The sequence below is a fragment of the Orcinus orca genome, chromosome 1 (assembly GCF_937001465.1).
Source record: "Orcinus orca chromosome 1, mOrcOrc1.1, whole genome shotgun sequence".
Lineage (NCBI taxonomy): Eukaryota > Metazoa > Chordata > Mammalia > Artiodactyla > Delphinidae > Orcinus > Orcinus orca.
The window spans coordinates 165,552,269-165,624,357 of NC_064559.1; positions in this window are offsets into that span (position 1 = coordinate 165,552,269).

A 72,089-nucleotide genomic window follows, 5' to 3' on the forward strand; every position below is an offset into this window, starting at 1 on the left:
GATCTATCCTGGAGAATGTTCCATGTGAACTTGAAAAGAATGTGTATTCTGCTGCTTTTGGATGGAATGTTCTATATACATCTATTATGTTCATCTGGTCTCATGTGTCGTTTAAGGCCAGTGGTTCCTTATTGATATTCTGTCTTGACAATCTGTCCATTGATGTAAATGGAGTGTTAAAGTCTCCTACTATTATTGTGTTACTGTTAATTTCTCCCTTTATTTCTGTTCATTTGCTTTATGTATTTAAGTCCTTCTATATTGGGTACATATATATTTACAATTGTTATATCTTCTTGTTGGATTGATCTCTTTATCATTATGTAATATCCTTTTTGTCTTTAGCTAAAGTCATTGTTTGCAAGTCTGTTTTGTGTGATACAAGTACTGCTACCCTGGCTTTCTGTTCATTTTCATTTGTATGGAATAACTTTTTCCATCCCCTTACTTTCAGTCTGTGTGTGTTATCATTTCTGAAGTAAGTCTCTTGTAGGCAGCATATATATGGGTCTTGTTCTTATATCCACTTAGCCACTCTATGTCTTTTTTTTTTTTCACTTTTGATTGGTGCATTTATCCCATTAACATTTAAAGTAGTTATTGAAATATGTATGTACTCATTGCCATTTTGTTGATTCTGCTCTGTTTATTTTTGTAGTTCTCTTCATTTCTTCTTCTTTTTCTCTCTTCTCTTGTGATTTGATGACTATCTTTAGCATTATGTTTAGATTCCTTTCTTTTTTTGTGTACATACCTATTATATATTGGGGTTTGTGGTTACCTAAAGTTCATATATAGCATTATTTTAGGTTCATATATAACATATATATGATAATTTTAGGTTGCTGATCTCTTAAGTTCAAATGCATTCTAACAACCTTGTGTTTTTACTCCCCCCTCCCCTATGTTAATGTTTTTTACATCATATTTTACATCTTTTTTTGTGTATCCCTTAACTACTTATTGTGTCTATATAGATTATTTTACTACTTTTGTATTTTAACCTTCCTACTAACTTTATAAGTGGTTGATCTATTATCTTTATGTTTGCCTTTACTGATGAAAATTTCTTTTCATAATTTTCGTATTTCTAGTTGTGGTCTTCTTTACTGCTTAGAGAAGTCTCTTTAACATTCCTTGTAAATCCTGTTTACTGGTGCTGAATTCTTTTACCTTTCGCTTGTCTGTAAACTCTTTATATCCTTCAAATCTGAATGATAGCTTTGCCCCATATTCTTAGGTGTAGGTTTTATTCCTTTTATTACTTTGAATGTATCAAGCCACTCTCTTCTGGCCTGAAAAGTTTCTGCTGAAAAGTCAGTTAATGATTTTATAGGTGTTCCCTTGTATATAAGTAGTTGCTTTTCTCTTGTTGCTTTTAAGATTCTGTTTTTATTATTAATTTTTGTCATTTTAATTATAATGTGTCTTGGTGTGGACCTCTTCGAGTTCATCTTGTCTGAGATTCTCTGTGCTTCCTAGACCTGGATGTCTGTTTCCTTTCCCAGGTTGGGGAAGTTTTCAGCTATTATTTCTTCAAATAAATTCTCTGCCCCTTTTTCTCTCTCTTCTCCTTTTGGGACTCCTATAAATGTGAATGTTAATATGCTCAATGTTGTCCCAGAGGTCTCTTAAATTATCCTTCATTTTAGATATTCTTTTTTCTGTTCACTTGAATAATTTCTCCTACTCTGTCTTTCAGTTTGCTGTTCTGTTCCTCTATATCATCCAACCTACTGTTGACTCCTCCTAGTGTATTTTTTACTTCAGTTATAGTATTCTTCATTTCTCTTTGGTTATCCTTTGTTAGAAAGAGTTCATCCATTTGTCCAAGTTCATTGAGCATCTTTATGATTATTACCTGGAATTCTTTTTTGGCTTATCTCCACTTTGCTTATTTCTTCTTCTTGGGTTTTGTCTTGTTCCTTCGTTTGGAACATATTTCTCTGTCTCCTCATTTTGCCTAAATCTCTGTGTTTATTTCTCTATATTAAGTAAGTTGGTTACATTTCCTGATCTTAGAGAAGTGGCTTTATGTAGGAGACATACAATGGGGCCCAGTATCCCACTCCTCGTGAGTCCCCAGAGTTATATCCTCCAGAGATGCCCTCTATGTGGGCTGTGTGGGCCCTTCTTTTGTGGCAGGGCTGACTACTGTGGGTGTACTGGTAGGCAGGACTGGCCCCCAGCCTGATTGGCTGCCTTGTTCTGTCTTGTGTGGTGGCTGCTGGGCCACTGGTGGGTGGGTTTCGATTCCTGTGCAGCTGGCTGCTCAGTCCATGGGGTTCCAGGACTAGTGCTGACCCACTGGTGAGCAGGTAAGCCCTTGGCATTTATGAGCTAGAGGGAGAGCTCCAAAGTGGCCATTGTCAGTACCTGTGTCCTTGTGGTAGAATGGGCTAACCAAAATGGCTGCCTCAAGTGTCTGTGTTCCCAGGGGAAGTCCCACTTGCCTCCTGCCTCTCTGGGAGGCTCTCTAAGATCAGCAAATGGACTGACCCAGTTTCCTTTCAAATTAGTACATCTGTTCTGGGACTCAGAGTATGTGAGCTTTTGTGCACACCCTTTAAGAGTGGATTCTCTGTTTCCTACAGCCCTCTGGCTCTCCTGTATGCAAGCCTGACTGGCTTTCAAGGGGCTCATCTTCTTATTGAAACCCCCAACTCCCAAGGCTGGGGAAATCAATGTGGAGCTCAGACTCCTTGCTCCTTGGGGAGAACCTTTGTAATTGTGATTATCCTGCCATTTGTGGGTCACCTACCCAGGATATTGATCTTGACTATACCATGTCTCTGCCCCTCTTACCTATCTCATTGTAATTCCTTCTTTATATCTGGAGTTGTGAAAAGTATTTTCTGTTAGTCTTCAGGTCATTCTCATAGACAGTTGATCTGTAAGTAGTTGTAATTTTGGTGTGCTTGTTGGAGGAAGTGAGCTCAGGGTCTTCCTACTCTTCCATCTTGACCATGCCTTCCTAGGTAAGAATTTCATGTAATTTTTCTCTTTTCAAACCTCCAACATACCTCTATCCTATTCCCCCACTCTTTTCTTCATGACCTTGCTTCTTGTTTCATTGAGAAAGTAGAACTTTTGCAAATTTTCACCATAGCATCTCCCAACCAGCCATACTTTTCTTCCTTTAATATAGATGTACATTCATGTTTTTTTCAAAGGTGAGCCCTTCTCCTTGTGCACTGGATCCATCCCCTTTCACCTACTCAGTGACTTTCCTCTAGGATTACACTCTCTCCTGAATCACTAATACATCTCCCCCCAACCCCAACCTGGATCTTACTATCAGGATATAAACATGGTGTTAGATGTTTCATCTTCCAAAATAATCCTCCCTTTACTCCACATCCCCCTCCAGCTACCTCCTCATTTCTTTGCTTCCCATATAGTAAAACTATATACTTGCTCCTAACTTTCCCTTCTTTGGAAAAGCAATTTGAAAATGAAACTAAGATATTCAGTTTTAGCGGATCTTGGGTGAAGTCAGGAAATTTCATTGTATGTTTTTTTTTTTTTTTTTTTGCGGTACGCAGGCCTCTCACTGTTGTGGCCTCTGCCGTTGCGGAGCACAGGCTCTGGACGCACTGGCTCAGTAGCCATGGCTCATGGGCCCAGCTGCTCCGTGGCATGGGGGATCTTCCTGGACCAGGGCACGAACCTGTGTCCCCTGCATCAGCAGGCAGACTCTCAACCACTGCACCACCAGGGAAGCCCGCATTGTATGTTTTTAAGACTCCCTTGGTGAGTGTGTTCAGGATTGAGAGCTATTAATTTAAGTTTTTGTGTTAGGAACTATTCCTAACTAAAGATGACTATAAATGAAAATGAAACTCTCCAATTTTACTGTCAGTAGAACAAAGCGTTTGATTTATAAGACATATAATTTACCAGAAACATGGTCATGATGGAAAAAGTAATATACCTTTCTATTATTTCCCTGTTTATTTGACTATTATGGAAATCTGGGATGAGTAACAGGAAATCTTAACATTAATTTTGTCTCTATAGGCTTATGCTTGCTTTTTCTAGCCTTATTGATGTGAGAAGCAGGCAGCATATGATGTAGCAGGAAGAGGTGGAAAGGGTGTAGGAAAATTATGATTTTTCTACTCACTAACAGTATTTTCCAGACATAGATGAATAAGAACCATACATATTCTAGTAAAATTTTCATAATATTTAACACCCTGCCTTTCATGTGGTAGTTGTTCAGCACATATGTATTGAATAAGTAAAAACAGGAAGTTGATCTTGTCCAGCTAAATCTCCATGTTTGCTATTCTTGAGGCTCTTAGGAAGTCCATGACATCTAGCCAAAGATGGCTAAAATGCAAGATAAATCTTACACTCTAGTTCCTTAGTATAATTATTCATCCATTCATTCACTCACTCAAAAAATAGTTTTTGAGTGCCTTTCACATACTGGGCACTGGGATTGGTGCTGTGAATGCAGATTTGGTGTCTACCCATAGACATTTAACTTAGTGTGATTATAGTCCAGGCAAAAAGTTTGATGCCACTGGTCTCTGGCTATATGGTTTTATGAAAATCATTTCCTTAGTCTGTGCCTCAGTGTCTCCATGAAAAAAGAATATACGTTTCCACAGATTGTAATGAGGATTAAATGAAAAGTCATATAAAACATGGTTCACAAACCATGAAGGATAGCATAAAGCTTTACTTATTACTGTAACAGTTCACACCTTACATTTTAAAAAAGTAAATTGGGAGAAGAGCAAATTTAAAGGGTGAAGTTAAATTGTTTTGCTGTCAAATAAGGCTTGAAAACTGCTAGTTGTCACTCTTCCCCTGTCAGAGGGGTCTTTTTAGGTTTTCTGCTATTATAACTGATTGTTGTGAATGAAAGGCCTATTTCCTACTTCAACCATCACGTGCAAGGGCCATTACCTTCTACCGATCAAGTTTGCCTTGCTGGGCTCACAGTGCTCTGGGAGCAATGTGTTGTTTGTGGGGCTCTTCAAACCTCAGGTGCTCTGCTGGATGTGGATAGCTCCCAAGCAAAATATCCTGGCAATCAAACATTGTCTTTTTTTTTGTTTTTAATTTTTAAAAAATTTATTTATTTATTTTTGCTGTGTTGGGTCTTCTTTTATGTGCGTGGGCTTTCTCCAGTTGCGGCAAGTGGGGGCCACTCCTCATCGCGGTGCGCGGGCCTCTCACTATCGCAGCCTCTCTTGTTGCGGAGCACAGGCTCCAGGCGCGCAGGCTCAGTAATTGTGGTTCACGGGGCTAGTTGCTCCACGGCATGTGGGATCTTCCCAAACCAGGGCTCGAACCTGTGTCCCCTGCATTGGCAGGCAGATTCTCAACCACTGCGCCACCAGGGAAGCCCCAAACATTGTCTTTAATCACCAGATTTCTTTGGGTTGGGCCTCCTCTCTGGTGTCAAGCTCCCAGTGGCAAACTGCTTAATTAAACTCCCCCAGAAAATCAGAAACAGTATGAACTGCTGTCTACCACCAAGGGACCATGGTTTTTTTTAAACAAACACTCTCATATTGCCTTCAGAGAGGTTGATAACTTCAGAAATTAAAAGGATTATAGAGATATGGGATTCCTAAAGACCAGTTCTCAGCATAGGCTTGGTCATGATGGCATTTACATCCATCTCATCAGCTGAATATATTCATTTTAAAGGATTATCCTTTATTTTGTCATAAAATGACAGACTGATAGTAAGAATAGTATGGTAGCTTTCACACCACAGCCCCCAACACATATAATCTCTGAAATCACAGATTCTGGGAACGAGTTTCAGAGATGGGGCAAATGAAACTCTGTTGAAACTCAAGTGATATAATTTCCCTAAAATGACATAGTCCTTAAAGTACAGGTGTCAACCTTAGGTCTACTGATCAATAGTTTAGCACAGGCTGAGGAAACAGAATTACATATAACGAGAAAAGTGGTTTTCACATGGTCGAGAAATCCCTGCTTTCAGAGAAATTTGGCTAATGCAGAGCCAATGTGCCTTGCTGTAGTCTTGTATTTTGGCTGAAGGACAGTTTATGTAAGCCATCAGTGCCCATGCATTTTCCACTCATTCACCCTTAAAAAAAGCAAACAAACCAACATTGCCAGGAAAGGCTTTATAGCATATAGGAAAGGGAATTATAGGTAAGGTTGGTACTTGCGATGTGTTAGGACTTGGACTCAATTCTGCTTTGTTATTGGCAATGTCAATGTCTTGAACAAATCTCTATCTGTAAGCACTTCTCCACCTGCTAAGCTTCATCCAAGGGTAAAAAGAGAATATACAGATGAAAATGCTTGGTAAACTGTATTATGTTCTACAGATTGAAAAAGTGATTATTGATGGTAAAAACTAAAAGTTTCTACCTTTCATTTGACCATAGACCTAGCCTTGAAGAGGGTTAAAGAGACTCTGAAGTCATGTATGGATATATGTTGGCAGGAGAAACAGCGGGCCACACTTGCATGGACCTCAGAGCGAGCACCTCCTTAAATTTTGCACCTTAGGCATCTTCTTGCCTCACCCTGTTCCCAGCCCTGTGTTGCCTTGGGTGAGATGGCTCTCTGCAGCTGAGGGCAAGTCCCAGAGAAGGATTTAGCTCAGAGCTGTCAGCTGCCAACCTTTCTAGCAGATGAGGGAATGTGTGCTTTCGTCTTAGAAGGGTGAATCCGGGCAGCACACCGCAGCAGCACTAAACCACTGTGGTAAGGTTTTGGCAGTCTCTTGTAAAATTAAAAGACACCTACCCCACGACCCTGTAAGTCCATTCTTAGGTATATTTCCATGAGCCATGAAAGCAAACGTCTGCAAAAATACTCGTACAAGAATATCCGTAGCAGCTCCGAATTGGAAACAACCCTTTTGTCTAGACAGGTAAATGGAGTCTCAGCAATGAATGAATTTCATGGTTAAGTGTCTCAAAGACTATGCTAAGCTAAAAAATGTGGGTAAAAAATAGTACATTATGTATAATTCAATTTATATGAGGTTCTAAAACAGGCAAAAACTACTTTATTAAAGAAGATAAATTTTAGAATGGCTCTCTCTGACATGGGAGATTGTCTGGTGAAAGGGCATGTGGGGTCTTGCTGGGCAATGGAAATGTTCTATATTTTGATAGAAATGTCAGTTATACAGGTGCACACATTTGTCAAAATTCACCCTATTATGCATTTAGTATTGTCCATTTACTAAATATAAATCGAACCTAAAAAGGAACCCTCATTTATTTTTGTCTACTTGGGAAAATGCAAATTTTTAAGGCTTAGGAGCTGGTCAAGAGGTTACTATTCACATGAAGATAATTTTAAAGCATTTCTCACACTATTAGAGCATAGGTATCACAGAGAGGCTACTGACTTCAGATAAAAATAAATATTGACTACAGAGAGAATAGGGCACATAGACCAGAAGGAGATGATATTGCAGGACCAGGAAATAAAGAAGGATACTCTCCCTAGGGTAAGTAACCAGTGTTAGACATTTTAGAGGATGTCTCTGTATGGCACCTTATCTCCTAAAGTACAATTGATACCAATTTGGTAGTTAAGCTTTGAGCAATTGTAGATGATCACAGAAATTAGAAGTCTGCTTAAATAGTAGTAAAGGCCTTGATACCAGAAGTGACACCTTGGTGTAATAAAGTGTCGTAGAACTTGGGCAATGCATATAAAGGAATTCAGAACAGGTTGGATGATGGACTCTGGCTCTAATTCAGGTAGTTTTTAAACCAATTCAATTATTACTTTCGTTTGTAATATGTCATATGTATCAATAATTGTTCTTAAATTAACCACATAGAAAACAACATATAGTTCTATTCAATAATGTAATTTGGTCACTCAAAGAAATCTACTTCAGGGAGTAATCCCAGGAATGTCACTGATAAATAAACCCTATTGATTGTTTTAATAAAGTGGGAGGACAAAATCACATAAACAGATTCCCTTATAGAATATCATTTAACATGGCCTATTTATGCCTGAATGTATTCATTGGTATTGCCTTGTGTTTTAAAAATTTTAAAAATTTTAATTTAATAAAGTCAAAACCAACCAAAATGAGAATGTTATATAAAATGTCCCAAATTTCATCAAGTTCTCATCCCACAGATTGTCCTAGTTTATTTCCTGCTGTTAGTGCCTCTGAGAGTTCTTCTCAAAGTAACCATGACTGTTTGTATTTTCTATGGCTAATTTGGGTGAGGGAAGGGAGAGGGAGATGATTTGTCTAAAAGCTTTGTACAAAAATGTGCCCCAACTTTAATAAGCATCAGAGTTCTGATTGCTCAACGGTCTGCTCCATTTGAAAAAATCACTCTTTCATAATTTTTTTCTTGCTAATTATGTCAGAAAATTTGATTTTCTTTCCCTTCATTAATTCATTCAAACTTTAATACTTGAAATACTTATTGAGAATCTATTATAAGCCAACATATCAACATTTGATGCTGGTATGATATAAAGAAAAATAAGTCATCATTGATTCAATTCAAGGCCTTTACATCCTATTAGAGGAGAGAAATCCGAACACAAGGAAGTTAAAACAATGTTAATTTATTTGAACACATTTTTGCTAAGGTTACTTTAAAAAATAATGTTGAAGTGGAAAGCACAAAAAGTAAATTTTGGTGTAAGTTGGGAAATGGCCTGATGTAGAGCTTAACAACCACATCATTCATTCTTTCATTTCAATCTCCAGTTAACTAGTAGCATGGATTATTTATGATGTAACATTTACCACTCTTTCACCCTCAATCTTTTCTTGCAGCTCTCCTAACTAGTTCTGAAAAATAGAACACATACTCAAATCAAAGGATTTTGCTACTAAGTTTGATGAACTGGAAACACTATTATTTTCGTGTTTGGCCCATAAAATTGGCAAAATCTTCTATCCACGTGTCATGAAATCTCAGATTACCTGTGGCTCTCCACCCAATTTATGGAGAGTGACACTGAGGGCATTTTCCCATCAATCTTCATCTATGCTAGGGATACTTTCTTGATACAGAGATCCCATCATTTCTGGTGCTCCATCTTCTGTCTTTAAGGAATCCAGTTTCTTTATCAGTAGCTTCTGGTCTGCCTTTCAGTGCCTGAGTGTGCCTGTATTACTTATTCTGAAATTCTCAGGTTGCATACTCTGAAACTCTCCCTTACTTAACCAGAGAGGGAAAGTTTATTTCTTTAAGCTCTCAATTTTCATTGTTCTTTCTTTCTCTTGGATGTCTCCCAGTTTATGCCTTTACTTTCAGGCATAGTGTTATTATTAGCCTCCAGTGGAGGCATTTCTTTCACCCCAGTCTGCTGATTTATTGTACCTTCAATTCTTTCCATAGCATATATGATAAAAATAATAATTGCAATCAATCAGGTTCAGGCTATGTGCCAGGAATTGGCCAGTTGTTCTACATACAATATATGTAGCCATACCAGTAATCCTGCAAAGTAGGCATAACATTATCCTGCTCTAACAGTAAGGAAATGAGACTCAGAGAGGTTTAAATAACTTGTCACAAAGTGAGCAAATAGTGAACCTAGACTGAAACCCAGATCTCTTGACTCCAGACGTTAGACTTTTTCCCAGGTTACCATTCTGCTTTTTCCTGGGGAACAGCACCAGGAACTTGTTAGGTATTTAATAGCTGTTTGTTACATTAATGCATAAAAGAACATGTGGAATTACCTATATACTTTTTGCTAGAATGAAATGCTAAAAGTATTTATAATTAGTATAATAGACTAGTTCACTGGTCATAAGCAACTAGAGAAACTGAACAATACACGTGATTCTTCTGTTTTCAGACATTGGACAACATGGAATTGTGCTTCATGAGAGAAGATAAACAAATGAGGTTAACCCCACAATCATTTCAGCTTTCAGGCTGGAGGCATTCTCTGAAATGTGGGACAGGGAGGGGAACCCAAGCAAAGCTTAACAGGTTCACTGAGTTGAGGAAACAGATAGATGTTTGAGGGAAGGCTAAGCGACTTGAATTGCAGGGCTGAGTACCACAGAGGAGGGAAGTAAGCCCAGAAAGAGATCCAGTAAAATGTACAGGGGTCCTTTTGAGTCTGGCTGAATACTATCCTGTGCATGTGCAGAGTGAGACTCTCTGAGATCAAGCAAAGAACAAGTATCTGGCAAAAAATACGTTCCAAGGAGGTATAAGGCAAACAATTTGCAGAGCCCTCAAAGGGCTGGGAGTTCTAAATGCCAGAGTGCAGAGACCTTATTGAATATCTAGGCCATTCTGTAGAGACCCAAGAAGGTTTATGCCATAGTAGCTGAGTACTCTGCACTTGCCCTAACAAAGTTTAAAAATAAAGTTTGAAAGCGTCAAGCTGATTCACAAACAAATTAAATGCCTGACAACACAAACTTTCACAGTCTTTAAAGGGAGACAATAAGAGCCAAATATTTAGTAATGTAAGGCTTATAGTGTCCAGCATCCAATAAAATTTTAATAGACATGCAAAGTAACAAAAAATGTCACCCATAACTGAAAGAAAAGTCAATCTGTAGAAATAAGCCCAGAAGTTACAGAAATGATGGAATTAGCAGACAAAAACTCTAAAACTATTATACATATTTTCAAGGGTTTAAAGAATAATAGAAATATGCAAGTCAAGAAATAAAAGATATAAAGAGAATTAAGTGGAAATTTGAGAGATGGAAGGTGAAATATTGTAAATAAAATATCTAATGGATGGGCTTAATAACAGAATAAGAGATTAGCAAGCTTGAAACTATCCAAGTGAGAGCACATAGAGGAAAAAGCCATAAGAAGTAAAATAGACAGAGATTCAGTGACATTGAGAAAGCATAAAGTAATTTAATATTCATGTAATTAGGGACCCTGACAGTATGGTAAGTAGTGGTGGAAAAATTATTTAAAGAAATAAATGTCGAAAATTTTCCAATAATTTCAACAGGGTAAACACACATGAATGGAAAAACCACCAAGGCACATGCTAGTCAAATTGCTGAAAACTGGCAATAAAGAGAAAATAAAAGCAGCCAGAGGAAAAGACACATTATATACAAATAGAATGACTACCAAATTCTTGTCAGGAACAATGCAAGACAGAAGACAATGGAATAATTTCTTTAAAATGCCAAAAGAAAAAAAAGTTGTCAAACTAAATTTCTATATCCAGGAAAAAAATATCCTTCATAAATGGAAGGCAATGAGACTTCTGGTATCTGGTCTGATATGTAAAGACCTTGGAAGTCATTACTCCCATTTTATAAGAAAAAAACTGAACAAACTGAAAATCAACAACTTGTCTTAGACTGATGAGAGAATTGAGGTCACACTGCCGCCCTGAAAATTTGGAGAGATAGGTGAATACAAATGATCCAGCTTACTGGGAGAAGCAGCCCAGGAGCAGAAGCCTGCTGCTGGAGCCTGTACCACTTACCACCATGTTAATTGGGCTACTGTGTAATAAAAGAGGATTACAGCTAAAAGAATTGCAAGCCTCAGACCCTATTTAAGGAGTCTCTGAGGAAATCCAAAACAAGGGAGACAGAAACAGACATCAGAGGAAATTTTAGCCTTTGATATCTACAGCTATAGCAAATATTAAACACAGTCTAACTCCTAGCCAGATACACATTAAACCTCACACTAAAGGCCTACTTATTTCATTTCTTTTTACTTGATCCATCATGTCTGGTTATGAACAAAAAATTAGAAGAGACATTAAAAGGCAAAAAAACACAGTAAGAAGAGACGAAGCAAACACCAGAACCAGACTCGGTTATGGCAGAGATTTTCAAATGATCAGATTGGAAATTTAAAAATAATTATGATTAAAATGTTACGGGCTCTAATGGAGAGAGTAAACAACTTGCAAATTTGAAAAGCAAAATAAATACATTTATTTATTTATTTATTTATTTTTGGCTGCCTTGGGTCTTTGTTGCTGTGTGCAGGCTTTCTCTAGTTGTGGCAACCAGGGGCTACTTTTTGTTGCCGAGCACGGACTTATTGCAGTGGCTTCTCTTTGTTACAGAGCACAGGCTCTAGGCGCATGGGCTTCAGTAGTTGTGACTCACGGGCTGTAGAGTGCAGGCTCAGTAGTTGTGGCACAGGGGCTTAGTTGATCCACAGCATGTGGGATCTTCCTGGACCAGGGCTTGAACCCATGTCCCCTGTGTTGGCAGGCAGATTCTTAACCACTACGCCACCAGGGAAGGCCCCATTCTTTCTTTTTTAACTTTATTATTATTTTTTTATTGGACTATAGTTGCTTTACAATGTTGTGTTAGTTTCTGCTGAACAACAAAGTAAATCAGTTATATGTATATATATATATCTCCTCCCTCTTGGACCTCCCCCCATGCCACCCATCTAGGTCATCACAGAGCACTGAGCTGAGCTCCCTGTGCTACATAGAAGGTTCCACTAGCTATCTATTTACCCATGGTAGTGTATATATGTCAATCCTAGTCTCCCAATTCATCCCACCCTCTTCTCCCAGTCCTGTGTCTACATGTCCATTCTCTATGTTTGCATCTCTATTCCTGCCCTGGAAATAGGATCATCTGTACCATTTTTTTAGATTCCACATATACGTGTTAATATATGATATTTGTTTTTCTCTTTCTGCCTTACTTCACTCTATATGACAGACTCTAGGTCCATCCACATCTTTACAAATGACCCAATTTCATTCCTTTTTATGGCTAAGTAATAGTCCATTGTATGTATGTACCACATCTTTATCTATTTCTCTGTTGATGGACATTTAGGTTGTTTCCATGTCCTAACTATTGTAAATAGAGCTGCAATGAACACTGGGGTACATGACTCTTTTTGAATTATGGTTTTCTCAGGGTATATGCCCAGTAGTGGGATTGCTAGGTCATATGGTAGTTCTATTTTTAGTTTTTTAAGGAATCTCCATACTGTTCTCCATAGTGGATGTATCAATTTACATTCCCACCAACAGTGCAGGAGGGTTCCCTTTTCTCCACACCCTCTCCAGCATTTATTGTTTGTGGATTTTTTGATGATGGCCATTCTGACTGGTGTGAGGTGAACCTCACTGTAGTTTTGATTTGAATTTCTCTAATGATTAGTGATGTTGAGTATCTTTTCATGTGCCTCTTGGCCATCTGCATGTCTTCTTTGAAGAAATGTCTATTTAGATCTTCCACCCTTTTTTTTTTTTTTTTTTGCAGTACGTGGGCCTCTCACTGTTGTGTCCTCTCCCGTTGCGGAGCACAGGCTCCGGATGCGCAGGCTCAACGGTCATGGCTCACGGGCCCAGCCACTCCGCAGCATGTGGGATCCTCCCGGACTGGGGCACGAACCCGTGTCCCCTGCATCAGCAGGCAGACTCTCAACCACTGTGCCACCAGGGAAGCCCCCACCCATTTTTTGACTGGGCGATTTTTTTGTTTGTTTGTTTTTGATATTGAACTGCATGAGCTGCTTGTATATTTTGGAGATTAATCCTTTGTCAACTGCTTCGTTTGCAAATAGTTTCTCCCATTCTGAGGGTTGTCTTTTTGTCTTGTTTATGGTTTCCTTTGCTGTGCAAAAGCTTTTAAGTTTCATTAGGTTCCATTTGTTTATTTTTTTCCATTTGTTTATTTTTGTTTTTATTTTCATTATTATAGGAGGTGGGTCAAAAAATCTTGCTGTGATTTATGTCAAAGAGTGTTTTTCCTATGTTTTCCTTTAAGAGTTTTATAGTGTCCAGTCTTACATTTAGGTCTTTAATCCATTTTGAGTTTATTTTTGTGTGTGGTGTTAGAAGGTGTTCTAATTTCATTCTTTTACATGTAGCTGTCCAGTTTTCCCAACACCACTTATTGAAGAGACTGTCTTTTCTCCATTGTATATTCTTTCCTCCTTTGTCATAGATTAGGTGACCAGAGGTGTGTGGGTTTATCTCTGGGCTTTCTGTCCCGTACCATTGATCTATATTTCTCTTTTTGTGCCAGTACCATACTGTCTTGATTACTGTAGCTTTGTAGTATAGTCTGAAGTCAGGGAGCGTGATTCCTTCAGCTCCATTTTTCTTTCTCAGGTTTGCTTCGGCTCTTTGGGGTCATTTGTGTTTCCATACAAATTGTAAAATTTTTGTTCTAATTTTTAAAAAATTTCCACTGGTAATTTGATAGGGATTACATTAAATCTGTAGATTTATTTGGGTGGTATAGTCATTTTCACAATATTGATTCTTCCAATCCAAGAACATGGTATATGTCTTCATCTGTTTCCGTCATTTTTTATTTCTTTCATCAGTGTTTTATAGTTTTCTGTGTACAGGTCTTTTGCCTCCTTAGGTAGGTTTATTCTTAGGTATTTTATTCTTTTTGTTGCAATGGTAAATGGGATTGTTTCCTTAATTTCTCTTTCTGATCTTTCATTGTTAGTGTATAGGAATGCAAGAGATTTCTTTGTATTAATTTTGTATTCTGCAACTTTAGCAAATTCATTGATTTTCATATCACAGAATATGTTACTTGCAGGCCTGCATGATGAAAAATGTTAGAGGAAGTTCTTCAGTCTGAAGGCAGATGACACCAGATGGAAATGGAAATCTACAAGATGAAAGAACAGCATTGGAAATGCTGGGCAATTAGAAATTTTTTTTTTCCATTTAAAAACTTATCTTTAAGAGAACACTGATTATTTAAAATAAAATATGTAAAAGTGTATTGTGAAGTTTTAATGTATGCAGAGGTAAAATATGAGTATCACAAAATAAGGGAGAAGGAGAAGTGAAAATACAGTTGACCCCTGAATAACACAGGCTTAAACTGTGCAGGTCCACGTATAAACAAATTGTTTTCAATAGTAAATACTGCGGTACTGCATGATCTATTGTTGACTGAATCCATGAATGCAGAATAGTAGATACGGAGGAACCAAGGATACATAGTTTATAAAGCCATATATTTATTGAATGTCAAAGTCACAGTTATCTAAATTGAGGATAGTGTTTACCATTTCCTCTCACTTTTCAGGGCTAGTTCTAGAAGGTGCTACACCAAGATTTAGGAGGGCTGACCGTGATGGGAAATAACAATAGGTGAGCTTTGAGTCTCTCCATTGGAGTGCTTGTCAAGAGCAAAGGAATGGAGATAAATATCAAACATGGAATAAATGACCCATTATAGAAACAAAGATTGAAGCAGCTTTATCTATGTTTTTTCTTGCATTTGATATGTGTTTGTGTGTGTATATACCAATTCTTTCTTTTTTTTTGTCTTTCCCTTTTAATATTTTATAATATTTTATATGAGAAGTATTGGTGGTAGTTGCCTTTCTATTTCATTTTAAGTTTCTGAATTTCCATGGAATTGACTCATGGATGTGATAGTTGACAAGGCTTTAACTTGTCTATTTTTTGAAAAAGATGAGAGGGATTTGTATTAGAAAGTGGTTCATCATATTAGGTAGAATCATGATTCTGCTATTGATGGAAGTTGAATATGACTAAACGGGTGAGAGTGGATCTGGGTGGCTGAAGGGTTGAATTAAGCTGAGCATTTGCCTTTTGCTGTCAGCTCCCTCCCACATTTGCCATGCCCGGGTTTTTACCACAGCAGGGCAGACTTCTGCAAGTTACACTTGACCAACTCCCTTGATGGATGGCTTCCCTATCTATTTAACCAGTGGAAGGAATTAGACTATAAAGCCGGGGTAAAAATGGAGAAAGGAGGAACGTATGGAGGAAGGTCATTGTTCTTCTGTTTCTGCTTCTGGTGTTCTCTCTGGGAGAAATGGGTGTCTATGTCCTGCAGCGGCCTTTAATAGATCTAGCAGAAGTAGATCTGGTGGGTGATTGCCAGTGACTGCCAAAGGTGAGGGGCTTCAGGGGTATGGGCATCAGGTGGTCAGGTAGCGGCAGCTGTAGCAGCAGGAGCAGTGGCTGCCGGCTTGCTCAGCAGCTGCTCAGTCTGCAGTGAGTGCTCCTAGGCTCTGCTAATATCAGCCCCTTCCTTCTGTGCCTCCAGCTCTGTAGGTGGTAGAAACTAATCTCTGTCGTTATTATCACTGCCCCCCACCCCCACCCCGACTTCCTTTGCCTTCAAATGCTTTTGCAATGAGGTGCTTGTGTTACTCCCACCCTCTACCCACCACCCACTATTTGAAATCACTAGTATGGTTTTGATTTTCCTGAGGAGACCCTGACCGATACAGGGGACATGAGACGTTTAAGCAGCATAGATCAACTCTAAAGAGTTTCCTAATATCTCCACAGCAGCATAGATCAACTACTCTGTGAGGTACTTAGCACACCCCTGTCTTTTTGGCCACACCTCCCCTACTCCAGCTTCCTCCCTCCCAGGTCTTTGAGTGCGTTCAAACAGATAACACATGCCTAGCATTCAAAATGTTATACCTGGGACGCATTTATTAGGTACTGAGATAGTTTATATAACATTAAACGTCCCTTCTAATCCTAATATTTTAGAACAGTGGTTTCCACTCTGTGGATCACTGTGAGAGGCTATAGATGTTTTTGAAAGGGACTCATGAGCACAAGAATCTGTATGCTAAAAAAATATCTAGCATCTCAAAGTATTTTTTTTTACAGAAGTGTATTATACTGTTAGGATTAATAAATTACAAATTATGCACGAGTGAATACACAGCTACTTTTATAACCATAGTTTTTATAATTAACATAAACTAATATCACTACTTTTCTCATTATGGCATGGAGTAGATCCACAAATTCTTTTATGTTTAAAAAGGGACACTTTTGCCTGAAAGCGTTGGAATCCATGAGACTTGAGCTCTGACTTTCAAACATGGCATAGTTTCAAATTCAAGTACCTCCATTTCGAGGTTCTAAAGCCTGCAGTGTTTGGAGGAGAATTTTCTGGGACCCATCTTTGATTAACAAGAGTTTACTTCTTTCAACTATAGTATTACTAAGTAACTCAGATTTAATGTGCCTAAGTCATTTGGGAATTCCATAACAAATGGGCTTTTGTTGGCAAGACAATTAATTTTATGAACAAGTATAGTTTTTGTTTCCTACTCAAAAGGAAACTTTAATTCTACCCTAAGAAAAGAGAGAGAAAGCTTTGAGATTAGCAGTCAAATATGACTATAAGATGAGTTTAAGGTACAGTTCTTTTTTTTTTCCACTATCAATACAAATGCTGCCGTTTTGTGTTAGATTAACTAATATGGTTATTTCTGTCATAAAAATGTCTAGTGACAATGTATTATGGTTGAAACAGGGGGAAATAATGTTTACTGGTGACCTACAAAGACTATGATGTGGAACCAGGCCACACATACACAAAAACATACACACACACAGATACAAACACATAATTTTGTTTAACAGAGGGTCCAACAATGCAATAATTTGGCCAGGGCTAGACAGTTAATTGCAGAGACGAGATTTAAATAGATGTTTGTTTGGTTAAGAGCTAGATTTGACACAGGATGTCTGGGTTTGGTCCACCAATAATTACCTGTGTGACCTTGATTTAATCATTTTCTCTGGCCTCAGTTTCCTCATCTGTAAAATGGAAACAGTGATACTGCCTCTATCATGGTGTGCTTTGAGAATTAAATATGATAATGCATATAGTGTACATAGCATAGTGTCTGACACATAGTGACCACTCTAAACATTAGTTCCTAGTATTTTTATCCCACTCCATTTTCCTTAAAATGGGTATTAGTAAAATTGATGTTCAACCTCTGTCACTAACAAAAAAAGTTGTGCAAATCTGAGGAAGCCATTTTCAAGCTCTGACCTTTAGCTTTTTTCATCTGTGAAATGGAGATAATAATTCTTTCCCAGACTCTTTTGCAGGTTGTTTTGAAAAGAATTAAGTGAGATTAAGAGGTCAAAAATACTCTGTGCACAAATATGATATATATATGCTTCACATTCCTAAGAATTCATCTGTTTTGGGATTAAGGTATTGTCTTGTTTAAAGTTTTGATTTATTTACACATCTTCTTATATAATTTTAAGTGTCTCCAGGAAAGGGTGTGCAAGTGATGTTTGAAACTCATCACTGCTTTCAATGTTTCCTCTTTTTCCTAGTGAAACGCTCAATTTAGCAGTAGAGCAAACTGGACACTTTCTCACCATTTGTTTCTCCAGACAAAGGAAGGGAAGGTAACTTGGAGTCTCGAGCTGACGTAGAGGATGTTTCTTGATATCTTCAACTTGAACTTGTCTCATTTGACAGGAGAGGCTGACTTCTGCTTCCAGATCAGTTCTTTCAGTAAGGATCCACTTGTCAGAGACTGCATTTCATTTAGTGATCTTCCAGGCACCTCAAATCCTTTGTGGAAAGAGCCTGATCATGGTTATAAATATAAAGAGACAAAAATAGCAACTTTCCTTGTGGTTGAGTACAACAAGTTAATTCAGCATAGGCAGAATGAATTGAATTTGTGGAAGTTATCCCACCGTATTATGATTTAAATGATTAATTGAAAGCCAGAGGATACATTACCCTTGCAAAAGAATTCTGAAATTTCTCTTTAGTTTACCCTTTTTTCTCTACCCTCTGGATTCATCCTTTTTCACCCAGGCTATTGCTGCAGTCTCTTAAATACACCCTCTCTAAATGTCTAGCCATTTTACAATCCAGTGTCCACCTGGTTGCCTGAGAGGGACATTTTTTATGTTACAGATCTGAGCAGGTTACTCTTTCAATTTCTCCCCATTACCTACAGGACAAAAATGCACACCTTGTGCATAACAGTGCTCACAAGAAAGATTAGCTTTCTACATCCCTTCATTGCTTAGCATGACACTGAAGGCTTTCAGTCTAGCTCTGCATGCCCTGACATTTCATATTCCTTGATCTTTTCCACGTTTACAAATTCTCAGCCATCCGAAATGTTTTGATATTCCCCAAAGAAGGTTTAAACTTCCATACTTCCATGCCTTTTTCCATTTTTTTTCTCTCTTCCCTGCCTGTCAAATTTGCCTCCATCTTTCCAGAATCAGCTTCTTGTGCTGCAATTTTGTGAAGACTTACTTGTCTGCCCTCCTTCCACTGGGCAGGTTCAGCTCCCCTACCTCTTGCTTTCAGAGCACCTGGTACGTAGGCATCTCTAAGATTGTCTTGAGTATTAGCCTGCAGTGTTTGTGCTCGTCTGCCTCTCCCTTTAGACTGTGAGTTCCTTGAGGGTAGAGACTGCCTATCTTCTTTTATTATTTGAGTCATTAGTGCCAAAAATATTTCCTGGCACAGAGTGTTAGACCGTAATGGCTCAGTGCTTAAACTACGATTCAGACAGGCTTGGGTGGGAAGTCCAACGTCATTACTCACTAGTTGTGTAACCTTGGGAAATTTACCTAATTCCACTTGACGTCAGCTTTCTCATCCGTAAAATGTAGACAAAATACCTATCTCACAAGGATGTTCTCAAAATCAAATAAGTTAATATATGTGTTAACTTTTAGAAAGCATCTGGCACGGTGACTCTGAACTCACTGTTAGCAATTATTATTTAGCGGTTTTATTATTATTGCTAGCTCTCACAATTGTTGGGAAGATTGCAAAAGACTGCTCATACCTAGGAAGCATTTGGCGTAGTAACTGGCTTGGAATACATGTTCAATGTAGATTAGATGTTTTTATCATTATTGCTTTTATTATTAGAAATTGTTGAAGAGATGAATTTCCTGTTTTCTTAGCTATTGCCCATCAGAAGCCGTCCCTGGAAGTTGTGCTAGCTCCAAAACTCAGTATGTCCCCAATTTATCATAATATTTCCCTTAAAACCAGCTGATGTGAAAATGCTTGCCTGAGTAGCCACTTAAATACTTTCTTCTTCCCTCTCTCCCTCCCTTCATGACTCCTTCCCCCTTTCCTCTCTCCTTCCTCTTCCGATTTCTTCCCCAATTATCCCATCTTAGTCACCTTTCTCTTGGTGTTTTGGGCTACAATCCCTGAAATTAATTTACTCTGCCTCTCCTTTCCCTAGAACATGATATTTCACTGATTTCCATGATTTCAGGCTTTGAAATATGTCTGGGATACATATATTTGTTTCCTTTCCTATAGCCATTTCTTTGTTGAGGTTCACATCACCTGCCACCTGGATCACTTCCTGTTATTCTGCAGCCCCTCCAGGGTAGGGACCCAGCATCACCACAGTGCTGGGCACATAGTGAGGCATCAAAACCAGAACTGCCAAAGGGGCATACAGGAACATTAATGAGTGAAGCCAACCGGGGAGCCATGGTGACCATGACATATGTGGTCATGTCTTATCTATAGGAAAATGTCACTATACAGGAAAGTGCCTGCCCATTGCTTCCATGTGGGAATGCTGGTGTCGCTGGACCTTCTGATATTTTAGGAAAAACTGCTAATCTGTACATGTAATCTACTGATTTGTAAATGATGACAACTACTTCAAATTTTAAAATCCCATTGTTTGGGCTGGACAAGCCAGGTCAGTTCTGGCATACAAGTAGAAAGGCCATGATGTCTAAGAAGGTGCTCAAGAGATGTTTACAAGAACAAATGGATCCAGGACGCATCCCTCTCCTAGGCCTTTGCTCAATCTCTTTCTGCCTCCTGGATTTCCCCCTCTTAATTAATCCCATCTCAGAGTCCTGTGTATGTTTCTCTTTCTTCACACCTTTCATGACAATTGCTCATACCAGTTGAGAACCTACTGTGTTCCAAGCACTAAATGTGAATTGATAATAAGGAAACATTATCCCTGAAACATTTGACAGGATCACAGACAAAGCCAGGCAGTTTATGGTAGTGTCAGATAGAAACAATAATGCTCCAACTATTTTGAAAAATCTAGCTCTCTTTTCTTTGATACCATTGTCCTTGGAGGATAATTGTGAGTTAAATTGGATGTCCATGATTGAACTATAAGTCTTTCACATTTTACTAGTGTTTAATCAGATTGTAGATTCCTCAATGGCAAGGAACTCTCATTAAACATGATTTATATTCAGAGCTCCTATAGATGAGCAGATAGGCAGGTATATAAATGACAACAAATAATTACCTACAAGTCAGTTAGGACAGGGAGTTGGTTAGTTATTAGATTTAGTTAGGAGGGGAATAATATTAATGCAAAATTCACATGACAGTCTTTCAAAGTAGGGCCGTGGGTCCACTGATTAGAGTCACAGTCGACTCTCTTGAATGGGTGTACTCATAAGCGCTAATATTTTCAGTTTCTTTAAAGTGAAGCGGGATATAAAGGACATTTTTGTGAAGAAACTTGAATGTGTAGGCCGTCTAGATTTTTATAATTTTCTTCTAGTTTTTTTTTTTTTTTTTTTTTTTTTTGGGATACGCGGGCCTCTCACTGCTGTGGCCTCTCCCGCTGCGGAGCACAGCCTCCAGATGCACAGGCTCAGTGGCCATGGCTCACGGGCCCGGCCGCTCCGTGGCATGTGGGATCTTCCCGGACTGGGGCACGAACCCATGTCCCCTGCATTGGAAGGCGGACTCTCAACCACTGCGCCACCAGGGAAGCCCTCTTCTAGTTTTTTTTACAATGGTTTTGCTTGCTACTAATTTGACGATAGTGTCTTTTACCGCATTGTCTTTAAACAGTGTTGTATAGCAATCATCTGTATTTTTATATAAACAACAAATATCTGTATAAAAACATATTTTTTGTGTTTTCATGATATTTAATTAATTTTTATAATTGCTTTCAGAAATACAATTAGAATAAAGAGTATGGGAACAAATATCATTGACTTTTGATTAGCATATCACTGAACTGGGGCGAGATAGGTTCCTGATATGCTAAGGACCAATCCACTAGCATCGGACATCCTCTGTGCTATGGTGTGACTCCATCTTTTACAAAATGAATGGAAACTATTGACTCTATCAGGTCAGGCGAAGGTTTAGTTAAGACTGCTCGATTACTACTGATTGGATTCAGGTAGCATTTGTTGGATTCTTTGTAATAATAAAAGTAAATAATAATAATAATAATTTCTCACCTATTTATATGGTCAGTGGTACTTCCAAGGTGCATTTACTTATATTATCATACTCTCACGGAATCCCTATGAGTAAGCCATTTTTCCCTTTTGACAGATGAGGAATATAATTTTCAGACAGGTTGAAATGACTTCCCTAAGAGCTCATAGCTTGAAAATAACAAGAGTGGAGGCTAGAACCCTGTCCCAGTCTGACCAAGTCCAGGGCTCTTCTTGCTCCCCTAGAACTAACTCTTCAAACCAGGCTAAATGAACTCCAAAGACCCTTTCAGCTCTAACACGCTCTGATTCTGTGATATATTTGCAATATCCTGTGTACATCATCCATTCTACTGCTAAGAGCTAGCTGGCCCTGTACAGCTCTGTGGCCACTGGCTTGACAAGGAGGGGAGAAAGAGATTAAGTAGAGGGACCAATTAGTTTCAGATTGGTTGGGTAAATTTTTCACAACATCTTTGAGTTTATCCCTCTATCCTTTGATGAATGACTCTTGCCTCTTTTTGACTGATTGATCTTGAGTGCTGGGTATTTTTCTCTCACCACATTAGCTGCCAGGTTTTTAGGCTATCCCCCTCCAGGAACGAGATGAGGTGAGATGTTAAGTTGTTTGTACGTATGACCTGACTGAGCAATGCAACCAGGCTGAATATTCAGAAAGCCCTTCTGTGCTTGGAGCCTGCTTTCATGTCTCGGAAATCCTGATTTGTTTCAGGGTAGGGAAAATCCAAGCCGGCTTGCAGAGTGGAAATTAAAATCTTAAAACTATGTATGAAAATCAAACATTCCAAATGGCCTGGTTTAAACATCACCCTCCGTCGTTGATCAAATGTAAAAGTTCTTGAAAAGAAGCAGGGGGATTTATGACTAGGTGTAGGACTGGGGGAAGCCTGGCGAATATTTATGGGTAACTTCAAGGAATTCCACTGACTGTGCTTTAGTCTGATTTTGTACCCTCCAGTTTCTGCTTTGGCAATTTCAAGCCTGCAAATGCTTATGGATTGAAAAATATTTTGGTTTGGCTGTATTCTGTTAACTTCTGAATTTGGTGGCGGGGGGTGGGAGAGACACTGTATATATTTATTTGGACACATTTATCATGCTGTGTGTGAGTATGTGTGCATATGTTTTTATTCCTCTAGATTTATGTCTGTGACTTTTTTGAGGACAGGACCTTTGCTTTAACTATCTCTGTGCCCTCAGACTAATATAGTCTCTGAAAAATAGGAGACACCCCATAAATGCCCTACCAATTCATATTGTTTAGTTAACTTTTGTTGAGCACCTTTTTATGTTAGGTCCTGCGCTGGCTGCTAAGGGGTTATGTAGACACATGGAGAGAATGGGATTTTCAAAATAAACTGTACTTTAAAATGTAAAGGAATATAATTGAAAAGGCCAAGCCTAAAAACAGCTAGGCTTATACATTACAGTTGATTCCTGAACGACTTGGGGCACTGACCCTCTGTGCAGTTGAAAGTCCATGTATAACTTATAGTCGGCCCTCTGTATCCACGGTTCCTCCATATCTGTGGTTCCGTATCCAGAGATTCAGCCAGCTGGGGATCTCGTTGTGTAGTACTGTAGTATTCACCATCGAAAAAAACCTCTATAAGTGGCCCATGCAGTTCAAAAACATATTGTTCAAGGGTCAGCGGTAATCCCCTTTTTTGCAGCCTTCAGTAACTAGCCCTACAGGGGTTCATCATTCCATATACATATCTCAGGTGTATTAGGAAGAGGCAGGGAAGCCAGTCAGTTTTATTCTCCTATTGATTGATGAAGAATCAGATAGATGTACACGTACAACACTGGCTGTTGGATGGGCTGGTGACAATGGTGTAAACACCATCAACAAATTCCAAAGCACAAATACCAAAGTTTTAGGTATTTCCATGTAAATTATCTTACTTAATCCTCTCAAACGCTTTGCAGGACTGGCATTGTTATATATATTTTTAAAATGCTGTTCCTATTCCTAGAAGATCTGTCTTCCCTTTTTAATCTGTTAAACACACCTCATCTTTCAGGAGCCAACCCCAATGACACCCCTTCTGTGATTCCTTTTCCTCTAATTCCAGCCAGATTCATAGGCTCCTTCCTTTCTGCTTCTGTAAGACTTTGTATATACATCAAGCATGGTACTCAAGCAATTAAAGTCCTTTCTGCATGTTGGACGATGAGCTCCTCAAAGCAGCTTCCCCATCATTTTCCCCATCACATAAATAGCACTTCTACCCACCCAGTTGCTCAACCTGGAACTCTAGGAGCTTTTCTTGCCCCCTTCTCTACCCTTTCATTCCACATCAATAAGTCACCAAACCCTCTGCATTTTAACCCCAAATAAACTCCTCTCCAAACTCCTCTCATCTGCACTGCCCTCACTTTAGTTCTCATCAACCTCGCTCATCTCTTCAGACTGTGGTGACAGCCTCCTAATGGGTCTTATTGTTTCCACTCTCATGGCTCATGCGGTTCCCTTGCTCAAGGTGGTCCAGTAAATTTCCATTGCAGCTAAACTAAAACGCAAAGATCTTAACAGCGCATTTGGTATCCTGTGTGATCTGGCTTCTCCCCACCTCTCCAGCCCCATCTTACTGCTCTCTAAAATAGTTTGGCCTCTTCTTTGACAAGTGCTTTTCTACCTCATGCTGTTCCCTCTGCCTAGAATGTTCTTTCTGTCACTCTTCACCAAGCCATCTCTTGCTTACTCTTCAGATCTTAGCTCAAATGTTGCTTTCACAGAGTGAGCTTTACTAAGCTCCTGGGGTCCTCTTTAGAGAATTCTGTTCTTTTTCTTTATAGCATCAATCAAAACTTGTATGCATGCATGAGTGTATGTATTTGCTTATGTCTGTCTCCACCGCTGGAATGCAAGATTTGTTGGGGAAGGGTGTATCCGTTTGTTGTTTTTTCACTATTACACATCAGTACTAAGTTAGTGCATGAGTGTACAGTGGGAATTTACCAAATAGTTATACAAATTAAATGATCGAATTATAAAAATAAATTCTTCATGTATGATTATCACACCAATACTATTGAATGGGTGCCTTATTTTTGTTTAGAGTGTTTCTCCGTGATAAAGGTAACCTAAATATCTTTTGTTAAATATCCATTGGCTGTCAGTTTCATTTGAGCCCCAACTTCCCCTCACCAAATAGCATTTGGAAGGTGCCAGTTGCCCCATTTATGAGAAGCACCCATCCGAAAATGTCCCTCTCCTGCCCATTCACCTGTAAGCGGTCCATCCCTGCACTCACCTGCCCCCAAACCCCCAGTGAAGACGGGTCTCTTCACTTCTGCGAGGGCTGTTCAGCAAGCCATTTTAGCCCCATTTCATAATGAGGAAACTGAGGCAAACAAGATGTGAAGTGACTCGGCTGAGGTAGAGCAAGGTCCCCGGGCCGCCTGTCGAAGAAGATGGATGGAACAGCGAGGGAAAGTGGAGAGGAATTCAAGCCACATGCTTGGCCCAGGCTGGTAGCAAGGCCTACTGCAGGTGACCACATGTAACCTCCTGTACTTGATCTGAAGTGCCCTGGTGTTCAGAGCAGGGAGCCCAAACACAGCCAACTTGTTGCCAACAGAGAAATTCTCACACTGAATATTTCCCAGACAACATTATTATTGAACGAAACCTAGCCAAATGAAAACACACACACAGTGGTTTCTTCTCATGCGTTTCCCTGCCTGTATATACATATATATATTTTCTCTTTTGTGTTCCTGACCACCCTGACATTATAGTTTTTACTTTGAGGAGATTTTAAAATAATTTCCCTGTAACTCATCCATCTTCCTGTCCTGAGGTAGGGTACATTTTCACATTTTCCAGCCAGTCTTAATGTAGCAGAAACAATCAGAGGTGCTGCTATGTCTCTAGGTGCTGGAGGAGAGGGCAGAGTTGGAGCAGGTGGGCTGAGCCAATAGAAAGAGCTGGGAAACAGGAAGCTGGAGAGGAATTTCCCCAGGTTGCCCTGTGCTGGAGCCCGGCCATGCTCCCTTGTGAAACCTAGCCAGGCACTGGTTTCCTACCCGATTCCTTCCTGGGCTTAAGATGTTGTTCCCCTCTTGGATCTTCCTTGCTCCCTGTTGCAGCCCCTCTGCCCATTCCCACACTGAACACTGCCTCCCATGTGTAAGACAATACTGTCATCAAGCTCATTCCTGCTTCTTGCCCCAGATGCTGGCATGTTAGTTAGGCTGATGGCAAAGCGAGCATCAAATTTACAAAGATGCATCCTCCCCATCCCCACCAGTTTGCTCACTTTTGCAAGTAACCCAGGAGAGAGCTCCCTCTGAATATAAAACAAAACAAAAAACAAAACCAATAAACAAACCCCCACATCCTTCGTTGGTCCTAAAGAATCCGGGATAATTTCTTCCAACTTGTTTTCTCTTTACTTCATCGTTCCAATCATGAGTCCATGCAATCCACCGGTAACTTGAGTTCCAGATTATCTTCCTGAAGTTTATCTCTGAGAATATCCTTCAGACTACTTCTGTGATTTCCTCTGGGCCTTTGCTGAATGCTCTTCCCTTTTCCCTGAACGACCTTCCCTAGGATTTTCCTGCCATTACCGAATCCTCTACACTTAAATCTAATTCTTCCTCCTCCACCACAAAGCTTTCTCTGAGGACATTAGGGCTAGAGTCTGAGTTCCAACACTGGAGTTTCTGGGTTTGAACCCCAAGTTACTCACTTGCTAAGCTGTGCAATGTAGAACTATTTGCTTAATCTGTGTTCTAATTGCCATATCTGTACAAAGAGAATAATGTTAGTATGTATTTCATAAGACTGTTGAGAAGATTAACTGAGTTAAAACGAAGGGGGTAGAATAGTTAAGTACTCAATATCATCCTGTCTACACGATCAAGCTGGACTTCCAGAAAAATTAGTAGAGTTTTCATTCACTCCTTAAATATTTTTCAAGGTTATTAATGTCCTAGGCACTTGATTAGGCACTGGAAAGAAGGTGCTCACAGCTGAGGATGCTGGTCTGCAGTAACGTATATCTGCCTCCTGTTCTCGCTCTCAGGTTGTAAAGGCTATGAAGGTAGAAACTTTCATTCCTTTCTGAAGACCCCACATAGTAGTTTCTTAGTGAATGTATCCTAGATTGAATTATATTTTTCTATGGATTAAAGAAATATCATAGAGATGAGCCCTGAAGGATCCATATTTTACCATCTAATTGTCCCTGATCTCATAGAAGGTATGGCTTTAAGGATAACATTTGGTAACATATGAAACTCATATTGCATGTAACAGGATAATGTACTAATGATATAACCACCGCCACCACCACTGGCATTGGTATCACCACCACCCTCACCCTCATGTATGCTGCCACTGTCATCAGCATCACCATTACCACCCCAAATTCCATCATGACAACCATAACCATTATGTACACTATCATCACCATCACCACTAACATTATCACCACCACCATGGCCACCACTATCACCACAAGCTCCACCACCATCATCACCATAAATATATATAGTAATGATTATTATAATATTGACAAAACAAGTTAACAGACATTGCTGACTTTCGAGATTACCCAATAACTGTATCAGGTAGGGATTATTTTTATCTGCATTTGATGGGTGAGAAAGTGAGTTTCAAATGCAATCAATTTCTTAATTTATACATTTTTCCATTTTAGAAATAAAATGATACAATGATTTTGTGGAGTATGTTCTCTTTGTCCCTCCAGATCCACTTTTCACCCTTCTCCTTACCTGCTCCATACCCCAAGAGGCTGACCTCAACAGACTGCATCATCTAGGTTCCCTTATTCTCTATCATTCAGCCAAGTTCAGCCAATGGAAGCCACTAGCAGGAGACTGGAAGGAGGGAGAAGAGAGATGCAAATGTTTATTCCCACTCACTCTACAGTTTTATAGAGGCTGTTCTTCCTATGGGACAGCTTTCTCCTGCAGCTTCAGTTTTCTCCTGGTTCCAGAAGCTGCTCCCTTCTCGTTCTTCTGACTTAGGAATAGTAACAACTTCTAGTTGTTGCTAGACACCAGGTATTTTGTTGCTTCTCCTTAACCCTGCTCACACCTCTGAGAGTAGTCCTGTAACAAAATACTTTTCAATAATCTCTTTGAGTATGCCACCTGTTTTCTGCTGAACCCTGAATGATGCAATATAATATACAATATAATATACAGTACAAAATATAATATACAATCTTAAAAACAGGAAGGAAGGAGAATAAGGGAAAGAAAGAAAGAGGAAGGAAGGAAGGAAAGAGGAAGGAGGAAGGAAGGAAGGAAAGAGGAAGGAGGAAGGAAAGGAAATACAATCAAATTTCTACCACCAAAATAAAATCACTATTATAATTTTAGTGTGTTTATCTTTAGTTTTTGCTTTCTATGCATTTTTAATGTAGTTGTTACTGTGGCATGCATGCAATTATGTTTCCTAGTTTTGTCACTTCATTAAGTTGTCCAGTCATTTTTTAACATTGCTTGGTCTTCATAACCACAATTTTTAATGACTGAATAATATTCTGTTGAGAGTTCTTTTAAATTTTTTGGTTATAAATGATGCTTTTTCCATATTTCAGTTTTACTTATGATAGGTTCCCTGAAGTATGATTTTGGGGGGTCAAAGGAAATGAATATATTTTTACTCTCAATCTTATCCCCAAACTTCAAATCAAGGGATTTTATTTTAGAAGTTAATATCAGTCTCATTCTTTAAAGGGGAGGTTTAAAACATGTATGATTATTCTCATAATTGTTTTGTTTCATATGGCTTTCGCTTCCTATGTATTTTTTCTTGCTATTTTCTCCATCTTTTGTTTTCTAGACTCAATGCTAAGGTTGCTTTCATGATTTGTAAGGTAAACATTCTTGTGTTTTACTCCAATTGTGACTTTCTTAAAGTTTTTTGCAGTTTAAATCATTTGTAAACTAATAATTAAAAGTAAAATCATACCAAAGCTTTGATATTTTGTGCACCATGGGTTTCTGTTGCATCAGTTTTTATTTTTAAAAATATTGCTTTATAAAATAATTTTTATCTTGATAATTGAGTTTTGGGGGCATCCCCTTAAATTTTACTCCTGAGGCAAGTGTCTCACATGCCTCACCCTAATCCTGGCCCTGAGCCTCATCTCTTATTCATTTTGGCACCTCCAGTCCTTAGCATGGGTTTAGCACCTAGAAGGCATATGGTAACTCCTGTTTGCTTGTTGAAGTGATTTATTATGCTACATCTTACATATGGAGTATTTTGAAAGAGAGACTGTCTAGCTGATTGGCATGAATCACTTCCCTGTCCATAGAAACAGACTTTCCCTTGCCCTCCACTGCCCACTATCTGAGTAAACGAAGCATTTCTGAGGCAAAGGCTTTTGTAAATGTGCCTTAGAGCACTGTGTTTGATTATCCATTTTATTATGATTGCCTTCCCTTATACAAATACTATCTAAATATTATGACAAGAAATAAAAACAAAACAAAAATACTGGAAGATGAAAAAGGAAAACCAACAATCCGTTCTTCTTTCTCCAGGATTAAACGTTGAGCAAAAGTATAAAACAATTACGGTTTCACCTAATTGACAGCAGCTGTGCAAATAGATGAGCACACTGGGAGATTGGTGTCCCCCCATCCTACCCCAGGAGCATCTTGATATCTGGATTTGTTTCTCTTTGCCCGAAGCAAGGTGTGTGTAGGAAGAATGAAACCAGGCTCACTGGTTGAGAGGGGAAGGGATATATCCTTTCATAACAGTCGAACTGGAGATTGAGCCCATGGGATTTGATTATTTTGAGGTTCCAATCTCCAGGACTCCCTTGTGAGCAGAAAAGGACTATCAGGTGTCAGAACAGGCTAGTGAAGGTCAGAGCAATGGTCTGCTTTCTAGGCTTCATCTTATATGGGAATTTTATAGATTTTGGTTAAAGTATTTCAGACATTTTACCATTGTTGTGCTCTGGTTTTATCCTTAGAAGTATGTGTGGTTATCCTCATTCTATAGGTGAGGAGATGGGGGTTTAGAATGTTTGATGGCTGAAGGTTAAACAACTTCTCTAACTAGTGGTGTGGAATTTGGGATTTGGATCTTCATTGCTTGACTCTGAAACCCATGGTCTTTCTATGATATCATGCTCCACAACCAGTATTATCTTCAGGGTAGAGGAATGCAGCGTCTACCTTTTCCACTTACTTCTATCTCCTACCTACTTTCTAAACCTCCATCCTTGCCTCCACTCTCCTGCATACAACTGCCCCATTGTCTTATCCTTATTATCTGCCTCTTTCAGCAGAGGTTTCCCTTGTGGTCTGAAATCCTTTTTAGAGCCTTGGAGGTTTAAGGCTGAAAGGGGTCACCAGGAAGGGCCTCCACAAAGGGAGGAGCCAATGAGTCTTGTTGGTTTTTGGAAGATCCCTAGCACTCTAGAAGAGCACCTGGTATACAAAAAGGTGCCAAATACCTGTGTATTAAATAAAATTTTAAAATACACACACGAGGACCTTGATTTTTACAATTTTATTTAATGATTATTATAGTGATTTCATAAATTAAATTTTTACTAAAATTCTTGTTAGCATTTTCTCAGATCCCAGCATGATATATTACACTTAAGATTTCCTAGTTGAATTTTAGCTAACAGAATCTTGGGTCTTCACCTGCGACAGTGTGTATTAAAAAAATATAATCAGGAAATTAAAAATAGAACTACCATATGATCCGGCAATTCTACTGCTGGGTAATTTATATGTAGGAAATGAAAAAAACTAACTAGAAAAACTACCTGCACCCATCACAGCATTATTCACAATAGCTAAGACATGGAAACAATCTAAATGTCCATCCATATGAATGGATAAATAAAATGTGGTACATATATAAAATAGAATATTATACAGCCATAAAAAAGAAAAAAATTCTGCCATTCACAGCCAAATGGATAGGGCTTGAGAGCATTAGGCTAAGTGAAATAAATCAAACAGAGAAAGACAAATACCATTTGATTTCACTTATATATGGAATCTAAGGGAAAAAAAAAAACAACTACCGACAAAAAAAGCAACAACCAAAACTGAGGTCATAGATACAGAGAACAGATTGGTGGTTACCAGAGGTGGGGAATGGGTGGTGGGCAAAATGTGTGAAGGTAGTCAAAAGATACACACTTGCAGTTACAAAATAAATAACTCCTGGGGATGTAATGTACAGCATGGTGACTATAGTTAATAATACTGTATTTTATATTTGAAAGTTGCTAAGAGAGTAGACCTTAAAAGTTCTCATCACAAGAAAAAAATTGTAACTATCTGGGGTGATGGATGTTAACTAAGCTTATTATGTGATCATTTCACGATATGTATATGTATTGAATCATTATGTCGGTACACCTGAAACCAACACAATGTTATATGCCAGTTATATCTTAATTTAAAAAAAGCCCCTCCCTGATGGGATTATGGGCAAGGGGAGAAGTCCCAGAGTGACTGTGATAATGGTGCTCTTATACTGGCAGAGGGCAGTGCTCGCTCCATAGGAACTGTGGAGCATCCCTATTTGGCTTCTCCTGGAAGCAGCTCTGGGAGATCCCAGGAGCAACAGGCTTGTGGAGAAAAGGATAGAGAAACAAACTTTTGCTTAATGAAAGAAAGAGCTTTCCAGGAACTGGAGCTTCCCAAAGATGGAATGGGCCACCACAGAGAGCAGTGAGCTCCCTGTCTTCAATATTATTTAAGGAGATCCCACATAGAGATCTGTTGGGGAGCTTGGAGAAGGAGTTTCTCCTGAAACCTTGAAGTCCCTAACTTGTGGGTTCAAAGAATGACACCCCCCCCCCGAAAAAAAATACAAGAAAAGTAGACAATGCAAATAAAGAAAGCTTTAAAAAAATAATTGGTCTGGAATAAGCCAGGAAGGTTAAAGCATGAAAATATATCTTGTCTATATTGGACTTAGCATCTGTGCAAGGTCAGGGCATGAGGCACTGAGTCCAAAGCTCTGAACTTGGAATCAGAAGTTCTGGCTTTTTTGAAACACTGATCAGCAATTTGACCTTGGACCAGTCCCTTGCCCTCTCTCAGCCTACATTTTCTCTTATTTTAAAATGAGATGATTGAGACACCTGATAGATATCTCAGGTTCCACTCAACTCTAAAAGCATTGATTCTGAGGTAGTGTGTGCTTATAAGTAGGAAGAGTTTATACTCTCAGAGATGGCGTATGTCAGCTTTGGAAGGTAATAATGTAAAACAATCTCCTGCAAACTGATTCCCTTCACACACATCCTAGAGCTGGGTCAGTGGTGGTGGTGACTTTCATATCCCAGAAACCCCTTGAATAGTGCCTTACATACTCAGTCCTAGGGACATGTTTGTGTGGAAACATGACTTGCAGGTTTTGAACCAAACCCAACAAAATGTTTCAGGCTTGCTCTTGGCAAAGTCCTTCTTTCCCTGCTCCCTAATAAAGGATTGGAAAGCCAAGAGAGGTCTCACATGGCTCTTCTTGGCTGTTGCCTCCCTCTTTAAACAATGGCTGGATGTGTTCTGTAGGAAGAAAAGGAAACATATGGATTGAATTTCCCCCAAGTGCACTGTGGCCTAGGAGTGGATTGGGGGATGGGTGTGGGGGAGAGTAGAGAGGAAGGCTTTGGCACAGCACACTGGGGAACTTAGTGAAACCTGGGTCCCATGAGAAGTAGTGGGGTGAGGGCAGAGGGTCAATGACTAGCCATGGCCAGGTGTACTCTGAACTGGCTGCAGTGGGACAGACCTTTACAGCAGACCCTTGGAAGTGGAGGAATATGTAGAGTGATGTTGTAATGGGAAACGGGGAGAAGATGCAGTTGTCAAGTCAGGCAGAGGCAACCAAAATTTCTGAAGAGTCCTCAGTGGTCTGAATGTTGAGGGATCCTTCCTGAGGAAGGCAGATCTGGCTCTATTCTGTGCCTTGTGCAATGGGATTGGAAATTTGAAATTTCATTAAGTTTAATCAGAGCACCATTAAACAACGTGTGTTAATCCTACATCTGTTGCCAAATTACTCAGGGCTCATCAAATGGAGAGTCATAATGGGGCCTCTCATTGGCATTGCAGATACATCTGCAGATGGCAACTTGGAGGGCAAGAAAGAGAGAGGTGGGATTATTTGAGAGTTATAAGTGCATCTTTGTGCTTCCACCCACAAAGCCCCCTCATACTTCTCTGTCTTCGTGACCAATGTTGCCTTCCCCTTTGATGTCTGAGTTTCCTGCCATGGTGCCCATGCTAGCAAGATCATGATCCCCCAGGATTGACAAGTCATATAAAACTCCCTTGTCACATGTACATGAGATTTGGGAATAATCTGTAGCTTTACATGTACATCCCTTATTCCAGTCACCCATGAGCTTGGGGTTGCTGCCCCTTATTTCTGATCCTGGGTGCTTATTTCTGTCCTACTGGTCCAGAGTGAAATACTGAAAGCTGAGAAGTTGGCTGTTGGTCTGACTCCATCCTGGTACTCATTGGCCCTTTCCTCTGGGGAAGCTTGTACCTGACTTCCGTTATCTCCTTTAGAATGAATCTTTTTAGTTTACGTGTAGCACCAAGAACAGTAAATGTCTAGAAGCCCAAATGACACGCCTTGCCTCATTTCTTTGTATCGGATTCTCCCTGGTCCTGGACTAGATTGAATCTTGTCCATCTCCTTTGGACCTCGTTTAGAATTGCCAGTTCTAATGGGAAAGGGGCTGACTCTGCTGACCACCATCCTCTTCCCCAGCTCCTAAATATTTTTTGGTCTGGCTTTATCCCTTCTCAGAGATGGGAGCTCCCAACATACCATGTCATCAATGAACTCATCATTTAAGACTTATCCTAATGTTACTTGTTCTGTGAAGTCTGTCTTTCCTCATTCAGGAAAAATTAATGGCTTTGTTTCATGTGCTTCATACATCTATTTTGTGTTTATTATTATTGTATTATAATTACCTATGAACTACTTCCCAGAGCAGTGACTAGCATGGTTTATAACTGAATGATTATAGTGACACAGTTCTATTTTCATTCCTTGTAATCTGCCAGAGGGTATGTCAAGACAAAGGAAATCAATAAAAACTTCTCTACTGGATGAAATATTTAATGCAATGCCCTACTCTTACAGATGAGAAAACTGACCCTCAAAGGAGTTCAATGACTTAAACAGACCTTCAGTGAAATCTTTTAGGAGAAAGACCATGTCTGATTTATCTTTGCACTTCCGATGCCCAGCACAGCATCTGGCACACATTAGACAATCAATATACGTATTGTATTGAGTTGAAACAGAATTTTGGAAACCACAAATCTAGTTAGTGGCAAGGCTAGGGCTGTAAACAGGTACCTTGACTTTTAAACTCTTGGCCTGTAGTCAAGTTAAATCATAACTAAGATGCTCAAGGTACTACAAAAAAAAAAAAAAAAGTGACACGACAGCATCTCTTAAATTTTAGTCTTGGCAGATAGTTCTTATCTATTTTTTCCTTTTAACCGGATATCCCTCTTTATTGTCCTGTACAAATCATGCAACACTTAAAATATGTGGTTGGCTTAACACTGAGAAAACCATTTCCTTTCCTTTTGATAAATATTCCAGATTTTGAAAAACACCTTCAAGTACCAAGTCTCTAATGAGGTTTATTCAAGAAAGGACATCTATAAAAAGTAAAGGTTTTTTCATAGTCCTCTGGATAACTATTTCTGAAAATACTAGGTGCACACAGATGCTGAGAAATGTCTCAAGTGAGCAGAGTTAAATACAATGTTTAGAGGGGCTAGAACTACAAGAGGGTATCAAAAAGGAACAATGAATTATTTTGCTATATTTCCTCCTGTACACTAGAGGGCTCTGTGCCAATTATGGCTGCCTGTTTTCTTCCTGGAGATCAAAGGTCTAATTAAGCAAACTTTTTCTGTAAAGGGCCAGTAAATATCTTAGGCTTTGCCAGCCATATGATCTTGCAACTACTGATTATAGCAAGAAAGTAGCCATAGACTATGTAAATGAATAAGCATGGCTGTGTTCCAATAAAACTTTATTTATGGACAATGCCATTTGATTCCACACAATTTTCATGTATCACAAAATAATATTGTTTTTTTAAATTTTTTTAAACCATTAAAAAATGTAAAAATCATTGTTACCTCACAGGCTATACAAAAACAGGCAAGACAGATTTGGTTTGGGGACTATAGTTTGTCGACCCCAGGTCCAGTTAATAATACTACTAATGATGATGATGATGATGATGATGGTAATAATAATTTCCATTTACTGATTTCCTATTTTGTGGCAAGCACTATATCAATTTTCTCACCTGTTTTTCCAAATAAACCTTATATTTTAGAGCAATCCATTTTCAAATGAGGAAACAAACAAAGAGATTATTTTGGTCAATGTCACAAACTTATTAAGTAGAAGAGCTGAGAATGAAGTCTAGATCTGTTAGTCTTAGAAGCTATGCTCCTCACCATTATGCCATGTTGCTTCTTATTTTAAAATATGCAGTTTTAGACAGATCTTTTACTAATAAAACTGTGGTTTAGATTTGCAGTCTTTGGTGGAGAGAACACTCTACTGGGAATTAAGATACTGAGCCTTGGTACCAGCCATGCCAATAACTCCTCATGTATCCTTGACAACACTCTTGAATTTTCTGAGTGTTAGTTTCCTCATCTGTAAAATAGGGGTTAGAGAATGGCAGTTGTTTTCAAAAGCAGTGTTGATATTATCCCCCAGGGACATCTGACAACATCTGGATACATTTTTTACCTCTGTTTTGCCTCACATGACTGGCATCTAGTGGGCAGGGGCCAGGGATGCTGCTGGAAGTCATACAATGCACAGGACTGTGCACCCCACCCCGTGGCAAACCCTTAACCAATTCAAAATGTCAGTAGTGTCTAGGTTGAAAATCCCTGGATTGGGGGACCAATACAACTTCTTCTGTTTCTGAGAATCTGATTTGTTATTTATTTCACTGAAATATAGTCGACCCTTGAACAACACGGGGGTTAGGGGCACTGACTCCGACTCCCGCACAGTAGAAGATCCACGTACTGCTATCTCTGCCTCAAAAACAAAGGGACTGATAAATGACTCACCCAAGGGCAAGAATCTGAAACAGTTTGGGTAGAATCAGGACTCAAACCGTACTTCTTTGGATTCCATGTATTGTGATCTCTAATCGAATGCAAACATTCCCCCACAGTTAAAGATCTATAAAATGAAAATACAGGTATATATTTATTTGAGAAAAACAAAAAACCCTGTGTATAAGTGGAACTGCACAGTTGAAATCTGTGTTGTTCATGGGTCAACTGTATTTTTAGTTAAACTCCAAGTCACTTCTCTCTGAATCAGATTCTTCTTTTGTAAAACAAGAGAATTACACCATATAATCTCTGAGATTCTTTCCAGCTTTAAAATGCTCAAGCCTATGATTAACAGGGAAAGTTAAAAAATAAATGTTATGCTATTAAATCCAAGATAATACAAATCATTTTGTATTTTTGTCTCAAGAATCAGAGCTGCCCAACTCCCTCATCCTCACAGGGCAAAGGTTGCAAACTTGCAGTCTATGGGCTGAACCCAGGCTGCAGATGTGTTTTGTTTGGCCTATAGAGTGTATTAGATCTTTGTGAATTAGTGGCCAACGTGGATACTTCCAGTAAACGTCCACATTTCTGGCTTCTCTTGAAGAATCATAAGACTGAGCAATACTGGGCTTGATTTTTACATAGTGATGGTGAGTCAAAGCTGATTAGAATCTGTCCCTTCAGATGCGGCTGAATTCTTCAGCTCACCAAGTTTCCCCACTCGCAGGTTTGAATTAGACCTGCCCACTTTCACTTATTTACCTTACCTCCCTCCCTCCCTTCCTTGTCCCTATAGGTGGTTGAGTTTGCTATTCCTGCCCTAGAATTCTCAGTCCACACATGGAGTACCCAGAAATATACAGGGTTGGCCACTCAGAATTGTTGGCCGCTTAGAATAAATGAAATAAATATTAAGCTCTGTAACTGGGTCTAAATAAACAAGCAGATGAGAACAGGATGGGGAGGAAAGTCTTCGCAGCAGCTTTTGAAAAAAAGCCCTAAGAGTTTTAATGGATAGTATCAGGCAATGGTGTTTGTGCCTGCCAACTAACTAATGTGATCCCTGGCTGCATTATTAGGAGTTCAGCATTCTGATGGGGATGAGGTAGTCCTGCTCTTCTCTCTCCTGCTCAGATGCATCTGAATCATCATGTTCATTTCTTGGCACTACACTCTAAGTGTGATTTTTAACAAGGCGTTGAGCAATGAATTGGTGAGATGACTCAGAATGTCTTTCTGTGAGTGAGATTGGCAAGAGTTGGGGCCATCGATTCTGGAAAATCAGGAAGCACAGGACAGATCTTTCCGAATATCACACAGTCACCCTGAGGAGGAGAGTCAGATCAACTCCATGACATACCTCAGATCCCTCACTAAGCTTCAGTTTTCTCACTTTTATAAGAAATCCTTTCCACAAAGGAAAATTAATCTTGAAACAAACAATGTAAATATGTAAAATAAATCAATTCAAATTTGATTTGATTATTTGAGTCAAGTAAACCAAATCAAATCAATACTCTGGTTGGGTGAGTGCAGAATGTCCGGAGCCCCAGCTGTTTAGCTCTTCCCTTCAGCCCTCTAAAGCCACATTGGAGAGCACTTTACAGAGCCTCTGGGATCCCATGCAGTGGGAAAAAAGCCTGATCTAGATTTCTAAGATCGCTACTAACTCCAAAGCCTTCATTTCCTGTAGCCTATGTTTTCTGGCTCTGAAACATCAGCACAGACTTTGGAAATTAGCTTGAGGATAAGCTGGGCCATCAGAGGCAGGGGGAGAGATGGTCCCAGTGGAAGGAATAGTAAGAGCCAAGGAGACCTGGACAGTGTGTCTGCAACACACTTCATCTGAAGTGAATCGAGACCTCATGACAACTGTCTAGTAAGAAATGCAGATGGCAGCTTGGTCTTTGTTTCTTTAGGAACTCTTGAAGACTGTCTCTTTTAGACACTGGGGTTTTCTCTTTAACACCATTTGCCTTTTTAGTCCACTTCCATTTTGCAGTAGCCACGCAGTTTGAGGATTATCCCAGGGCTGGACCTGGCCCCTGGTTGGTTTAAACAGTTGTGAGGATCCCTCCTTCTTGACAGTGATTGGTCCAGGGACCCAGGTATCAACGAATCAATGTTGATTAGGCTCCTGTAATGGGCATTGTTAAGGAATGGATGCGTCGCCCAACTTGGGCAATGAGAAATTCGGGGAGTGTTTACTGAGGGGCCCTTTAGGAAAAGTTTCTTTGTTTATAAGAGAGACCCAAATGTAGAGACAGTTTATTTCTTTCTCTGGATATTTGGATGTGGTGATATGTGGTTGAGAGACCTATAGTTACTGCTGTCATGTTACTACTAGCAGTCATTTCACTACTTTCCATCTTTCCTTAGTATTTTAGGTAGTTCCCTTTGTGTTGTCTGCCTCTTCCAGCTTAATGAATCCTAGATGTTATGTTGGGTCATCCCAGCTGGAAAGAGTTCCTTCCAGTGACAGAAGAGCATGTTGAAGAGTATATTAGACGCATCTTATGTCCAACCTCAGATTCTCTTGGTTAGATCTTTTTCTTTAACTTCTGATTACCTGCTCCATCACAGCTGCTTCAGCTCTCGCTGTGCTGACCTACAGAGTTAAACTACCTGAGGCCGACCAACAACATGCCTGAAAGCATTTATGTCTCATAGCACTTCTGGACTCAGATGAAGACATGAGAGTGGCTTCCTGAGCAGCTGCTGCAGGGGCTGAGTAATGCAACCCAGGAGTGTGGAGTTAAATCCCTGGAAGGCAAACTTAGAGCAATGGAACTCAGGAGATATGAGGGATCTGGCAAACAAATTTACTCTTGTTTCCTCCCTGCAATAGACTGAATCAAGGAGTGTTTTCCCCCCTGAATAACCCATTTGGAGACATCTCATAAGCTGCCTCATATAGATGCTTTGCTGGAATGTATCACCTTGCATTATTTCCTATCCTTCTCTGCCTCACTTCCCTTTTTGCTCATTTTTGCAGCTGTAGTATTGTACCTCCTAAATAAAGCATTAGCATGTAATCCTTGCCTTGGGCTCTGTTTCTAGGAGAAGCCACTAAGTTAGAAAGGAAAAAGTCAAAGAAGAAATAATTGGTGGAGAGTTTGTGCTACTGGTTTGTGTGGTTTTAATATTTAGAAAATCTGATCTTTTTTGAAAATCAACAATCCAGGTACAATGCACATCCTATAGTATAGTGGTTAAGAACTCAGACATACATGTATTTAAGCCCTAACTCTGCCCTTTACTAATTGTGTGATCTTGTTCATGTTACTTAACTCCTCTGAGCTTCACTTTCCTCTTTCGTAAATAATGAAGATCTTACTGACCTAATTGGGGTATTGTAAAGATTAAAGGAGATGATGCATTTAAAAATACTAATTTACAGGGTTTACAACCCCAGCACTATAGACGGGTTGGACTAGATAATTTGTTGCTGTGGGGGCTGTCCTGTGCACTGTAGCATGTTTACCAACATCCGGGACATCTAACCACCAGATGCAAGTAACTCCCACACAGCTGTGACAATCAAAAATGTGAAAACAAAACAAAAAAAAAACAAAAAAACTGAGCCATTCAAACACCATCAGAGGAACCAGACAGCCAAAACAAAATTGTGAGAAATCATAAATCACTGTCATTTTCATCCACAAAACCTTGGATGATTTGTTACTCAGCAATATGAAACTGAAACAAATTGGTAACTAGAAGTGTAATGCTACCATAACAAAACCTCAATGATGTGGCACTGGCTTTGGAACTAGGTGGTGGGTGGAGGCTGGAAAGAGAACAGAGAAGAGAGGATAGAGGAGCAGAAAGGAAATGGTTACTGAAGACAAAGGAAGAAAGGGCAATCCTTGGTATATGGTGGCAGAACTGTAGTAACTTGGAAGATAGAAATGTACTCAGTAAATTTATTGGATCTGGCTAAGGAGATATTAAGGCAGAAGATAAAAATACCAAATGGTGTCTTAAACTGCATATTATAACATATGAGAAGAGAGATGAGCTAATGAGTGAACTGCAGAGTTTGCAAGCATAATTTAAAGAAAATATAAAAGAACAAGGACTTGCTGAGTTGGAAAACAAAACTGCTTTATATTTTCTGTGTCTGCAGCTCGCAAAAGATTACCAAAGTAAAACACAACTTCAGGGCAAATATCAGATCAAGGGTATGGCTGTAATACCTTTTGTTATGATCTCATAAGATTTAAGGTCCCCAGTTATTCCTCTTCACTAGAAAAAGGGGCTTCTAATAATCTCAATGGCGTTGTCCCAAAGAAGCTGAATTTTCTAAAGTATAAAGAGGTATACCTCAAAAAGAATTATGGATTTGGCTTTTAGGAGCTTGGAGTGAATGCTGAGAAGATTGATGGGAAACCCACAAAAATTTTAAGACAATTATATTTCTAATCATGTTCATAACTTAAACTTTGGTGATTTGAATTGGGAGAGATGGAGATAGTTCAAATGAAAAGAGGCTTGTAAGAAGCAAGAAGTACAAGCTCCTGGAGAAAGCTACTCAAATATAAGCACAAATAAAGAAAAGCCTTTTAGAATGCTAGACTAAGAGCTCAGAAAGTAGAGTGAAGAGCTGAGGAGAACAGTGACACCATTCCCTGGGAGTAGAATCTGTCCTAATCAAGTAACATTTCCCACCCCCAGGGTAGGGAGCCTGACCACATGTGACATCTGGATTTCAGAACTGCTATTGATCAGTGACTTCTATGTGTCTACTGCTATCTCATTATCCCATTATGATTGAGATTTTCTACTATACATAATTTTTCCCTATTTCTGTACTGTATGTTGAATGTGTCTGGGGAAGATATATTGTCTTTTTAGTTCACAAATCTCTGGAGATGCTGCTGTTCGAGTTCCTGTACCTGAAAACGACACTTAAGGAGACTCGGTCACATGTAGGCTGAGGCAGGTCATGAAATTCTGGACTTTAAGCTTGATACCATAATTGATGTGGTAGCCAGCCTCCAAAATGACCCCTGATGACCTTGTATAGTTTCCTCCTATACTTAATGGGACTGGCCTGGGTAATGAATGAGATATTATAGAAATAACTTATGTTTATCTCCCATGGCAAGGTTGCAAATGACGTCTCTTATGTCATTCACTCTGGAGAAAACCGACTCCCATGTTGTGCGACCACTTAAGCAGTCTTATGGGGAGGTCTGTGTAGTGAGGAATGGAAGACTCTTATCCACAGGTGTGTGAGTGAACTATCTTAAAAGTGAATCCTCCAGTCTCATTCAAGCCTTCAAATGGGACTATGACTGACTGACATTTTGACTGAACCCACAAGAGAGACACTGAGACACAAGTATCCAACTAACCTCCTGAATTTTTTACCAAAAAATTGTGTGAGGTAACAAATGTTCATTGTTGTTTTAGCCAGCTAAGTTTGTGGCTAATTTGTTATGAAGAAATAGATAACTAAAATAATTGGGATAGGACTTTTGGAGGTCTTAGTTTGGAGGTGACCACATTTTACATGTAGGAGGAATATGAATAATTTATGGCAAGAGGGCACACTCTAATAGATTGTTTAATGGCCCCATCCCAAAATTTGTGCCCCTTTTTGCAACGTGGCTTTGCTGCAACTCCCATCAAGAGGTGGAATAGATAGATAGATAGATATAGATATAGATATAGATAGATAAATATTCTTGAATCTGGATAACTTAATGACTTGCTTTTACTAATAGAATATGGCAGAAGTGAAGTTATGTGACTTCTGAAGCTAAGCCTTATAAGACATTGCTACTTCTGCATTTGCCCTTGAGAATACTGCCCTGAGATGTCACCTAGGGAAAATTAGTCCAATCTCCTTGAGGATGAGAGGCCACATGGAAGAGAACTGAGACAACACAACCCATAGCTTCCACCAGCTTTGAGTTTTGTAAGTGAGGCTATCTTGGACCTTCCAGCACAGCTAGATCTCTGGCTGATTGCAGCTGCATGACAGAGCCTGGGCAAATCTATCTGAGGAATCCTCAAGCCAACCTAAAAAATTAGTTGCCATTGTTTTGGGGTTGTAAGTTAAGTAGCAAAGGATAACTGAGAAAAACTTATTACAGGAATTTATCACAGAGTATCAGTTTGAGCTCATTGTTTCTCAACAATATCAAAAACCTAATATTAAGAAATGGTTGATTGGGGGGGTCACTGACATAAATCCAGGACCTCAGGTATGGATCTAGGGTGCAGATGCCTGTCAAGCTCAGGCGGAGTCCCTGGTGCGTGGGGTGGTGCGGGCGGCACATATGGCCCAGCTATGACACTGAGGAGACTAGGTCACTCTGTACAGCTCAGGCCACCGCCCTGCCCCTCCAGCAGTTCCGGGTTCCCATCACCAGGCACCAGCCAGGTGGTTCCAGGGATTCGGATGTCTGTGTCTTTGGGGGACCATTACTTCACCTGCCACATGGATCTTGGTGGTCTGGCCGAGTGTCAGGCCTGAGTCTCTGAGGTGGGAGAGCCAAGGTCAAACACTGGACCACCAGAGACCTCCTGGCCCCACATAATATCAATCAGCGATAGCTCTCCCAGAGATCTCCATCTCATCACTAAAACCCAGGTCAACTCAGTGACCAGCAAGCTCCAGTGCTGGACACCCCATGCCAAACAACTAGCAAGACAGGAACACAATCCCACTCATTAGCAGAGAGGCTGCCTAAAATCATAATAAGGTCACAGACACCCCCAAACACACCACCAGACACAGTCCTGCCCACCAGAAAGACAAGACCCAGCCTCATCCACCAGAACACAGGCACCAGTCCCCTCAACCAGGAAGCCTACAAAACCCACTGAACCAACCTTACCCACTAGAGGCAGGCACCAAAAACAACAGGAACTACAAACCTGCAGCCTGTGAAAAGGAGATCCCTAACACAGTAAGTTAAGCAAAATGATAAGACTGAGAAATATGCAACAGATTAAGGGAAGGTAAAAACCCACCAGACCAAACAAATGAAGAGGAACTAGGCAGTCTACCTGAAAAAGAATTCAGAGTAATGATAGTAAAGATGATCCAAAATCTTGGAAATAGAATAGAGAAAATACAAGAAACATTTAACAAGGAGCTAGAAGAACTAATGAGCAAACAAACAATGATGAACAACACAATAAATGAAAATAAAAATTCTCTAGAAGGAATCAATAGCAGAATAATGGAGGCAGAAGAATGGATAAGTGACCTGGAAGATAAAATAGTGGAAGTAACTACCACAGAGCAGAATAAAGAAAAAAGAATGAAAAGAATTGAGGACAGTCTCAGAGACTTCTGGGACAACAATAAACACAACAACATTCGAATTATAGAGGTCCCAGAAGAAGAAGCGAAAAAGAAAGGGACTGAGAAAATATTTGCAGAGATTATAGTTGAAAGCTTCCCTAATATGGGAAAGGAAATAGTTAATCAAGTCCAGGAAGCGCAGAGAGTCCCATACAGGATAAATCCAAGGAGAAACATGCCAAAACACATATTAATCAAACTATCAAAAATTAAATACAAAGAAAAAATATTAAGAGCAGCAAAGGAAAAGCAACAAATAACACACAAGGGAATCCCTATAAGGTTAACAGCTGATCTTTCAGCAGAAACTCTACAAACCAGAAGGGAGTGGGAGGACATATTTAAAGTGATGAGGGCTTCACCGGTGGTGCAGTGGTTGAGAATCTGCCTGCCAATGCAGGGGACACGTGTTTGAGCCCTGGTCTGGGAAGATCCCACATGCCACGGAGCAACTAGGCCCGTGAGCCACAACTACTGAGTCTGCGCATCTGGAAGCTGTGCTCCGCGACAAGAAGGGCCGCGACAGTGAGAGGCCCGCACACCATGATGAAGAGTGGCCCCCGCTCGCGACAACTAGAGAAAACCCACGCACAGAAACAAAGACCCAACACAGCCAAAAATAAATAAATAAATAAAATTTAAAAAATAAATAAATAAAAAAATTAAGTGATGAAAAGAAAAAACCTACAGCCAAAATTACTCTAGCCAGCAAGGATCCCATTCACATTTGCAGAGAAATTAAAACCTATACATACAAGCAAAAGCTAAGAGAATTCAGCACCACCAAACCAGCTCTGCAACAAATGCTAAAGGAACTTCTCTAGACAGGAAACACAAGAGAAGGAAAAGACCTACAATAACAAGTACAAAACAACTAAGAAAAATGGTAATAGGAACATACATATCGATAATTACCTTAAATGTAAGTGGATTAAATGCCCCATCCAAAAGACATACATTGGCTGAATGCATACAAAAACAAGACCCATATATATGCTGTCTAAAACAGTCCCATTTCAGACATAGGGACACATACAGACTGAAAGTGAGAGCATGGGAAAAGATATTCCATGCAAATGGAAATCAAAAGAAAGCTGGAGTAGCAATTCCCATATCAGACAAAATAGACTTTAAAATAAAGACTATTACAAGAGACAAAGAAGGACACTACATAATGATCAATCCAAGAAGAAGATATAACAATTGTAAATACTTATGCACCAAACGTAGGAGCACCTCAGTACATAAGGCAACTGCTAACAGCCATAAAAGGGGAAATCGACAGTAACACAATCACAATAGAGGACATTAACACCCCACTTTCACCAATGGACAGATCATCCAAAATGAAAATAAATAAGGAATCACAAGCTTTAAATGACACATTAAACAAGATGGACTTAATTGATATTTATAGGACATTCCCTCCAAAAACAACAGAATACACTTTCTTCTCAAGTGCTCATGGAACATTCTCCAGGATAGATCCTATCGTGGGTCACAAATCAAGCCTTGGTAAATTTAAGAAAATTGAAATCGTATCAAGTATCTTTTCTGACCACAATGCTATGAGACTAGATATGAATTACAGGAAAAAAGTGTAAAAAATATGAACACATAGAGGTTAAACAATACGTTATTAAATAACAAAGAGATCACTGAAAAAATCAAAGAGGAAATCAGAAAATACCTAGAAACAAATGACAATGAAAACATGATAACCCAAAACGTATGTTATGCAGCAAAAGCAGTTCTAAGAGGGAAGTTTGTAGCAATACAATCCTACCTCAAGAAACAGGAAAAATCTTAAATAAACAACCTAACCTTACACCTAAAGCAATTAGAGAAAGAAGAACAAAAAAACTCCCAGAGTTAACTGAAGGAAAGAAATCATAAAGATCAGATCAGAAATAAATGAAAAAGAAATGAAGGAAACAATAGCAAAGATCAATAAAAGTAAAAGCTGGTTCTTTCAGAAGATAAACAAAACTCACAAACCATTAGCCAGAGTCATCAAGAAAAAAAGGGAAAAGACTCAAATCAACAGAATTAGAAATGAAAAAGGAGAAGAAACAACTGGGACTGTAGAAATACAAAGGACCATGAGACATTAACTACAAGCAACTATATGCCAATAAAATGGACAACCTGGAAGAAATGGACACATTCGTAGAAAAGCACAACCTTCCGAGACTGAACCAGGAAGATATAGAAAATATAAACAGGCCAGTCACAAGCACTGGAATTGAGACTGTGATTAAAAATCTTCCAACAAGCAAAAGCCCAGGACCAGAAGGCTTCACAGGTGAATTCTATCAAACATTTAGAGAAGAGCAAACACCTATCCCTCTCAAACTCTTCCAAAATATAGCAGAGGGAAGAACACTCCCAAACTCATTCTACGAGGCCACCATCACCCTGATACAAAAAACCAGACAATGATGTCGCAGAAAAGGAAAACTACAGGACAATAACACTGATGAACGTAGATGCAAAAATCCTCCACAAAACACTAGCAAACAGAATCCAACAGCACATTAAACGGATTATACACCATGAACAAGTGGGGTTTATCCTAGGAATGCAAGAATTCTTCAATATACACAAATCAATCAATGTGATACACCATATTAACAACTAAAAGATAAAAACCATATGATCATCTCAATAGATGCAGAAAAAGCTTTAGATAAAATTCTAAACCCATATTTGGTAAAAACTCTCCAGAAAGTAGGAATCGAGGGAACGTACCTCAACATAATAAAGGCCATATATGACAAACCACAGCCAAAATCGTTCCCAATAGTGAAAACAGAAACTATTTCCACTAAGATCAGGAAAAAGACAATGTTGCCCATTCTCACCACTATTATACAACACAGTTTTGGAAGTTTTAGCCACAGAAATCAGAGAAGAAAAAGAAATAAAAGGAATCCAAATTGGAAAGAAGAAGTATAACTGTCACTGTTTGTAGATGACATGATACTATATATAAAGAATCCTAAAGATGCTACCAGAAAACTACTATAGCTAATCAATGAATTTGGTAAAGTAGTAGGATACAAAATTAATGCACAGAAATCTCTTTCATTCCTATACACTCATGATGAAAAATCTGAAAGAGAAATTAAGGAAACACTCCCAATTACCATTGCTACACAAAGAATGAAACATCTAGGAATAAACCTACCTAAGGTGACAAAAGACCTGTATGCAGAAAACTATAAGACACTGATAATAGATATCAAAGATGATACAAACAGATGGAGAGATATACCATGTTCTTGGATTGGAAGAATCAACATTGTGAAAATGACTATACTCCCCAAAGCAATCTACAGATTCACTGCAATTCCTATCAAACTACCAATGGCATTTTCCACAGAACTAGAACGAAAAATTTCACAATTTGTATGGAAACACAAAAGACCTTGAATAGCCAAAGCAATCTTGAAAAAGAAAAATTGAGCTGGACTAACCAGGCTCCCTGGCTTTAGACTATACTACAAAGTTACAGTAATCAAGACAGGATGGTACTGGCACAAAAAGAGAAATACAGATGAATGGAACAGGATAGAAAGCCCATGACATAAACCCACACACATATGGTCACCTTATCTTTGATAAAGGAGGCAAGAGTATAAAATGAAGAAAAGACAGCCTTTTCAATAAGTGGTGCTGGGGAAACTGGATAGCTACATGTAAAAGAATGAAATTAGAACACTCCCTAATACCATACACAAAAATAAACTCAAAATGGATTAAAGATCTAAATGTAAGGCCGGACACTATAAAACTCTTAGAGGAAAACATAGGCAGAACACTCTATGACATAAATCACAGCAAGATCCTTTTTGACCCACCTCCTAGGGAAATGGAAATAAAAACAAAAATAAACAAATGGGACCTAATGAAACTTAAAAGTTTTGCACAGCAAAGGAAACCATAAAGAAGACAAAAAGACAACCCTCAGAATGGGACAAAATATTTGCAAATGAAGCAACTGACAAAGGATTAATGTACAAAATATACAAGCAGCTCATGCAGATCAATATCAAAAAAACAAATAATCCAATCCAAAAATGGGCAGAAGACCTAAATAGACATTTCTCCAAAGATGATATACAGATTGCCAACAAACACATGAAAGGATGCTCAACATCACTAATCATTAGAGAAATGCATTTCAAAACCACAGTGAGGTACCACCTCACACTGGTCAGAATGGCCATCATCAAAAAATCTACAAACGATAAATACTGGAGAGGGTGTGGAAAAAAGGGAACCCTCTTGCACTGTTGGTGGGAATGTAAATTTATACAGCCACTATGGAGAACAGTACGGAGATTCCTTAAAAAACTAAAAGTAGGGGCTTCCCTGGGCGCAGTTGTTGAGAGTCCACCTGCCGATGCAGGGGACGCAGGTTCGTACCACAGTCCGGGAAGATCCCACATGTCGTGGAGCAGCTGGGCCTGTGAGCCATTGCCGCTGAGCCTGCGCATCTGGAGCCTGTGCTCTGCAACGGGAGAGGCCACAACAGTGAGACGCCCATGTACCCCCCCCCAAAAAAAAAAAAAAAACTAAAAGTAGAACTACCATACAACCCAGCAATCCCACTACTGCACATATATCCTGAGAAAACCATAATTCAAAATGAGTCAGGTACCACAATGTTCACTGCACCTCTATTTACAATAGCCAGGACATGGAAGCAACCTAAGTGTCCATCGACAGATGAATGGATAAGGAAGATGTGGCAGATACATACAATGGAATATTACTCAGCCATAAAAAGAAACGTAATTGAGTTATTTGTTGTGAAGTGGATGGACCTAGAGTCTGTCATACAGAGTGAAGTAAGTCAGAAAGAGAAAAACAAATACCATATGCTAACACATATATGGAATCTGAAAAAAAATAAAATGGTTCTGAAGAACCTAGGTGCACAACAGGAATAAAGACACAAACATAGAGAATGGGCTTGAGGACACTGGGAGGGAGATGGGTAAGCTGGGATGAAGTGAGAGAGTGGCATTGACATATATACACTACTAAATGTGAAATAGATAGCTCATGGGAAGCAGCCGCAGAGCACAGGGAGAACAGCTTGGTGCTTTGTGACCACTAGAGGGGTGGGATAAGGAGTGTGGGAGATGCAAGAGGCAGGGGCCATGGGGATATATGTATACGTATAGCTGATTCACTTTGTTATACATCAGAAACTAACACAACAATGTAAAGCAATTATACTCCAATAAAGATGTTTAAAAAAAATAAAATAAAGAAATGGTTGATTTTTGCTGACTTCCCGGAATGCTGCATTGAGGAAGATTCTAAAACCATGTAGATGCTCATTTGAAAGAGAAATGTTATTAAATAGTAGTGTCGTCCATAGGCATGGATAGGGAAGAAAAATGGCATTTATATTCTGTATTGACAGAAGTTAAAAATGAGAATAACCCACATTTTCTTTGCAGAGTCTGCTGTATACTTTTAGTACTTGCTTTACAGTGTTCATCTGGGTACAAAGAAAAAAAATTCCAAATCTCTAATTTTTTTTTATACATTTTACAGGATAATTTACTTAAAGATTAACTTTTAAAAATCCTTAATGAGCCCAACAAATGTTTGTATTTGCTTTTCTTCTCTTACGTACACAAGTCTATACTTAGATTAAAGCAGATGATCACAGAAGCACACACACACACACATACACACACACACATATTTAAATTTTATTGAAGTATAGTTGATTTACAATGTTGTGTTAATTTCCACTGTACAGCAAAGTTATTCAGTTGTACTTATATATTCTTTTCAACTATGGTTTATCATAGGATATTGCATATAGTTCTCTGTGCTAACTGTAGGACCTTATTGTTTATCCATCCTATATGTACTAGTTTGCATCCGCTAATCCAAAACTCCAAATCCTTCCCTCCCCCTTGGAAATAACAAATCTGTTCTCTATTTCTGAGAAGCACATGTATTATTTGATTTAATTCTCACACCAACCCTATGATGCAGGAAGGATGGGTATTGTTTCTTTAATCTTCAATCTTCATTTTATAGATAAGGGCCAGTCATATAATGTCCTTCAACTAAGGATATACATTTAACATAAAGGGATTTACTCCCATGCATTCATTCTTTGAATCTTTTTCCCTTCCCACTATAATATGAGCACGTCTAGATGACTGGTAAGGTCCTCCCAGATCTAGCATTCAGTGACTTGAATGAACCCAGTGTACCCCGTGCTATAATTCATCTCATGGGAACTGAATGCCAAAAGAGTGTTAGCTTTAGCAAGTGGTTACTGAGTTGCTTGGTTGTCTGGGCAGTTTGACTGGTGGTTGGAGATCCTGTTTCAACATCTGTCTGGGAGGCAAACAAACAGAGCTTTACACCATGTTGACACGTGTGTCCTGGGTGATTCAAGATTATGACAGGAAGATAATCACTGGAGTCCAGTTACATTATGACTGGAGCAATTTTCCACTTGATGTGGAATTCCTCAGAGAGGAGCAATGTGGTTGGTTAAATTATGGGCACTGTCCTTACAATGCAAATCAGAAGGACTGTAGGCTCAAATCAGTCACTTAGGGGAAAGGGTGGGTTCAAGAGACTGAGTCAGGTCTAAGGAAATGGGAGATGCAGACTGGGGCAAATCATAACATTTGTTTGGAAAGTGAAAAGCAATAGGGTATGTAGACTGCATTTATCTTGTCTCCTCTGCCACATCCCCAAATACACACTTATAGATATAAGTTATTTTCCAACACTACAGGGCTCTTGCCATTCTCTGAACACAAATCCTCCCATAGAGTATTTCAGTCTAGGTAGAAAATCAGATAGGAAATATAATAATGCCTCTGCCATTTAGTGGTTGTGCCCAAGGCAAATCCCTTATTCTCTGAGCCTCAATTACCTCATGTGTACAATGTGATGTTAATATTGTTTATTTAACAGAGTTTTTGTGAACAATAAAACATTTAACAAAATGTCCAGTGTATAACTACTACACAATAAATATTCACTTGTTTAAAAATGAAATTACTTGCAAAAATCTAACAGCTGTGAAATATAGAACTAGGTCTACACTCTACTGAATGAACTTATACATATTGAGTCCCAGTTATGTGTGAAATGCTTTGCTAAGATCTTTCATGCACATTTGTCACACGTAACCCTCATAAAACTCCCAAGACACTAGTATTTTTTAAATCAAATTTCAGAGAAAGTAAATAACATGAGTAAACTATGATGGTGTACCATTTTAAAATTTGATTACATAAAACAATACTTAATAATTACAAAGAAAAGATTATTTTTATATAAGACACAGCACACATGCAACTGATAAATTCTATCTCATTAAAATTAGATATTCTCAACATAATAAAAGCTATATATGACAAACCCACAGCCAACATCATGCTCAATGGTGAAAACAAAAGCATTCTCTGTAAGATCAGGAGCAAGACAAAGGTGCCCACTCTCACCACTATTATTCAACACAGTTTTGGAATTCTTAGCCACGGCTATCAGAGAAGAAAAAGAAATAAAAGGAATCCAAATTGGAAAAGAAGAAGTAAAACTGTCACTGTTTGCAGATGACATGATACTATATATAAAGAATCCTAAAGATGCTACCAGAAAACTACTATAGCTAATCAATTAATTTGGTAAAGTAGCAGGACAACAAAAAGAATAAAATAACTAGGAATATGGACTTCCCTTGTGGCACAGTGGTTGAGAGTCCAACTGCCAATGCAGGGGACACGGGTTCATGCCCCGGTCCAGGAAGATGCCACATGCCGTGGAGCAGCTAGACCCGTGAGCCACGGCCTCTGAGCCTGTGCGTCCAGAGCCTGTGCTCTGCAACGGGAGAGGCCACAACAGTGAGAGGCCCACGTACAGCAAAAATAAATAAATAAATAAATAAATAAATAAAATAAAATAACTAGGAATAAACCTACCTAAGGAGGCAAAAGACCTGTATGCAGAAAACTATAAGACACTGATGAAAGAAATCAAAGATGATACAAACAGATGGAGAGATATATCATGTTCTTGGATTGGAAGAATCAACATTGTGAAAATGACTGTACTCCCCAAAGCAATCTACAGATTCAATGCAATCCCTATCAAATTACCAGTGGCATTTTTCACAGAACTAGAACAAAAAATTCTACAATTTGTATGGAAACACAAAAGACCCTGAATAGCCAAAGCAATCTTGAGAAAGAAAAATGGAGCTGGAGTAATCAGGCTCCCTGATTTCAGACTATACTACAAAGCTACAATAATCAAGACGGTATGGCACTGGCACAAAAACAGAAATATAGATCAATAGAACAGGATACAAAGCCCAGAGATAAACCCACACACATATGGTCACCTTATCTTTGACAAAGGAGGCAAGAATATACAATGGAGAAAAGACAGCCTCTTCAATAAGTGGTGCTGGGAAAACTGGACAGCTACATGTAAAAGAATTAAATTAGAACACTCCCTAACACTATACCCAAAAATAAACTCAAAATGGATTAAAATGTAAGGCCAGACACTATAAAACTCTTAGAGGTAAACATAGGCAGAATACTCTATGACGTAAATCAGAGCAAGATCTTTTTTGACTCACCTCATAGAGTAATGGAAATAAAATAAAAAATAAACAAATGGGACCTAATGAAACTTAAAAGCTTTTGCACAGCAAAGGAAGCCATAAACGAGAGAAAAAGACAGCCCTCAGAATGGGACAAAATATTTGCAAACGAAGCAACTAACAAAGGATTAATGTACAAAATATATAAGCTCATGCAGCTCAATATCAAAAAAACAAACAACCCAATCCAAAAATGGGCAGAAGATCTAAATAGACATTTCTCCAGGGAAGATATACAGATTGCCAACAAACACATGAAAAGATGCTCAACATGACTAATCATTAGAGAAATGCAAATCAAAATTACAGTGAGGTACGACCTCACACTGTTCAGAATGGCCATCATCAAAAAATCTACAAACAATAAATGCTGGAGGGGGTGTGGAGAAAAGGGAATGCCCTGGCACTGTTGGTGGGAATGTAAATTGATACAACCACTATGGAGAACAGTATGGAGGTTCCTTAAAAAACTAAAAATAGAATTACCATATGACCCAGCAATCCCACTACTGGGCATCTACCTGAGAAAACCATAATTCAAAAAGATACATTTACCACAGTGTTCACTGCAGCAATATTTACAATAGCCAGAACATGGAAGCAACCTAAATGTCAATCAACAGATGAATGGATAAAAAAGATGTGGCACATATGTACAATGGAATATTACTCAGCCATACAAAGGAAGAAAACTGAGTTATTTGTAATGAGGTGGGTGGACCTAGAGTCTGTCATACAGTGTGAAGTAAGTCAGAAAGAGAAAAATACCATTTACTAATGCACATACGTGGAAACAAAAAAAACGGTACTGACGACCCTAGTGGCAGGGCAGGAATAAAGATGCAGATGTAGAGAACGGACTTGAGGACACAGGGGCAGAAGGGGAAGCTGGGATGAAGTGAGAGAGTAGGATTGATACATATACACTACCAAATGTAAAATGGATGGCTAGTGCGAAGCTGCTGCATAGCACAGGGAGATCAGCTCTTTGCTTTGTGATGACCTATAAGGGTGGGATAGGTTGGATGGGAGGGAGGCTCAAGAGGGAGGGGTATGGGGATATATACATACTTATAGCTGATTCACTTTGTTGTACAATAGAAATTAACACAACATCGTAAAGCAATTATACTCCAATAAAGATATAAAAACAAACAAACATTAAAAGGCAATGAAAATAAAAAATAAAACAAAATAAAATAAAATTAGATACTTCTATTTATCAAACCATACCAAAGCCAGAGCTGAAATTAAAGCCCTAAACTGGAAGAAGATATTTGAAATTCATATTCATAACAAAGGATTATGATCCAGAATGTATATATTTTAAAATGCTTGTAAATTCATAAGAAAAAGATGAACATTTTAAGAGGAAAATGGACAAAAATACAAATAGAAGGTATACAGAAGAGAAAACATGAATGTCCCATGAAGTTATAAAAAGATGCTTAGGCTCATTGGCAATTAAGGAATACACATTAAAACTAAAATGAATATATTTTCATATATTTTTACAGCCACAAGATTGACAACGATAAGAAGTTTGACAATGTAAGTGTTTCCCAGGATTGGGACAAAGGGAAATATCATACCTGTGGGAGAGAGTGTAAGTTATTATTACTTTGGAAAACAGTTTGGCACTGCTTCAAACAGAAGTGTGTCTGTACCCTATGATTCAGCAATTCCAATCTTAGATATGTTCCATAGATAAATTCCTGCCTAATGGCTCACGGAAGCATGGTTCAAATGCCACCACCACCAACAAATCCAAATGATTACCTACGGTAGAGAGATAAGCAAATTATAATATGGTTATACAGCATTATATTCTACAACAATAAAAATGAATAAATTACAGCTACACCAACCACACGGATAAATCTCAAAAAAAAATAATGTTGAGCCAAAAGAGCATGTCATAAAGGAATACATTCTGTATGATTCATTTACATAAAGGGCAAAACCAGGCAAATACACAGGCTATTGTGCAGAGATGAAACAACGGCAAAAAGAAAGTGATTAACGTAAAGTTTTGCTTTGAGATTCTTTCAGTGGGGAGAGAGAATTGATATCATGGAAGGTCACATAGCAGGCCCTCAAAGTTCATGCACTCTTCTGTATGTGTGATATGCTTCAAAAGAAAAAGAGGTTAAACAAAACAAAAGCCAAGTTCTCCCATCCCCCCAAAATCCTATTGTTGAGTGACAAAAGAAGCAGAATGAGATTTATAATACCATATGTGTTCTATAAAATTAAAAACATATATACATCTAAACCAACACTATATATTTTACAAGTATATACCAGTATTTAAGGATATATTTCAGACTCATTTACATGGACACCTGTGGCCACAAGGGAAGAAGAATTCGATTGGGTGTAGAGATGGAGAGGGTCAAGCAGTTATTCACCATGCATGAATTAATTTTGTAAAGTTATGTAGGGTTATTCACTGGCTCCCACGTTTGTTCGCAAAGGGATTTGAGGAGGCAGAAAGACTGTTGAACTTCCCAGATCCATATTCCACTTTCTGAGCCCCTCAATTTTCTAGATTCCATGGAGGCCAGCAGGAACAATCTGTATTATAAAGGAATCTAAATGATTTTGACAAGGAGCAATTCATTTTCTGAAGGCTAAGCTGAGTCTTAGGAAATAGCAGACCTTGGAATGAGAAGGAGAAGCTGAGGATGGTACATGTGTTGGGCACGCCTTTGGCATTTCCACGCCTCAGTCCAGTCCTGCAAGACCTCTTGTTTGTCCTTACCCTGTCAGGGCTGAAGAGAAGAAGACAGGTGTCCTGTTTCCCAGGCTAACGTTACATAATTGATCATGCAGAGCGGAGTCCTTTGCCAAGCCAGATGGGATGCCCTGTGTGAGCCAGAACTGATGGGTCATTCCGGATCCTGCCCTTTATCCCAAGGACTTCTTAGGGGATAAGTGGAGTAGGATGGCCCAAATTTCAGGACGCCCACCTAGCCCAAATATCTGCTACACAGACAATTGAGAGAAGGGATGACACTGAAGGAGTGAGGATTCCAGAATAGAGGCAAAGTCAGCAGCATCGAAACTGGGCAGATGAGTTCGCCTTAATCAGGGAAAGGAGAAATCTCATTCTTGTAATTTCCAAGACAGAAATAACAGATGTAAGGCCTAACTTTATAGATAGGAAAGGGGGGGAGCTCATGCACGAAGCCTTCAATTTTTCTGGCAAAAGTAGGCAAAGTCATAATTAGGTACAAAGATTGGTGCTAAGTACTAAAGGAGATGAAAAGACTAAGTTGCAGAGCCTGACCCCCCAGTAGTTTGCAAGCTACTTTCAAGTGTTCAACTTACACATTTGTATAGGGCAGCCTACGCCTGTGGAATGGTTACTTAATAGGTATTCAAACAAGGAAAGAATAACTCTGAGTGGCTGGGCGTAGTAAGCGCCGCTGTTAGACACAACATTAGTGCTCCATTTGCCCTTGGCCCCGCTCCAACCTCAACCTACCTCCCACTTCAACCGTAGTTGTGATGGACAGATCAGACTCACCTCCCTCTGGCAGTGTTCTTGTCTTTCAGCTTCTTACCTCAGGGCCTTCTAGACTTTGGGAGCTTTTTCTGCCAGCTGGCAAGCATAGCCTGGGGGCAGTACCACACCACTGTCCCCTGGCTTGTATACGGACCTGAATTCCAACAGCCAGTAGCTATAAGTCTTTGCCTGTGGGCTTGCTCTGACAGCCAGACCCCACTTGGTCTGTATGCTGGGAATGCTGGAAGTGCCAGGGAATTAAATTCTCACCTCCACCCCAGGCGCAGGCTTCAAACCTCCAGGCAGGACTGATGGAAGTGGTGGAGAGAGACTCTTCAGCGTCCCGTCCTCTCTGCAGGGATAATTCTGAGACGTAGTTCCACACTGGCTCCCAGAATTCCCCAATAGGACTGAGCTCCAGGTGCCCACAGTGGCGCCTAGCTTGCTGACACACCTTCACTGGCTTCCTTTTCTCTCAGTGACAGTTTCCTTCTCTCTTGCTTTCTTGCCTTACCTCTCACATGACTTTCACTCAAATCCTTGTCTAAAGGTCTACTTCTAAGGGAACTTAAATAAACCAAGGTAATGCTCTGGGGCATCCCTCATCCAGCGATGGGGTCTGGGAGCAGGAGGGGAAGAGACAGGGGAGAAGCTGGAGTACAAGCACTCCAGTCTTCCATCCGACCAGTGGATAATTCTGGGAGGCATGCTGTACGCTTCTCAGGAGGTCCTGGCAAAGGTAACCTTCACAGTGCACCTTATGTTGGTTTTGCTTCCTCCTTTCAGTTCACCACACTCCTCACTTCTGCTTGCTGGGCTGGATCTCAAATAAAGTATCAGCATTCAGGTCTCTGAGTTGGGCTCTTGTTTTCTGGGGAAACTGAATGAATGCAGAAAGCTTTGTGGGAGAGAAGGTGTGAAATGGGCTGGAAAGTTAACTGTGGGCAGGAGTTAGGGGAGTGGTTGGAGAGGATGCCAGGCAGGAAAAGGAAATGACCAAGCAGGGAGGTGGAACTGGCTACAACATTTTCTGCTGGCTCTCATGGAAGGTTCTTGGTGGTGAGCCATGATGGAGAACACCAAAAAGGGAGTCTTGTTCCTTTTCTTGGCCTCTTGAGAAGAAACAACCTCACCCAAATAAGCTGGCACTGAGAAGACACATAAAGCCACTGCAGATGGTTATAACCCTTGTGTGAAAGTCCTCCAGACCTCCCCTTTGTCTGTCTCCAAAGTTGCCTGACCCCTTTTAGTTGCAGCCTTATAGTTTCTCCTCTATTCTTGACCAGACACACTCACTTGGCCACCCAGTGTGGACTTACCCTCCGTCCTGTGAGAAGAACACGTTCTTGGGATCTTCTCTAGTTGAGGGAGGGCACGAATCATTGGCCGCAGGCTGTGCCCTCCTGTTCCTGGTTCCCCTCTTCAGAGGAGAGGGGTTAAATAGGATGTGATCAGCCCTCTGTCTGCTGAGGGTCAGGGTTCATGGGTTGGCTGGAAGGAAAGGCAAGCTAGCCAAAAGAGCCTCCTGGATGCTGGGCAGGTGGCCACAGGAGTCTGTGCAGGATGTTGGAGTTGGTGTGGTCATTGTTTAACACAGAGCAGAATCTTGAACAAGCCACAGTCTCCAGCAAGAGACTGTCTCTGCACAGTGTTCCTTCATCCCCCTCACCGCTGCTGGCACACAGAGGAATGTAAATTCTATTCCTAATACTGACTGCACTTGGGCCTCTGCCTCAAAACCTGTCATGGGAATTTCAGGCTCCACCATCCTGCTTTTCCTCCTCACCTGATCCTGCTCAGACAATCTGCTTGCTCAGTGAAGCATGAGCTCGAGGAGGGTTTGCTTTGCCTCAGCTCGTTTGGGGAATCACTGGGGGGTTTCCCTGAACATTTGTTCATTGTTATGGGCTTCCTCCTGCCAGCCTTATGAGATAGCTGGATGTTGTCCATGTGCTGGGAGATACTCCAGGATGACTTGGGGGAGAGAGAAACAGCTGCAACTCATAGGAGGGAATGTCCATTGATGTGGCAGTGGAGGGAACCCTGGCTTATAGCACCCATGAAGGGCTGTCAGAAGGGAAAAAGGGCATCGGACCACAAAGGTCCAGAGATGAGCTTGGGCTCTGGGGATAACACCCTCCGTGTCCCTCCTCATCCCCTCTCTGGGCCTCAACTTTCCATCTACAAAACACAAATGATCTCAAAGCACAGTCCCATTTTATTGGGGAACCCATTGCAGAATGTGCCTCCCATTCACATTGATTTTGCAAATTCTATCCTCATTAAATACATTCTTCATTCAGGTCTCAAATGTCTCTGACCTGACCTGGATGGAGGCAACAACTTTTTGGTGGATCTCCTTGCCTTCCATCTGCTTCCAAGTTTTTTCTCTTCACTTCTCCAACAATGACATTTTTAAATTAGAAATCTGATTTTGGCTTCTTCCCAGTAATCACAAGGCAAAAATCTAAATGGGTGACACATAAGAGGCCTTTCAAAATCTGAGCTCCATGTCGTCTCTCAGCCTCAGCTCTCACCCCTTTCCTCTAGCGGCTGTACTGGAAACAGTTCACTTTTCTCTGAAGATATCATTCTGCCTCTCACCCTCAATGGAAATGGAAGTACCAAAATAATACAGTTTTTAAAGTGAGGAACACCTGGGCCCAGACCTAGCTCTGCCTCTTACTGCCTTTGTGAATTTGGATGTGCTATATTCCTTCTCTAAGCAATAGTTTCATTGCTCCTAAAATGTAATCAGAGTGAGAATTAGTGACAAAGGCTATGAAGTTCCTCGCCTAGCTTTTGGTTCATAAACTGTAGGCAGTAAATTACTAGGATTATTATTATAATTATTATCCTTTTTTGGTAAATTCCCACTTATTCTTTTTATTTTTTTAATAGATCTTTAGTGGAGTATAATTGCTTCACAATACTGTGTTAGTTTCTGTTGCACAACAAAGCGAATCAGCCATATGCACACACATGTCCCCACATCCCCTCCCTCTTGAGCCTCCCTACCGTCCTCCCTATCCCACCCCTCCAGGTCATCGCAAAGCACTGAGTCGATCTCCCTGTGCTATGCTGCTGCTTCCCGCCAGCCAACTATTTTACATTCGGTAGTGTATATATGTCCATGCTACTTTCACTTCGCCCCCTCCCACCCCATGTCCTCAAGTCCATTTTCTATGTCTATCTCTTTATTCCTGCCCTGCAACTAGTTCATCAGTACCATTTTTTTTTTTAAGATTCCGTATATTTGTGTTAGCATATGGTATTTGTTTTTCTCTTTCTGACTTACTTCACTCTCATGAAGGAGGTAACATTGGCGCTGGGTTCTAAAGAATAAGTAGGTTTACTGGGCATAAACCCTGAGAAAACCTACTTATTCTTTAAAACCCAGCTCCAATGTTACCTCCTTCCTGGCGTCTCCACATTCCAGAGAGAGGAGCTTGCTTTTTCTCAGAGCTTTGTTCCAAGTTCTTAGAGTACTCGCCACCTTGTATCTTTATTGTCTATTTACATGTTTGTTTCACCCACCAGACTGGAGGCTCCTTGCAGGGAAGAATTGTGTTTTGTTTATCTCTTCATCTCTTGTGCCCAGCACCAGACCTCTCCTGGGGTCCGTGCTCAGTGCGTGTTAACTGAATGAACAAATGACTGGTTTTGTTCTTGGGTAGAAAGAACTTTCTTTTAGAACCCAGAGGAAGGAAGAGGTCAGAAAGTGTAGGCTTGTTTAGTCTGCTCTGCCCTATTAACTAGACATACCCACCCTCTCTGGATCTCCCTGCTACTCTGTTCTTTGGCAAATGTTGGAAGGTCACGTAACATCCGGTCTCGTTATCTAGGTGGGTGTGATGTGGTTAGGGAAGCCTCCACACCCTCTATCCAAATAGACTGGCTAGCTCTAGCCACCAGGAGTACTTGAAAAACAAATTCAGTGTTTGTTCCTGGGAAGTCTGCAGGGATAAATATAATAATCAAAACTCGTCAAAAGTGCATGGTCGAACTTGCCTGCATGAAGCATATACAGCAAGGCCTAAAGGCTTATTCTCTGGGAATAAGCTCTTCCTTCAAGCTACAACGGATATGTTCATATGTGAAGAGAAGTGGCCCGGAATAGGAAAAAGAACAAGGTTTTAGAGCTGGAGAGATCAGAGTTTGAACACCACTCAGTTGGGTGAAAGTTAAGCTTTCTGAGTTTGTGGTTTTTTTAATTGAAGAATTCTGATCTTATAGGTTGATGGAATGGTAAAAGGAGCAAGATAAGAAAAGTCCTTTGTCATCCTGAAACGCTCAATGCTTTATGTTTTCTAAGTACTTTATAAACAACAATGCTCATTCACAACAACTCTGAGAAGATAGGTAGAGTCATTATTATTAATGTCGGATATTTTTCCTTGCCCCTCGGGATGTACCCTCATTCTTTCCTACCTTGCTCTGTTCTCTAGGAGACTGATCTCTAAGGACCCAATGGGCTTCCATGTCTTCTGGTTTCCCATAAATGATAGAGTTCTAATCCTGGCTCCAGCCTGAGCTGGTCAGTTGACCACAGGCTCATGGCTTTACTTCCATGAGTCTCTACTTTATTATAAAAAAAAGGGGAGGGGGATAGCACTTCTGTTCCTCTCAGGGGACTGTGGTTAAAACGAGATGGTTCCTAATTGCTAGAAAATTCTTGCTTAAATCTAAATTTTCTTATTTCTTACTTCCCATTGCCAAAAGATACTATACTCAATAATGATTCAATAATTCATAGATTCATTCAGCCAATGTTGCATGCATTCTTTTACTTCTCCAACATTAATTATGCATCTACTATGTCAGAGACTGATAATCATTTTCTGTGAAGGGCCAGATAGTAAATACTTTAGGATTGCGGACCATAAAGTCTTGGTTGTAACTACTCACCTATGATGTTGTAGTATGAAAGCAGCCATAGATAGTATGTACATGACTAGAAGTGGCATTGTTCCAATAAAATTTTATTTACAAAAAACACTTGGCAAGCCAGATTTGGGCCATGGGCTATAGTTTGCCAACCCACGTACTATATACCAAAGATGATAATAGGTCCTGGAGACAAAGATGATCTCAAGAAGCTCACATACAGTCTTATGGGAAGGAATTAACAAATATGATGAAATTGGGCTGGTGCTCTGATAGAAGTCTCTACATAGTTTAGTGAGGGTGCAGAAGAAACAACAGGCAGTTCTTCAGGTGTGAAGAGAGAGGAGGGGAGGGAGGGGGAAGGAGGGGTAAAGATTTCGTGTAGAGGCTATGAGAAGCTAGGATATGATCAGGTTTCCAGGGAGGTGGCCTGTTAAGGAGTCTGGACTTATCCTCTGGGCCATGATGAAACATATTAGTAGATGGACATAGAGCACAATGCTTTGATTTAATTGCTGATTTGCCCATTTAGTAGTTTCATGGCATTTTTTTTTTTCTGAAAATGTGAATATCATTATTTCCTTTATAGGGTTGTTGTGAGACTCAAATAAGACAATGAATGTAAAGAATGGCATGATTCCTGACACATAGTGAGTACTTAAAAAAATGGCAGGGATACTGATAGACATTTGTTTTAGAAAGATTGCTTTGATATAATGACTGTATCAGAACGGTCTAATACCGGAAGAAGGAAAAACAATTAGGAAATGATAGCAGCAATCCATGGGAGAGAGAATGAATGCCTGAATTCAGGCAGAGGCAGAGAAGATGGGGAGAAGAGATGTAGCCATGAGGGCTAAGTGATGTCACAGTGAGGAACAGCAAAGGGACAAAATTACCTTCAGAATTTAGGTGTAGTGATATTGCTTTCCAAGGTAAGGAGTACAAGAGGAAAGCCAGACTTGGGGTGAACATATTAAATTCCTTTTTGGACACATTGATTAAGTGGAAATGTCCAGTAATCAGTTGACTGCACACTTGAGGTTGAAGTTTCCTAATTGGAAATCATTATCAATGAAAGAATCATCAGCACAAAACCCCTGGAGCAGATGAGATCACCAAGGAAGTAGTAATATCTTTTTTAAAAAGTCAAATTAGTCTTGGGAAACCCAGCATTTCAGGGAGTGGCAGATATGAAGAATCTAATATAGATATAGATATAGATAGATATATCTAAGGTATGAAGAATCTGGTGTGTGTGTGTATATATATGAAGAATCTGGTGTGTGTGTATATATATATATATATATATAAAATATATATAAAGGAAATATATATATAGATATAAACAAGAAGGAAATGTCAGAGTGGGTCAGGGGATTCACTAAGGAGTCATATCATATCTCAGGAGACAATGAAATAGAGGGTTAGAAGAAGAAGAGGCCAGAGTATCAGTGAGATGATGCAATGTGATCCACCAAGAGTCACTAGCAATTAGGTAATTTGCAATTAGAATGTGACTGGTAACTTCAACCAAGATAGATTCAGCAGAGCAATGAGGGGGAGCTGATTGTCATGGATTGAAGACTGAATGGAGAATTGGAGAGATGAAGTGATTGTAGATTATTCTTCAGGAGAATTTGATTGTGAAGGATAAGTGAAATGAGCAGAGGTGCTAGAAGAGGGTGGCTTTCTTTTAACCTTTTAGAGATTTGGTATTCAGGAAAGAGGAAATATCTAGGGGAGTTGGGTGAAGGTCAACAGGGAAAAGAAATGGAGGAATTTGCCTTGGATAGGAGAAGAATGTTCATTGGTCTGTTATAGGATCCCTGGAGGTAAAGTTGGACTTAGATGTAGATGTTTAAGTTTGGTTTTGGAAGGAGAGTTTTCAAGTGCTTATCTGATAATCTCGATTCTCTCTGAAAAGTCAACCAGTTTATTACTAAGAGAAGGGAGCAGCTATTAGGAAGGTAGTTTGACCAGAGTAAGATGTGGAATGTTTGCTCTGGCAATAACGTCCAATGAATTTGGAGACCATAAATTTGGAATGGCTCCAGTCCATCCAGTTGTGTCATTTCTTCCAACAGTGCTCAGTAACCAGGGGATGAGATGGGGGGAAGGCAGATGGTTACATTAATATAAGACAGCATTTGAGTGCAAGTATGGTGGAAGAACAAGAGATTGGGAGAGTGAGAGCATTTGCAATAAAATGATTACAGTGATAAACATGTAGTTCTAGTGGACAGGGAAGGAAATGAAGGTAGGAAGAAGCTGACAGTGGAAAAAAAAGGATCAAAGAACTAGAGGGTTGTGATGAGGTCACAAAATATGTGTGGTAGGCATAAGGAAGGGAAAACTGGACTGATAGGAAATTAGAATCAGAGATTTGTATATTAGAGTTTAAGATGTCAGGGGTGGGACATTTCCTTTTAATGATAAGCTCCAGGATGTAGCCATAAAATACATTAGTAAATCGGGGCTATAGAAGTTGGTCAAGGAAATTTGAAGTGATGATGATAACATAGAGTTCACATCTGTGTGATATTTTACAGATTGCAAAGCACTTTAACAACCATTATCTCACTTGACCTCATCCTATGAGATGGATAAAGCAGGAATTATCTCAATTATTATTTTAATTTGACACATGAAACAACTGAGGATTGACGAGATTAAGTATCTTACCAGACTGGTTAAGTGATGGAAATTCCACCTGGGATGAAATCACTAGCATCTGGATTAAAGGTGAAAAAAATCCAGTTATTTTCACCAATTCAGACACTTCAGTGTTACATATCCACTGAGAATATTCTAGATGGGATTGGTTTGACACAAAACAACACAGCAATAACTTCTTTGGAAAAGTTGGTGGACTTAGAGTCATGGAGGGATATTGTGTTGTTTTGTTCTTTTTTTTTTCTCCCTAAACAAAATATTCTTTACCTGCTCAGTCACACCTGGTAATTTCACAAGGATTAGGTGATCCTGTTCCCTGACTCTACTCACCAACAGCAGGTCTGCTGGAAGTTCTGCTTCTCATTCCTACTGTGGACTGGAGACTTTCCAGAGCTCCCTGGGGCTCTCAGCCTGGGTGAAGATGGATGGAGATCAGATTCAGGGGCTGTGGGTGGAGGAGGGTCCAGGAAGCAGACGCTGAGCTAGGTAATTCATCCAAATGGCAAAACAGAGGCGGGATCTGTGGGAGCTGGAGGTGGCCCAAACAGGGTAATGGGGAGAGATGCCCTTCCACCTCCAGCTCAGATTTCTCCTTTGCCTCCTGTGCTTCATGCTGGCCTATTCTAGTCTCAAATTGGGTGTCAGATTCCATCTCAACCCCGGTTGTGTGCTGGTTCCTAAACCAGATCCCACATCTTGGCCTATAAAAGTTATTAACTTCCTTCCAGTCCCCACCCTGCCTTTTCACGTTCTGTTCATCAGAAAGTACTGCTTCAGCCAAACCACTGTGGTATTTGGAAGGACCAAACTGGATTCTACTTTATTTCTGTCACTATTTTGCTCCATGACCTTGCATATGTCACTTTCTTTCTCTGGACGTCATTTTCTCATCTGTGGAATTAGTTGGTTGAATTACCCATGATAACAAATAGGTCTCTTCATAAGCGCTAACTCAGGACAACTGACTAACTAGCACTTCCTGCTGCCTTTAAAATAGTGGTTCTCAAACTGTACTGTGCATCTAATTATCTGGAGAGCTCATTAAAATACACAGTTCTGGGCCCCATGCCCAGAGTTCCTGATTCAGTGGGTCTGAAGTATGGCCTGAGAATTTGCCTTTCTAGCAAGTCCTCAGGTGAAGCTGATACAGTTGGTCCAGGGATCACACTTTAGAAATATTGACTGTAGTATTTCATTCCTATGGCTCAATTTGGTTTTCTTGAAACAGCACAAGTATCTTCACTAGCTACGTGACACAAATGCACAGACTTAGGACCCCCAACTTCTTAAAGGGAGGTTAAGGTAGATTAGAGATTCATTAAATAGTACAAATTGTATACCATGTCTTCAAAAAAAGTAAAAAAGATAATCTTTAGATCCATCCATGTTGCTGCAAATGGCATTATTTCATTCTTTTATTTTAAATTTTTTAAACATCTTTATTGGAGTATAATTGCTTTAAAATCCTGTGTTAGCTTAACAAAGTGAATCAGCTATACATATACATATATCCCCATATCTCCTCCCTTTTGCTTCTCCCTCCCACACTCCCTATCCCACCCCTCTCGGTGGTCACACACCGAGCTGATCTCCCTGTGCTATGCGACTGCTTCCCACTAGCTATCCATTTTACATTTGGTAGTATATATTAGTCCATGACACTCTCTCACTTTGTACCCATTTACCCTTCCCCCTCCCTGTGTCCTCAAGTCCATTCTCTATGTCTGCATCATTATTCCTGTCCTGCCCCTAGGTTCTTCATAAACATTTTATTTTAGATTCCATGTATATGTGTTAGCATACAGTATTTGTTTTACTCTTTCTGACTTACTTCACTCTGTATGACAAACTCTAGGTCTATCCATCTCACTACAAATAACTCAATTTAGTTTCTTTTTATGGATGAGTAATATTCCATTGTATATATGTGCCACATCTTCTTTATCCATTCATCTGTTGATGGACACTTAGGTTGATGCCATGTCCTGGCTATTGTAAATATTGCTGAAATGAACATTGTGGTAAATGTCTCTTTTTGAATTATGGTTTTCTCAGGGTATATGCCCAGTAGTGGGATTGCTAGGTCATATGGTAGTTCTATTTTTCATTTTTTTTAGGAACCTCCATACTGTTCTCCATAGTGGCCGTATCAGTCTACATTCCCACCAACAGTGCAAGAGGGTTCCCATTTCTCCACACTCTCTCCAGCATTTATTGTTGGTAGATTTTTTGATGATGTTCACTCTGACTGGTGTGAGGTGATACCTCATTGTAGTTTGATTTGCATTTCTCTAATGATTAGTGATGTTGAGCATCCTTTCATATGTTTGTTGGCAATCTGTATATCATCTTTGGAGAAATGTCTATTTAGGTCTTTTACCCATTTTAGGATTGGGTTTTTTCATTTTTTGATATTCAGCTGCATGAGCTGCTTGTAAATTTTGCAGATTAATCCTTTGTCAGTTGCTTCATTTGCAAATATTTTCTCCCATTCTGAGGGTGTCTTTTCTTCTTGTTTATGGTTTCCTTTGCTCTGCAAAAGCTTTGAAGTTTCATTAGGTCCCATTTGTTTATTTTTGTTTTTATTTCCATTTCTCTCGGAGGTGGGTCAAAAATATCTTGCTGTGATTTATGTCATAGACTGTTCTGCCTATGTTTTCCTCTAAAAGTTTTATAGTGTCTGGCCTTACATTTAGCTGTATAATCCATTTTGAGTTTATTTTTTTATATGGTGTTAGGGAGTGTTCTAATTTCATTCTTTTACATGTAGCTGTACAGTTTTCCGAGCACCACTTATTGAAGATGCTGTCTTTTCTCCCTTGTATATTCTTGCCTCCAAAAATAAGGTGACCACATGTGTGTGGGTTTATCTCTGGGCTTTCTATCCTGTTCCATATTTCTGTTTTTGTGGCAGTACCATACTGTCTTGATTACTGTAGCTTTGTAGTATAGTCTGAAGCCAGGGAGCCTGATTCCTTCAGCTCCATTTTTCTGTCTCAAGATTGCTTTGGCTATTAGGGGTCTTTTGTGTTTCCATACAAATTGTGAAATATTTTGTTCTAGTTCTGTGAAAAATGCCACTGGTAATTTGATAGGGATTGCATTGAATCTGTCGATTGCTTTGGGTAGTCATTTTCACAATGTTGATTCTTCCAATCCAAGAACATGGTATATCTCTCCATCTGTTTGTCATCTTTAATTTCTTTCATCGGTGTCATAGTTTTCTGCATACAGTTCTTTTGTATCCTTAAGTAGGTTTATTCCCAGGTATTTTATTCTTTTTGTTGCAATAGTAAATAGAAGTGTTTCCTTAATCTCTCTTTCAGATTTTTCATCATTGGTGTATAGGAATGCAAGAGATTTCTGTGCATTAGTTTGTATCCTGCTACTTTACCAAATTCATTGGTTAGCTCTAGTAGTTTTCTGATACCATCTTTAGGATTCTCTATGTAAATTATCATGTCATCAACAAACAATGACAGCTTTACTTCTTCTCTTCTTATTTGGATTCCTTTTATTTCTTTTTCTTCTCTGATTTCTGTGACTAAAATTTCCAAAACTATGTTGAATAATAGTGGTGAGAGTGGGCAACCTTGTCCTGCTCCTGATCTTAGTGGAAATGGTTTCAGTTTTTCACCATTGAGAACTATGTTGGCTGTGGGTTTGTCATATATGGCCTTTATTATGTTGACTAAGTTCCCTCTATTGCTACTTTCTGGAGGATTGTTATCATAAATGGGTGATGAATTTTGTCAAAACTTTTGCTGCATCTATTGAGATGATCGTATGATTTATATCCTTCAATTTGTTAATATGGTGTATCACATTGATTTGCATATACTGCAGAATCCTTGCATTCTGGGGATTAACCCCACTTGATCAAGGTGTATGATCCTTTTAATGGACTGTTGGATTCTGTTTGCTAGTATTTCGTTGAGGATTTTTGCAACTATGTTTATCAGAGATATTGGCCTATAGTTTTGTTTCTTTGTGACATCTTTGTCTGGTTTTGGTATCAGGGTGATGGTGACCTTACAGAATGAGCTGGGGAGTGTTCCTCCCTCTCCTATATTTTGGAAGAGTTTGAGAAGGATGGGTGTTAGCTCTTCTCTAAATGTTTGATAGAATTCACCTGTGAAGCCATCTGGTCCTGGGCTTTTGTTTGTTGGAAGATTTGTAGTCACAGTCTCAATTTCAGTGCTTGTGATTTGTCTGTTTATATCTTCTATTTCTCCCTGGTTCAGTCTTGGAAGGTTGTGCTTTTCTAAGAATGTGTCCATTTCTTCCAGGTTGTCCATTTTATTGGTATAGGGTTGCTTGTGGTAATCTCTCATGATCCTTTGTAGTTCTGCAGTGTCAGTTGTTTCTTCCCCTGTTTCATTTCCAATTCTGTTGATATGAGTCTTCTCTCTTTTTTTTCTTGATGACTCTGGCTAATGGTTTATCAATTTTGTTTATCTTCTCACAGAACAAGCTTTTAGATTTATTGATCTTTGCTATCATTTCCTTCATTTCTTTTTAATTTATTTCTGATCTGATTTTTATGATTTCTTTCCTTCAGCTAACTTGGTTTTTTTGCTCTTCTTTCTGTAATTGCTTTCAGTTTAAGGTTAGGTTGTTTATTTGAGATGTTTCTTGTTTCTTGATGTAGGATTGTATTGCCATAAGCTTCCCTCTTAGAACTGCTTTTGCTGCATCCCATAGGTTTTGGGTTGTTGTGTTTTCATTGTCATTTGTGTCTATGTATTTTTTGATTTCCTCTTTGATTTATTCAGTGATCTCTTTGTTATTTAGTAGTGTATTGTTTAGCCTCCATGTATTTGTATTTTTTACAGATATTTTCCTGTAATTGATATCTAGTCTCATAGCATTGTGGTCAGAAAAGATATCTGATACGATTTCAATTTTCTTAAATTTACCAAGGCTTGATTTGTGACCCAAGGTAGGATCTATCCTGGAGAATGTTCCATGAGCACTTGAGAAGAAAGTGTATTCTGTTGTTTTTGAAGGGAATGTCCTATAAATATCAATTAAGTCCATCTTGTTTAATGTATCATTTAAAGCTTGTTTTTTCTTATTTATTTTCATTTTGGATGATCTGTCCATTGGTGAAAGTCGGGTGTTGATGTCCCCTATTGTGATTGTGTTACTGTCGATTTCCCCTTTTATGGCTGTTAGCATTTACCTTATGTATTGAGGTGCTCCTATGTTGGGTGCATAAATATTTACCATTGTTGTATCCTCTTCTTGGATTGATCCCTTGATCACTGTGTAGTGTCCTTCTTTATCTCTTGTAATAGTCTTTATTTTAAAGTCTATTTTGTCTGATATGAGAATTGCTACTCCAGCTTTCTTTTGATTTCCATTTGCATGAAATATCTATTCCCATCCCCTCACTTTCAGTCTGTATGTGTCCCTAGGTCTGAAGTGGGTCTCTTGTAGACAACATATATACAGGTCTTGTTTTGTATACATTCAGCCAGTCTATGTCTTTTGGTTGGAGCACTTAATCCATTTACATTTAAGGTAATTATCAATATGTATGTCCCTATTACCATTTTCTTCATTGTTTTGGGTTTGTTATTGTAGGTCTTTTCCTTCTCTTGTTTCCTGCCAGAGAAGTTCCTTTGGCATTTGTTGTAGAGCTGGTTTGGTGGTGCTGAATTCTCTTAGCTTTTGCTTGTCTTTAAAGGTTTTAATTTCTCCATTGAATCTGAACGAGATCCTTGCTGGGTAGAGTAATCTTGGTTGTAGGTTTTTCCCTTTCATCACTTTAAATATGTCCTGCCACTCCCTTCTGGTTTGCAGAGTTTCTGCTGAAAGACCAGCTGTTAACCTTATGGGGATTCCCTTGTATGTATCTGTTGCTTTTCCATTGCTGCTTTCAATATTTTTTCTTTGCATTTAAGTTTTAATAGTTTGATTAATATGTGTCTTGGCATGTTTCTCCTTGGATTAATCCTGTATGGGACTCTCTGCACTTACTGGACTCGATTGACTATTTCCTTTCCCATATTAGTGAAGTTTTCAACTATAATCTCTTCAAATATTTTCTCAGTCCCTTTCTTTTTCTCTTCTCCTGGGACCCCTATAATTTGAATGTTGGTGCATTTATTGTTGTCCCAAATGTCTCTGAAACTTTCCTCCATTCTTTTCATTCTTTTTTCTGCTCTGCAGTACTTATTTCTACTATTTTATCTTCCAGGTCACTTATCCATTCTTCTACCTCCGTTATTCTGTTATTGATCCTTGTAGAGGATTTTTAATTTCATTTATTGTGTTGTTCATCATTGTTTATTTGCTCTTTAGTTCTTCTAGTTCCTTGTTAAACATTTCTTGTATTTTCTCCATTCTATTTCCAAGATTTTGGATCATCTTTACTATCATTACTCTGACTTATTTTTCAGGTAGACTGCGTATTTCCTTTTCATTTGTTTGGTCTGGTGGGTTTTTACATTGCTCCTTCATCTGCTGTGTATTTCTCTGTCTTCTCATTTTGCTTAACTTCCTGTATTTGGGGTCTCCTTTTCACAGGCTGCAGGTTCACAGCTCCCATTGTTTTTGGTGTCTGCCCCCAGTGGCTAAGTTTGGTTCAGTGGGTTGTGTAGGCTTCCTGATTGAGGGGACTGGTGTTTTTGTTCTGGAGGATGAGGCTGTGTCTTGTCTTTCTGGTGGGCAGGACCACAACCTGTGGTGTGTTTTGGGTGTCTGTGGCCTTATTATGATTTCAGGCAGCCTCTCTGCTAATAGGTAGGGTTGTGTTCTTGTCTTGCTAGTTGTTTGGCATAGGGTGTCCAGCACTGTAGCTTGCTGATTGTTGAGTGGAGCTGGGTCTTAGCATTGAGATGGAGATCTCTGGGAGAGCTTTTGCTGTTTAATATTACATGGAGCCGAGAGGTCTCTGGGGGATCAATGTCCTGAACTCGGCTCTCCCACCTGAGAGGCACAGGCCTGACACTTGGCTGGAGCATGAAGACCCTGTCAGCCACATGGCTCAGAAGAAAAGAGATAAAGAAAGAAAGAAAGAAAGAAAAATAAATCAAATCAAATAAAGTTATTAAATAAAAATAAAAAAAAGAAAAGAGAGCAACCAAACTGAAAAACAAATCTACCAATGATAACAAGCGTTAAAAATTATACTAAAAATACCCAAAACAAAACGGACAGACAGAACCCTCAGACAGATGGTTAAAGCAAAGCTATACAGACAAAATCACACAAAGAAGCATACAGATACACACTCACCAAAAGAGAAAAAGGAGAAAAATATGTATATCATTGCTCCCAAAATCTACCACCTCAGTTTTGGGGTGGTTCGTTGTCTATTCAGGTATTCCAGAAATGTAGGGTGCATAAGTTTATTGTGGAGAATTAATCCACTGCTCCTGAGGCTGCTGGGAAAGATTTCCCTTTCTCTTATTTGTTCACACAGCTCCTGGGGTTCGGTTTTGGATTTGGTCCCACCTCTGCACACCTTGTGTTCTCCCGGGGAAGTTGTCCCTGGATCACGGGACCCTGGCAGTGGCAGGATGCACAGGCTCCTGGGAGGGGAGGTGTGGATAGTGACCTGTGCTTGCACACAGACTTCTTGTTGGCTGCAGCAGCAGCCTCAGCATTTCATGCCCGTCTCTGGTGTCCATGCTGATAGACATAGCTCATGCCCATCTCTGGAGCTCTGACTCCCCTCTCCTCGTGCACCCCAAAACAATTGTCTCTTGCCTCTTAGGCAGGTCCAGACTTTTTCCTGGACTCCCTCCCGGCTAGCTGTGGTGCACTAGCCCTCTTCACGCTGTGTTCACCAACCAACCCTAGTCCTCTCCCTGGGATCTGACCTCCAAAGCCCCAGCCTCAGCTCCCAGCCCCCACCCATCCTGGCAGGTGAGCAGACAAGCCTCTCAGGCTGGTGAGGGCTGGTTGGCAGAGATCCTTTGTGCGGGAATCTCTCCACTTTGCCCTTTGCACCCCTGTTGCTGCACTCTCCTCCGTGGCTCCAAAGCTTCCCCCACCACCGCCACCCCTGTCTCTGCCAGTGAAGGGGCTTCCTAGTGTGTGGAAGCTTTTCCTCCTTCACAGCTCCCTTCCAGAGGAGCAGGTTCTGTCCCTATTCTTTTGTCTCTGTTTTATCTTTTTTCTTTTGCCCTACTCAGGTATGAAGGGAGTTTCTTGCCTTTTGGTAAGTCTGAGGTCTTCTTCCAGTGTTCAGTAGGTGTTCTGTAGGAGTTGTTCCACATGTAGATGTATTTCTGATGTATTTGAGGGGGGAAGGTGATCTCCACGTCTCATTCCTCCACCATCTTGAAGGTCTTTGTACTCTACATCTTTATAATACATCTGTACATAAACACACACATCATTCTCAACATAAGTATATTTGGTTTAAAAATGTAAACATAAATTGTTCATGGTGTCTATTTCATTCTTTTTAATGCATCTAGAGATTATCATATTAAGTGAAGTAAGTCAAACAAAGACAAATCTCATATGATATCATTTATTTGTGGAATCTAAAAATATGATACAAAAGAACTTATTTACAAAACACCAATAGATTCACAGACATAGAGAACAAAGTTATGGTTACCAAAGGGGGTAGTGGGGGAGGAGAAGCAGTGATAAATTAGGAGTTTGCGGTTATCATATACATAATACTACATATAAATTAGGTAAACAACAAGGACCTACTGTATAGCACAGAGAACTATACTCAATATCTTGTAATAGCCTATAATGGAAAAGAATCTGAAAAAGTATATATATATATATATATTTAGCTGAATCACTTTTCTGTACTAACAGAACACTGTAAATTAATTACGATGCAATAAGAATAAAAAGGAAAAACAATAATGAGACCCCAGAAACCTAGAGACCCTTGCCCCTCCCACCACATGAGGACACAGTGACAAGATGGTCACCTGTTAACCGGACACTAAATCTGCCAGGACCATGAT